Source organism: Gavia stellata, chromosome 5 (assembly GCF_030936135.1).
Source record: "Gavia stellata isolate bGavSte3 chromosome 5, bGavSte3.hap2, whole genome shotgun sequence".
NCBI lineage: Eukaryota > Metazoa > Chordata > Aves > Gaviiformes > Gaviidae > Gavia > Gavia stellata.
The window spans coordinates 59,929,665-59,998,527 of record NC_082598.1 but is presented as its reverse complement, the minus strand read 5'-3'; the positions used below and the strand labels follow the sequence as shown (position 1 = coordinate 59,998,527).

The window sequence follows — 68,863 nt, the reverse complement described above, 5'->3', positions numbered from 1 at the left end:
TGAACAGCGCTCGCACAGCAACAAGGCCTTCTCTGTTTCTCACTCTACTCTTCCCCTCCCTGCCAGCAAATAGGCTAAAGGCAGGCAAAAGATTGGGAGGGGTCACAGATGGGATAGCTGACCCAAATTAATCAAAGGGATATTATTCCACATCACATAACATCATGCTGGGCAAAAAAATGGGGGGGGCGGTGGTGTAGTATTTTCCAACATAGTCATTGCTCAGAGACTGGCTGGGCATCTCACTGCTTGTGGAAGGTAGTGGCTTATTGCCTTTGCATGGCTTGTTGTCCTCCTCCCCCCACACACCCCATCCTTCATTTAAACTGCCTTGATCTTGACCCATGAGTTTTTCTTGCTTTTGCTCTTCTGATTCTCTCCCTCATGCCGCTGGGTGGGCCTGAGCCATCAGCTGGTGGGTGATTAGTTGCTGGCCAGGGTCAGCTCCCCTCAGAGTCACCCAAGACAGAGTTACCCCTGACAAACCAAGGAACTGGGAGTCATGCAGGTCAGATTAAAGAAAGTTTAGGACTACTTAGGGCACTGGAAAGAAAAACTGAAGGTGAACTGAAATTTTATTTTAATAGCTAGGGATTTCAAAAGCAGAGAACAAAAAGAGCATGTAGTTTTTCCATTACATCAGAAGCCAGCTAGCTGAATGGTTTCTAAACTACCAGGACAAGGGTAAAGCAGATAAAGTCAGCACAGTGACACTACATATTTCTGCATCTGCTTTCACTTTAGGAGATGCGGAACAGAAGATCCTCAGGCTTGTGTTAACTGTTTTCAGGGAAATGCAAGGTACTTCTGAAAAAAAAAAAAAAAAGAGCCAAAACTCTAAGTACCAAAACCCACAAATAAGCTCATTTGGGTCCCTCTGTCCATGCCTGAGGAGTCCAAGATCTGCAAAAGTGTCCTAAAAATGAGACTTTAAATCCTATGTCAGAAACAAGCAGATGAGTGGAGCTTGTGACCCAACAGTGCTGACAACTCAAAAAAAACCCTGCAGATTAAATTAGACCTGTGTATTATGACTCATCTGAATAATTGCCCAGCAAGCTGTGCCTGAAAAAAAACATCTCAGCATGCAAGAATTTCTACACCTGGGTCAGAGAAGGTGAGCTGTACTTAGCTGCCTTGCTTTGCAGCACAATCTGTCAGTGCCTTGCAGAGAAAGCCAGGCGGCAAAGGAAGAGCAGAAAGGAGACAGAACAAATGACAGTTCACTGTACACCTGCAATGAGCTGCAGAAGCAGATTAGTCCAACAACTAACAGATGGAGAACCAAGGTTGAGAAGAAAAGGATAAGCAATATTTCACATGCATCAACACAGAGCTGTATGAAGAAGTTTGATGAGTAGATGCTCCCAGAGAACATCTGAGAGGCCAAGCCAAATTCTTAAGCTTTTCTGCAGTGAACCACCATTGCCTGCATCTCAAATCTCTTCTATTCCATTTCACTACCTGCTCCCACAATAACTCCTTTCTGGGACAAACCCTGTGAAGGCACAGAAGTTGCCTAAGGCCCCTCCGGCTACCTCTGACACATATGCTGTCTCCCTGAAAATCACTGCTTTTCAGCAAGGCTTATCAAGCCCCACAGCAAGCCTTGCCACACAACTGGCACCATGGCTTCCAGCAGCAGGATTCGGTCATTAAGAGTTAGCTCATATACATTATCCAGCCAAAGCACTGTACCGCAAACACACCGTAAAAGCAGAGGGGGTCAGCCACACTGTATTCTGGTTTACAATGGTGGGGTTGGCGGGAGAGGGACTTATGCATAATTGGGGGACACGTAAAGGCTCCAAATGTGCAGAAGCCCTTCAGGAAATAATTTAAAATATTACTAGTTTGAATGATTCTAGAGGAACATATGCACAGGCTGAGAAGTGCTATCTCAAATACAAGAGATTTCTTGAATCTAATTCATGGACAGTTTCCTGAGAAGGATGAACAATTTCTTTGAGCTTCAACTTTTTCAGTGCTATACTGAAACCTACTATATGAGATCAAGGCTACAAACACATGCAATCCTGTCAATACCGATTCTCATTAGTGATTCAAAGTCTAATGTTTTCCTTCCACCATTCCACCTCTTCCCACTAGTCTACCGTAGACTAGATACTTCCTGGTAATTTAGTTTCATTCCTTTAATATTTTTGGTGAGGCAAAGCACTAAAGTATAAATTCTACTTCTAAAACTCAAAGGCAATAGAATACCCACCCTTATGGTATCTGACCACTTAATTGTCCAACCTGTTCTTCCAAGCTTCAGTTACAGATATTCTACAGCTTCTGTAAATAAACAATCAGGAGCACTTAAACTGTAGCTGATCATGCCTGTGGTGGAGGAGGAATCAGAAGACCCACCAATATCCTTTCAGCCTCGCTTCTATTATAGCTCTACTGTTTATCTATGAAACCTCACAGTTTTGCTATCTGACTGATGATTCTAAGCATCTGATGAGGGCAACACAGATAACCATTTGATAAACAAGCAAACTCACACAGAAAAAAAACCAAAATAAAACTTAAAATACTTAAAACAGGACACAGAATGAGCAAGTTAAACTCCAATCTATGAAGCACAAGTATTCCAGTGGCCCTAGAAACAGAAAAGCATTGTGGTTTAAAAATAGGGTGTGATACCAGATAACAGTGGTGATTCACCTGGAAGACAAGGAGAGTACAAAAGCAAGAGACAAGCCAAAACCTGCACTGTAATGACAACACGTGGAGTCACAGCCTTAACAGCTCCTTTGGTGCTGGAATAAGAGGTTAAGAACAGGGCAACATGGCTTTCATGAGAACAAATCATAGGAAAAACTATATCCATCGCAGAAGCAAAAGCCACCACAAACACAAATGGCTATTAGCAGCTTATCTACCAATAGTGATGCACACTGCAGCCATCCGCAATCAAATACAGTAAGCCACCTTTTAAATCAGCACAGCTTTTATAATTTGAACCAAGATATTTATTCGCAACCAAGAGCCTGACCATAAAGACTGCAGATGCACAGAGGGAACAATATTGGGAGCAAAGGAATTTCCTGCCACAGTAGAACATGCATATATGTCTCAACTTGACCATTATCCACACACTTATGTGCAGAATGAGACAGTAACTCCCTATGCAATTGCCGATGTCTATTTGCATACTGCCCCTTTTTTATGAATGACATAACATTTGGTCCTATTCTGCTGGGGTTCATGTTTTTGGGGTTAAGAGATGAATACATACATAACCTTTACCCAAAACCACAGACATGCACACTAAACAAACATTTCTACAATTATGAGATGGATTGCATTTTTTCTTAGCTGCTTCCTGCCCTTCAGTTCCCCTCAGATATTGCTTCTAATAGTCCAAACCTCTAGGCAGTTGCTACTTTGAACCTGGTTTCTTAAAGAAAGACCCTTAATGCAGGCAGTGTCTGCCAACAAACTTAACAGGCTCTGAAATTTTAAGAACTTGAAGGGGAGGAGTAGGGTAGGAAAAGAGGCTACTGCCCCTACTGAGAGAAAGACATTTATGGTCACGTCTTGTTAGACACCAGAAACTGCTAAAGACAGATGAGTGACTGGGTTTTGCTTTGGTTAGGCTTTCCAAAGAACTACTTATTAACAGAAAACCCCCTACAAACTCACCAAACACAAGCTTCCTTCCTTCTCTAAAGAAGACTTCCCAGCAACATTATCCCAATGATTATATTCAGTCTTTAATCAGACCTCCAACCCTGAACAGCTCTCTGCAGCCAGAAACTAAGCAGGAGATGTTCAGGACCGTCAGCATGCCTCGCTGTACTTGGCTCCAACAGCAAGAGTTGGAAAAGGTGACCTTTAGAGTCTGGTACCTAAACAGCACACGGTGCTGCCTCTCTTGCAAATCTTGTTTGAAAGTCTGTACTATCAGAAAAGAAAACCCTCTGCATTTCTTCCTCAGACAGGACAGAATGGAGGAAAAATACACTGGCACGAGACAGGGAAACTTGACATGCGTTATCTCCATTATGTTATTGAAAGGTATCTGTCCATCACGTACAGCTTCAAACTACACTGCTGCCAATGGATGTGAATACTTACTGTGCACAGAGCACTGGACGCTATTTTTGCGACCAAAAATATTCCTTGGTTCGCATCAGGGTGCTATCCATCTATTTCAGGATAAGTTAAGGTAGGGCTATCTAGCTAATGATAGGGTCTATCATAGTACCATGTAGACACCTAGTCTTGTCAAGCCTGTTCTTTAAATCCCTGTCTAATTGAGCTAGACAGTTTGTACCACACAGTAATTGTTCATACACTTCCAGTGAGACGACAACTAAGAAGAGAGCTGTACTTTTCAGCAACTATAAATCACGGCAGACAGAGGGGAGTGAGCAGAGAATACCAAATACGTTCCTCATCCCTTCAGTGCAGCATAACATATAAGCTGAGCTCCTAGTATAGGGCTCGTTGGCAACAAAGAGCTAATTGTAACACGATTCAGCAAGGAGCATAAGGCCATGCTTAATTTCAAGCATCCGGTTAGGACCTTGTGGCTTCCACAGGGCTCAAACAGGAGCTCTCATAGTTCTGTAAATGCCCGGCTGAACCCAGACCAAGCAAATGCAAACGTCAAAAACAGATCTGAGAAATACATCTCAGGGATGACCTTAATTACAACCTTACACCCTCTCGTTTCCCAGGAAAACAGACACAGCATAAGGAGCAAAAATTTACCACTTAAAATATCACCCAGAACAAATCCCACCATGTCCAGACAAGGTCTAGCTAGGTCAAGCAGCACCTTCACGACCATGATCTAGAGTGGACCCTGTAATTCCTTTCCTCTAGCCATAACCATCATAGACCACTTTCCTGCAGCAAAGAAAATAAAATAGTTCACATTGGTCTGGGATCAAAATATGCACCAAACGCAAGATGCTGCCACCTCCTGATTCAGTAGGGAACTGACCTGGAAAAGCCACAAAACTGTACGGCAGCTGGACTGAGTGCATCTAAGCACTACTCACTGCTGCCGAGAGGGGACAGCCGCCTTTTCTCTGCTTTCATCCTGCCTCTTGAAAAGCCATTTCAACTCACGTTTTGGAAAGTTAACAGGAAACAAAAACGAAACTGTTTTCTTTCAGATTAGCAATTTAATCAGGTCAGTGATGACTATGAGAACTGGGGGCAGCACAACTGAAAGCAAGGGACAGGAGAGAGAGAAGAGAGGGACACCACATCCTGCAGCAGAAATACACTGACTGCCTCACCTATATCATCTAACCCTACTTTAGGGGATTTGAAAAGGCGAGGGATGGAAAAATAGTCTACTCTTTGAAGTGGAACTGCTCAAATAAGGGAAAATTGCAGCGATGATTATGAAATGCAGATTCCTCAGGTCTCTCCCCAAAACCAGAATCAATAGGACCACCCAACAAATTCAGCTTTGTGCTAACTTGCTTGTCATTGAAGTGACTATTCAACTCTCACAGCAAGCACTTCCAAAAGCATTTCTCAGGTTTTATTTATTTATTCAGAAAAATCTCACCCTCCCTGAAACCCAGTGCAAGCAAACAGATATCACCCTTAACACTATCAGCATGAGAATCACATTACCTGAGGGGAGAAGGAAGAAGCCTGAGGGAAACAAAACAGGCAACAAACACAAACAGGAACAACGATGGGAAAAGCAGCCAAACCCATACCTTTTGAGAGACAGGGGAAAAAAAAACTGTTGGCTTCCAAGAACTTAAGTTTCCCTTTTTTTTTTCCCCCTCCTCTATCTTATTAACTTACTAATTAAAAATTCATTTTTGAGTAATACCTCTAGGGAGTTACCTGTTTACACAGCCGTAACTCCGTGAGCCAATAAACTCAGCGGCCTGAAGTATCTGGCCTTGACACACACTCAGTCCAGAATACAGCAATTACCTTGTAAACAGGAAGCACGCTACTACCAATGCACCCAGGCGCAAGAACAAAAGGCACACAGAAGTTATACTTCTGCACTAGCACCTCCTGCAACTACTTGAAGTGCAAATCACAAATTAAATCAAATACAAATAATACTTCATGGCTATCTATGCCAACAAGTGCTTGCCAGCAGTCTCTGCAGCTTTCTTTAAAAATCACAATTATTTTTTTTTATTATAAACATCTTCCTTGGGCTGCCATAGCCAAAATACTTTCAGGCATCACAGGGTAGCTTTAGAAAGGATTTTAGGCATAAGCAGATTAGAGCAAGGTAGAGGAAATGTTTGTTATACCCTATACCTTACTGTTGCAGGGTTGTAAGCAGATGACAAGGGTTAGTGTGCCTACATTGTGAAAGGTATCAGTCTTTACGGGAATCATACACATGGTAACACCAGCCGAATGTCTGGGTGTATCAGTAGAGACTTGTATACCAGGGTGCAGCTACATGAATGGCTCCCTGATGACTTGCATCATAAAAGTCTGCCTTTTGAGAAGAGCAGGAGCAGTAACAAGTCTTATCTTCCAATCTGGAAGACAAATTCTGAATCAATGGATTTTGCATTTTAGTCTAACTTAGATAACCTAACCTACTTTACAAAAATGATATCCCCACCTCATCTTGGTTCTCCACAGTTCCAAGTTATACAGCCTGCAAAAGGCCTATGAAGAAATAACTTTCAAATATATACCTCTTCGGAGTCAGCAATCATCCCCACGCAGTCCCTTGATAGACAGCAGAAGGCCTGGACATAAAAGCAGGCCTAAATCTTGTCTCTAACGTAGGACACGATTACTCTCAGTCACCCTAGTCATTCCTCAACAGTGGCCCATCTCTAATACACAGTCTTCAGAGAATACCCATCAGCAGTCACTGGCACAAAAATCACGTATGAATGGGCTAACACTAAGATGTTATAAAGACTATTTTAAATGAAGAACTTCCAAGTAGCTGTTGTAACCTGGTTCTGAAAGGCATTCTGCAGACACCAAGGGAATTCTTCAATGTTCCTTTTAAAACAGGTTTGGGCAAAGCAATTACCTGTCCCTTAAAATAAGAGTATATCTATGAAATCTCTGGCACAGCAAGAACTAAAAGGAAACCCACTACCAAGCTTAGCACCCTTTCCCCCGGTTCCCTTTCTATTGGGATTTGCTATATTGTAATATATGTGGGAAGCCACAGCTTTCAGCTGCTTTGCTGCACCTAAGGAGTCTCTCTTACCCTACAATTCTTGAACAAAAGCCCATCAATAACAGAACAGAAGAATGGTTAAGATTGGAAGGGACCTCTGGAGATAGTTTAGTCTAGCCAGAGCCACTATGCCCTTGAGAAAAGCATCAGCAGCTATCTTCACTTGCAGACTTCACCACCACCACCAAAACATACTACAGGAAAGGTGCTAGACTCATGCTATCAACATTTGAACTTTGTGCCACACGAAAGAGATGAAACCCACCAAAAGGGCCATGCTTGGCTTTAAAGCACAACCTTCTCCAAAGCTATCTTGGTGCACCTGCAGATTCAGAGAGAAGTACAGAAACGGAGCAGCTCCACTTAAGTGCCCTTCCATTTAACTCATGGTAACCACACCATCTAGTGGATTACATGCAGATAAGACAATTTTTTTTGGATCGGTAACAAAACACCCAGTAAAGTAATACCACATGGTAATTTCTAGTAAAACTAGACAATGCAAGTATTGCTTATAAACAATGCATACTAAATAAACTTCTTGTGTGCATGCCAGCCGCTGAAAGCGGCTTACCCAATCAATGTGATAGGAACACAGACACACAAGAATTGCTGCAGTCTTTGACTACAGAATCAAGAAATGCCAGTAAAACTACTAGTGTCAAGTTCTGCATATTTAACAAAATAAAACTCTAAAGACCCCTGGGATGAGAAAATGTTGAATCAGTTGTAGCACTACAGCAGTAACAGTAACCTTTAATCACATCAAGAAGTCAATAAAAAGTTGAAGAACAGGTATCTTTCTTCTGTAAGCTTCACAATCAGCTCGCCGTTTTCGCCTCTTCACATAATTCCAACTTCTATCACGTCTCTGCAGAAATACTTCAGTTCTTCAGGGATGCTTTTATCCTCTTTTCAGGCTTTGTTTTCACAGTTTTGAAGTGAGATGGACAATACTAACCAGTGTTATAGAGTGCCTTTTACACTCCAGCCTTCATCAGTGGAAAGGTGCTTCCTCAAGCTAACCAACAGCTACTGCGCTGACCAGACATTTTTACTAACCTGTCCACTCCGTGAGCGCAGACAAACACACTGAATATCATGAGTGAAGCATCCTAGAACTGCTCTAGCTAATATCTGCAACCTTAAAACAAGAATTATCATTTAGTCTACAGGATTAATCGCCTTGCTATGCACCTACTCCATTTAAAAAGGCTACTCAAGTAGCCAGGCATCTTCACAAGCTACCTGAAAGGGTAACTAAGATGACGTTGTAAGCTTTCACCTAGGTTATGGTAGTAAAGAAGCATGCCCTAATCCCAAATTTCTTCAAAAAATAACTCTGATTGATAAAGCACACTTATTGTATATATGAACAGATACATTACAAAACAAGCTGAACATCACCAGGAGCAAGAAAAAACAATTTTGCCTGAGACAAAAAAAAATTAACAGCCAAAGGCAACCCGGGGAACAGCAATACCTAACACTGGGGAAGGCCATGGTTACTTTGCCCCACAGCAAGAGCTCCAACACCTCACACCGGTGTCATAACAGCACAGGAACACTGAGAGACAGGGGCTTCCCCGACTTTGAGGGCAGAAATTTCTTTCCTTCCCTACAACTCCTCTCCCAGCAGAGGAAACAGCTCAGGACCACGCTCTGAGACGGACCCACCACGCAATAACACCGGACACCAACCACCTACACCGCCAACAGACAAAAATGGCGGGCTTCTCCTCAGCGCCCCGCCGCACGCATGCGCACAGGAGACGCCGCGCGGGGCAATTTCGCACGAGCGCCTTCACCCCGCCCCTCTTCCAGCGCGCATGCGCCTCCCGTCTCTCTCCGCCTGTCCGCCGGCGGCGCCCTGTGACGCGCGGAGCGTAAACAAAGCGTTGCATGCTGGGAAGAGGGAATCGTTACGTGCAGGAAGAGGGAGCCTCCATCTTAGGCGCTCGACGCGTCGCGGCGGCGGCGGGATGGCGGCTGATAGCCGGGAGGAAAAAGGTACCTAGCTGTAGGGATGGGGGTGATGGCTAAGCCCCGGGGAGGGAGGACGGCTCGCGTGGGGGACCCCCCCCGCCCGAGCCGTCCTTCCTCCCCGGGGCCTGCTTGGTTGCTGCTGCTGGGCCTTCACTCTGGGGAGACGTCCGTGAGGAGAGCGGAGGGGCGGCGGGGCCGGGAGGCCCTCTTCGAGGACGATTTTCGTAGCCTTTAGACATGGCGTGTGGGGAAACGCTCCCTGTTGTGTGCTGGAGGGGACGGGGCCATCGTGCCGTAACGTGGTGCCCCGGCGGCAGTGGGCTCAGGGCAAGGTGACTTAAGCAGCGGGACTAGGAATAAGTTCGTGGGCTGTAAGTTTAACGTTATTGGCAGCGAGTTATTGCGAGTTATTTTCTCGCAGAAAATATTTGCTTTTCTTTATTTCTCCTTGGATCCCTAGCCGTATTTTTTGCAGGATTTTCTGCCGAGGGTCGTAGTTACTTTAGCAAGCAGAAGCTGACGTTGGAACATTATTTGGGTGATTTTTGCTTAGCTTTTTGCAGTCAGTTATGCTTTCTGGGCATTGTGGGTAAATAAGTTTGAATTAAAGGAATTGAACGTTTCCAGCGTAATGTGTATATTCACAACTCTTGTAACTTCCCGTCCCTGTATGCGGAAGCTGAAGTGATCCGCATGTTATCTATGAGGTTATATGAGTCAGTCCTCACAAAATAGTCCATTTAAGAAGTAAAAACAAAGTTTAGATGTAGATTGCTGTTTGGTGATTAGTGCAGATAATACAAGTGTTATAAAAAAAGTAAAGGATCACTGTGGTGGTGTGGTTTGGTTTACATTGTTTTGGATTTCTGTGGAACACATTTTATGTAAAGTTTTTTTGCAGGATAGATGTTCGTAAAATGTCTTTTGTCAGACTGGTGAAAGTTTGCTGTCTCTAATGTTTTTTGTGAAATTAAATGACATGGGAAATTCCCATTAGATTTTGATAGGTAAAATTATTTCTGGTGCTTGATTTTTAATGGTATTATTGCAAGACTGGTGGGATAGGGTACTATCAGGCTGTGTTGAAACAGATGTGACCTGCCACCCTGGAGGAGCAATGAAATTGAAATGTTTACTGTTGTCATCTATAAATTTCTACTCTTGTAATCATTTATCCAGATGGACTTGAATTTTTTTATTCTTTGGTGTTTTGTTCTCTTTTTTTTTAATCACTGACAGTGGTCAGGTATGAGTAGCAGACAAGAAATGTTTTTATGTTTCATATTTTGATTTGCTTTTAATTTTTTGTCCTATGAAAGGGATGATTCTGAATGGATGACTGAATAGCAGGTGTTACCACACATTTGTTTGTAACTGAACTTATTTCTACTGTAAATGCAATGTTATTTTTATGCTCCTTTTGTAAGAGAAACACTGTTGCACTGTCTAAAAAAAGTGGAAATAAATCTCGCATACCCTTTTAGTTTGAAATCACCTGGTCTCATCTCCTCTGTTTGCCAGACCAGATTTTTGCTTGGACCCTTCCTTGAATAGATCTAACGCTCATGGCCAGCAGAGGAAAAATGGCCTCCCCAGGTTACTTTCCTGCTGTTTCAGGTGAGTTAAATTTGTTCATGGAAGGATCCAACAGACCCCAGAGTCAACAAAAGATGAGTTGCAGGAGAGCCCAGTTGGGAATGTCTGTAATGAAAAGGACTCATGTGGACCTTCCCCCTTCAGCAGAGATGAACTGTAAGAAATCCGTTGTCTACCGTTTTTCTGTTTCTTTTTTTGTACTTTTCCTGATGCTTATCTTGATCTGTCTGAGATGATTTCGCTCATCAGGTTGAACGCTAACAGTGACAGTTCAGTGAGTGGAATCATCTTGTGAGAGTCAGTTGAGCAGTATACCCCATGCAAGCGAGAGACGGGAACTATGTGTTCAGATTGCCCTTTTTGCATCACCAGGCTGCTCAGTAAATCTGGAAATTTATTTTTAAATAAATCAGATAGATCTCTCTACAGAAACGGGTGGGGGGGAACTCATCCTGCTCCTGTCTTTTGCGTACTTGTTTAAGGTTCCAAATATAAATCAGGCCCACCTAACCCGGAAGGAATTTATCAGAGAATATGTGTCAGACTTGCTTTTGCCTTATAGTCTCATTTATTTCTGAACCAGCTGATACGTGAGTCTTTTAGCACCTCTGAATGCTACTGCCATAGCTAGGTTAAATGTAGTTAAGTGTGCTGTTGCTTCACCAAAAGGGAAGCAAAGCTAAGGTTCAATATGGGTGATCTAAGATGGGTGATATGTTTAATATTCTAATTCTAGTGCACCTCTTTTTCATTAGTCTCCAGTAAAAAAATCTTGTACTCTGAACTTGCCTAGTCTTCCGCGGGGAAGCAGAAGGCAAGCCAGGAAATTGCAGCCCATGTTCAGCAGTTGCACAGCCATGAATCTGACTCTCGTGTGTTTCATCAATAACAGCAAGAATATTTGCTGTGGATATATAGGTATCTACAAACATCTCTTGGGCTGTTCCCAAGAGAATTACGATGCAGCTTCGTGTTATCTTTAAATGCCCTCTAACTGTAAACTGCCAGGGAAAGGCTTGATCCACCTCTCTCTGCACTGCTTCCTTTGCATCAGCTACAGCAGTTGTGCTGTTCAGGGACCACTTCTGCATTTCCCTACCACAGAAAATGTGGAGAAATGCCAGCAGGAAAGCTAGCACACATGCTGACTTCAGATTCAGTAGTGTATAGTAGAGATACAATTATAATACTCACTTTTTTCTGGTGTGGACTGTGTCTTTTTTAATATCAAGCTGTAAAACTTCTCTGAGACAGACAAGTTGCTGAACTCTGGAGAACTTAGTTTGCTGCCTTACCCCGATTTTGTCCAGTACAGGAGTCCTAACCTGCTGCTTTATAACATTGTACAATGCGTCTTCAACAAATATTGTCAACTAGCTGAATCCTTAGAGTTTGCTTTGCTTTCCTTTTCCTGAACACAGAAAATAGAATTAATCATAGTAATACAAAGTGGAAAGAGCTAAGAATTCCAGAGTTCAGGAGAAGAAATAAGATATTCCAAAATTAATACCTGTTCTATTATTTTTCTCTTTGCATGCTTAGGCTTAGATCACTCTTATTTTTAAAGTGCTTGGAATATAGATTTGCTGTCTTAAAGCTGGTGAATTCTTCTTCTACCAGAATCACCATATATTCCCTTTGGTTACAGACAAAGTGAAACAGATTTGGAAACAGTGATGGATTTTCCTAAACTTTTTTCCTTTTGATCAAGGTGAATTAGTTGTGGTGGTGTTTTTTGGGTTTTTTTCCCGAGCAGCTCAGAATTAATCATGCAGCAAATAAGTACTACTTTCCCCTTCTTCAGTGGGGTGACCTAGCTTAGGTTCTTGTTGTTAACCTGCCCTGTTGCATTTTTTCCTACTTGTAGGTGAACCACAAAATTCACCTTCCTAACACAGCAATGACAACAAAAATAGCAGGGCAGGAGGGGAGACAATTTAAGGTGCAAGTTCTTCAGGAGCTTGAGGAGAGAGGTCCCTCCTCTTTGCTTAAGGCGCTCAGACTATTTCCCAGTCTCCTTTTTCTCAAATTTTGTACAAGCTTTTTTGTTAAGCTTTCATTTGTAGGTCAGCTTTCCTGCAAAGCTTGTGTGACATGAGGAGCCAACTTGGGCCTTATTCAGAGGCTTAAATGCATTCTGTGACATATTTTAATTCTTTTATTGGCTTTGCTTTATCCTTCCAACTGAAATTTTGGAAATAAATCAAGAAGACGTTAATTTTTGCCTTGTGGCAGATCTGTAACCTTAAAGGAAATGTTTGGGTTTGTAAATACTAGTTCTACTGTAGTTTACGTATCCACACGTTTTATAGTTGTTTTTATCTTTTTTTCTTGTTTTCAGATGGTGAACTGAATGTTCTGGATGACATTTTGACTGATGCTCCTGACCAAGATGATGAGTTGTATAACCCTGACAGTGAGCAAGATAAAAGTGAGAAAAAGGGTAGGTGACTTTGGTAGTGGATGTCCTGCAGGAACGTAAATGGTAAAACCCGTCTTTCTTATTAGGGTTAAAGTCTTTGAGGTAGCAGCTCTTATAGCCTGATTCAAAGAGTGAAAGAGTTCCAAAAGTCTTTATTTCATGGACATCTGCTTTTTCACCTGACCTTCCAAGCAAACAGTTAACTAGGTTTCCTTCTGTCTCAGAAGCAATTGCTGAGTCTGGCTTGTTGTGAATTCCTTTGCTGTTAGAAAATGACTGTCCTTTTTGGTTCGATAAAGTGAAATGGAGCAAGGGGGTCTCAAAGTCTGGTTCCAGCTCAGTTCTTGATTTGGCTTTAGGCCAATCCCATAGGCATTTAATTTAGCATTCCCATATATAAAATTTAGAAAATGCCTACCAAAGCCTAAAGGATTGCTCTTTTAAAGTAAAATATATGTTTTAGAACATGAGCTGTTCCCTAACAAGCAGTTTTGAGTGTTGTTGCAAAGCCTACAACTGGAAGATGCTACTACCTATGACTGCAACAGGGGAATTACCCAAAGTAGAGAAAGTAGGTGCCTCTGCAGAGTTTTTGGTTTGATACACAAAATAACACTGAACTTGATTTTCTGTTTAAGGATCAAAAAGAAAAAACGACAGGATGGAAAACACTGAAAGCAAGAGACAAAAACCTTCTGTGCATTCATCGAGGCAGATGATGCCAAAGCCTCCTAGTTCATCAGTTAGCAATAACAAGAGAATAGTGAGTACGAAAGGAAAACCAGTATCAGAATACAAGAATGAGGAGTATCAGAGGTCCGACAGAAACAAGCGCCCAGATGGTGATCGAAAGACGCGCATGTCAAGCAGTTCCAGGGAACCTTATAAAGGACAACCAGAAAAAACTTGCATGAGGAAGAGGGATATTGACAGAAGGGCGAAGTCTTCTACGCCAGATGGTTCAGAGGTATTAAATATTTCTGCTGCCTTATAAATAAAGCAATTATATGAGACCTTTATAAGGCACATTCTTTTAGGACTGTGTGTGCATCCTGACAATGTTATATGACTGCTGATTCGCTTTTTCTTTAAACATCAGAGAATCAGGCATGATGTGGATAGACGACCAAGCAGATCCAGCCATTCTTCTAAAGAAGAGGTGAACTCTGAGGAATATTGTTCAGATCACGAGACTGGCAGTAGTGGTTCCTCTGAACAAGGCAATACAGAGAACGAGGAGGAAGGAATGGAAGAAGAGGAAGATGATGAAGGGGAGGAGGATGAAGAGGTGGAAGAAGATGGGGAGGAGGATGAAGAAGAGTATGAACAGGATGAGAGAGATCAGAAGGAAGGAAATGACTATGACACACGAAGTGAAGCCAGCGATTCTGATTCTGAATCCGCCTCTTTCACAGATGGGTCGGTCAGATCTGGGACTGGTTCAGATGCATCAGGTAGGTAACATATAGCATGCTAATCTGAAATACCTTGCCATTGAAAGTTTGGCTGCTTTTAAAAATAACCACTTCCTGACTATGTTAAAAGTAAGCCTTAGTAGCACAAGTCAGTAAGATGTTAATTATGAAATACCACAGGCAAGGAAAAAATGTACCGAAAAGTGGTATTTCCTTACACCAAAACTTGTAGATATCAGGATTGCCACGCTGAGGATTCATAGTGTTCTTGATTGCCTTGGCCTTGCTATTCAATGCTTTGAAACGTTAGAATTAGTATTTTCTTAGGTATCTAACGGCTTAGTTTCCCATACGATTCATTTTACGTTGGTGTTGAGCTGTTCTGTATTGATCTAGATGAGTGAACAGGTAAACTGGTGTAGTAAAAGCACCATCTCCCCGGGGAAGGATGGTGGCGTCTTAAATAGTGGCTGCCTTCAACATAGGAAATCTAAAGCTAAGTTGAAATGATTAGCTATGAGGGCAAACTTAGAAAGAGAGAAATGTTTTAAGCAGAAACTAGAAACCAGTGCTTCGCAGTTGTGTATTATAACTGGTCCTAACTTACAGATGTGAAGTGTTAATAATATAAATACTTTTGGGTTTGGCTGTTTGTTTTTTGCTTTTTTTAAGAAAGCGGCTTGGAAGCCTGTTAAGATTCCTCTTGTGTATCTTCCTTGTCTGAAGTCTCCATAGGTGGTCATCCTGCTTAATGTAATGCCTTTTTTGGCTCAGCTCTGCTGTTTGGAATTAGAGAACAGAAAGGTGTAACCTAAAGACAAGTCAAGCTGTAATAACTGTTCTAAAAAGCTTCGTAGTATAACGTAACACTTCTAAGAGTGGAAATAATTGCCTGTGTGCCAGTGTTTTGTTCTCATACCTCTTGCCTTTTGCTGAGCTCTGAGCGAATGAGCCCTATCACTATCGCAACACTTCGTACTCTTGTGTTGCAGATTTGGCTGAAGGCTGGAGGGAAGAGCTAAACCACCCTTACTAAAACACCTAGGAGAGAAATTCTGTCTATAAACTTTGCACAGAATGACTACATTTGTGCCATTTTTCTTCCTTTTGTGAATGAAAAGCTTGAGTAATTAGCAACCACAATTTTCACGTGCAAGCCAAATGCTGACTTCACTAGTATAGATGTTATTTTCCTGTCTCAGTAATTTTTATCTCAATTTTGCCTGCCACTTGATGCTTAAAATACTGCTTCTATTTGTTATGGTTTTTTTTAGATGAGAAAAAGAAGGAGAGGAAGAGAGCTAGAGGTATCTCTCCGATTGTTTTTGACAGAAGTGGAAGTTCTGCATCAGAATCGTATGCAGGTATTCTTTCCTTTTATTGCTTGTCATCCTGACTTGCATCAAATCTTAATGTGTAATCTAAAATAAATGTAACTGTCTGTAGAGATCTATGGGATATGTAGCTTTGTATAATTTGGTATTGACTTCTGGCATGTTGTGTGTGGATACCTTTGGGGGGAAGTAGGCTTTCTTGTTACTTTAATGCTATTCTGTTGCTTAAGTGGAATTTTCACTTTTTTTTTAAACTTGGAAGATGATGATTCAGTGACTAGTTTTCTGAGTAGGAAATTGTTCAAATACTATTTTAAAAAAACAAACACAAACCAAACAACCCAAAAACAAAACCAAAAAAAAACCCAAAACAAAACACTCGTGCACATTGAATAGTATTTTTTGTGTGTGTGGGTGCGCGCCAGAAAGCATAATTTGTCATGAATGAAAATTGTATGTGACAAGGCTGTAGAAATTGTATATTATTTCTATTAAGGCTCAATCTGAACAAATGTACTTTGGCTAAACACAGGTTCAGAAAAGAAGCATGAGAAATTATCATCTTCCGTTCGTGCTGTCCAAAAAGGTATCATTTAAATTTGAATTTTTAATGCATGCCCCATAGCAAGCCATTGTCTCTGTTCATTAAATTACCTGTCAGTAGTAATGTTCCGATATAAATCAGTTGGAGCACATAATTGTTCTGAGCATAACAAGTGAATCTTGAGCTACTTTTGCATGTGTTGAGAGTGATATGCAAAACGTTCAGTCGCTTTGCTCCTTGCAAAGGCGGCAGAGCAAAAAATAAAGTGCTTGCATCTGAAAAGAGGAACACTTCAGCATTCTCTATTGGACGACTCATGCTGATAATGAATGTTACCCAGCATTTATCCAAAGATTCTTAAGCAAGGAAATAAGTCCTGTATATCGGAACATCACTGAATCATGCTGATTTTATTTTTTCTTTACCTGAATATCTAAGTTTTAGTTTTGATTTGGTTTCCCGTGGCATTTTGTGCGCTACAGCTTAGACTTCGAGTTTCAAGTTGGGTGGTTGGCTGTGATAATACATAGGTAGGAACTGGGTGGGATACAGTGTATTTTGAAGGAAACAAACAACTGTCTACACTCAAAGCAACATTTTTGACAACTGTAAATTTTTACAATTTGGCTTATTTGACACTTTGTTTTTTTCAGACCAAACAAGTAAACTTAAATACATTCTCCAAGATGCAAGATTCTTTCTCATCAAGAGTAATAATCATGAAAATGTGTCACTTGCTAAAGCAAAGGTATGTTGAATTTTCTTCGAACTGATCACTTTGTCTGTTTTAAAACACACCCCACCTTACTATAGAAAAGCATATAGATATGATGCGTTCTTTCTCCATCACTCAGATCTTGGTAGAGGCAAGGATGAAAACTACTGCTCCTTGATTCTTCAAGGGTAGCTGTTCTGCTTCCACTGTCACCTAGAAAAGTTTCTAGACCATCAGTCATTTATCTTGATAAGAGTAGGGTTAAAAAGGGGCCTCAAGGTCTGTTTGATAACATCCTAAGCCAGCCTCCATTGGGAATGCTGTGATGGTATTTTCTCCCTTTCATCAGTAGCTGTGTTCATATCGCTGTACTGTGAGGAGGTTCAGAAGGTTGTTTTGGCTTTCATCTAATGTTATAAAAGTAATTTTTTTCAGTTCTGGAGCCTTATTGCAGAAATGTATGCCTGGCAGTGTTGGTGTAAGGGAGTTCTCTGGGAGGGATTCCAGTGCACTGGACTTCAGCTGCTGAGGAATGGCACTAGGCCACACTGGCCGGTTTTATTTGCACCTGTTATTTGGAACAGCTTGTTCCAGAGAAAATAGCTGATTTGCTGTTACACAATATATACAAAGTAGGTGATTTTATTAATGACGGTTTTCTAAAATAGAATAGCATTAAAACGATTAAATGAATCTTAAAATTCCTGGACAGGTTTGGCTCCCCCCAACAGCTTTGGGTCTGAGCTGTGCAGCAAACACCATTCTGACTGGTGTTTGCTGTAGCTCTTTAGAGGAGTATATCCTTTCTGTGCCTCATCCACACTTGGGGCTGCAACAGTATCCTTGTTCCCAAAGGTCTTGGAGTGGATGCTTTGTCTCTCAGTGTATAGGCATCAGTGCTTTGCCACTGCACTTTCATGAAACTGGCTTTTGTGGTGCCAGTGCAGTAAGTGGTTCTAGTTCACAGCAGGGCTTCACAAGCAGCCTAAAGCAATATACATCTCACTGAAAGCTAGTAAAAAACCCAGATTGTTCTCTGGTGATTCTATTGAATTGTCAGTCAGGCAAGCACTAATTTGAGCACAGAGCAGGACATGAGAACGTATCTTCAATGAAAAAGGAAGGGGAGGAAAATTTTCTTTGGTAGATCCTAGATCCTATTCTGAGGCTGAAGTTTGAACGTATTAAACCAGCATAAGCTTTTCCTCTGAGATTGCCCAGGGAATGGACTGGGGAGCTGATCTTGCTGAAAAGTAATACAGCAAACTGGTATTCTATAGCTCAGCTCAGTTGGTACCTTAACACAGTTTGGGCTTTACTGTGCGTGGCTACACAACGGCTGGTGAAAGGGAAAAGATGGGAATTAGCAGGTGGGGATGTGGGAGGCTGAGCAAACAATGTTGAGTTATCTTGCCAATTTAAAATGTTGGTCTGGTGTCTTCCATGTTTCTGGCCCGTCACTAAAAGAGTTTTAAAGTCTGCAAGCTGTCATCAAAAAATCTGTCATACTAAGGAGGTTAGTGAAGTCCACCTGCCCACCTTTCAGTATATATGCTGCTGGTTTTTCATAATTTGTGTGTGTTATATAATGCATGAACTCCCAAAGTCACTTAAAACATACATTAAAAATACTGAAAGGCAAAGGTTTTCATCTATCTGTCCATCATTATAATTACAAATGAAACCTTATAGATGGTCTAAATGCATCTGCAGTGTTCAAAAAAAAAGATGGAAAAGCCCATGTTTTAAAAGTTTTATCATGGGGCAGGCTACAAATATTTTCTGAAGGAACTGAATTTAGCAATATCTTTCTCTTTCCGTTATCTTCTATCCCAGAACACTCATTTGGTCTTGTTTTCCTCATCTGCACTATATACCTCTGTTCGCTAAATCACTTGAGATGAACTCTTATATTTTGCTGGTGGGGTGGGGGTTGTTTTGTTTTAGGGAGTATGGTCGACGCTTCCAGTGAATGAAAAGAAGCTTAATGCTGCGTTTAGATCAGCGAGGAGTGTTATTTTGATATTTTCTGTAAGAGAGAGTGGCAAATTCCAAGGTAAGGGAACGTGAGCTGTTATCAAGGTAAGTGAAAGTGAGTTTTATGTGCAATAGCTTTTCTATTGTGTCTTTGTTACAATTCATGTGAAATCCTCTAGGATTTGCAAGACTGTCTTCAGAGTCCCATCACGGAGGATCACCTATACACTGGGTGCTGCCTGCAGGAATGAATGCAAAAATGTTGGGAGGTGTCTTTAAAATTGACTGGATTTGCAGGTAAATAATTGTTCATTTATGTTGCTGTTTAGTAACAAGGCATTATAATACCATTTCTGTGTATTACTCGCTCGAGTGCTGACAGCATCCTTTGAAAACTCAATTCAGCCAGAGATCTGTCCTCCAATCTCCCCAAACCCATGCCTCCATGTTACTGAGCTCAGGACTCAGGTCTGTACCTGATATGCACTATAGAATTTTTTTTTTAATGTAGACAATTAATTTAGAGATTTTTAACACTTGATTGTGTTCCTTCACCGATCTCTTGCTCTGAAACCAGAAAACTGTATTCTGAATTCTTCGAGTAAAAACAACTGCTCACTTGAATGGACAGCTGTGGATAAAAGGGAAAAAAAATCCTCTAAGAACAGATCTGTCTTCATCTGACATCTTGGCATCTGACTGAACACAGAAAATGCTACTGCTCTAAAATAACATATGAAATAGTACAAATATTTTGCATAACCTATTGGTTGTGAGCAGTACGTTCATTAATTTAACTGAGTATGTCTTACAGAGAAGGTTCTAAACCTCTCTTAAGAAAAAGAGCTAAATCAGTCCTGTGAGGTACATCGCGTGGTTGTACAAGCACTTTGGGCTGCCAGAAAGACTAAATACAGGGAAGGCGAGACTTCGAATTTGAGAAAAATCTAGGTCGGAACGGTCCTCTGGAAGTTACTAACTCCAGCCCCCAGCTCAAAGCAGTTCTAGCTTCATAGTTAGATCAGATGGTCGGGGATTTATTTCAGTAGGTACTGTGAGCTACCACCTCATGCAGAGACTGGTCAGCGTATTCAGATGGTGAGATAATAAGCAAGCATGATATTGCTATTGTACAAAGACCAAAAAAATTTCTTTAATGAGATAGGCTATCATAGTGTGGACTATACTAGTTAATACTGGAATAAGTCAAAGTGAGATCTTCAGTTACTAATACCTAATACATAGTAATACGTTCATTCAGAGACCTGACAGCGCAAAGGGTAACGGGATTATTTTGTATGTAATGTCCTGCTGTATGCATTTTAAAATTTTTTTTACGAAAAAATGGAGGCAAAACTATAAATGATGCCACTTGCATATTTAGGCGTGAATTGCCGTTCACTAAGTCTGCTCACCTGACCAATCCTTGGAACGAACATAAGCCAGTAAAGATTGGACGCGATGGACAGGTTTGTTAATTTTCTTTTTTTTTTTTTTTTTCCTATAACCTGTATCTTCTAGTGCTTGCTTTCAGCTTTGTATGTACAGAAGATTTGGAATCTTTTGAGATGAGTTGTTACTAATGTTGTTGCGGAAGAAGGAAACAGGAAACAGTATGGTGCCAATTCTGTTGTCATCTTTGTGATAAACAGCGTCTGACGCTTCAAAACTATGTGATATTTTGGATTTGAAATGTAATGTGCCTTGCATTGTATGGTGTGCAAACCTATATAGCATCAGTTTTTAAGAACAAGTTCTGGTGTTTCCAGCTGTGTTCTGCGTTGCATGGGGGGTTTTATATACTGTATTGCTTAGGGCATACCATTATAAAGTATATGCTAAGTAAATTTTAAGCGGGGTGGCTCTTTGTCTTGTCAGACATACCAGAGTGCAGGTGTGTTGCTGCTGTCATCAAGTAACCCAGCCTTGACTAAAATAATGGGTTCTGCTTTCTTAAGGCAAGATGGGAGTTGCATAATCCCCATACTGTATGGAAAAATGTAGACTCTGTGTGTTACTTTGCCCATAGACATGTTCACTTTTTTGGGTAGCACAAGTAAAACAGTATTTTTGGTCTTGTTTTTAATTTAGTGTGAACTTAAAAAAAGTATTTCAGTTAACTTTGTTTCTGCTACATGGTCAAGGAAATAAATTTTTTTAATGTTTTGTCCACTTCACTATAGAGTTGCAATCCGGACGTGGGTTTCATCTTTTTTCATAAAATTGCTGTACTGTTAGGTACTGGGCAAGCGTTGTCTGATGCTTGTTCTCCGTGCTTTTCAACTCTGGTTATTTCCTGAAGTGGTTGCCGTTTATCCATTTACGTTTTCTGTAACCCTGAATGGATCTCTCTTCTGAGGACGTGTACCCTGAGCTTCTTGCATTTATGACATCCTTTGGAAGGCGTTCCGCAGGCCTGCTAGTCACCAGGTTGAAGAAGCACTTTTTGGATTGTTTTGCACCTGGCTCCTGCTAGCTTCATTTGATGGCCCCGAGTTCTTGTACCGGAAGAGGGAGTCAACAAGTTGATCTCTGTCCCTCTGTCCTCCAAACAATTCGTGGTGTCAGATGCTCCCATTGTATCTGTCTTGTCCCCCATACCCCACACATTCCTCTTTTATTCTAGGCTGGAGAGACACAACCTGCTCAGTCATTGCATGTAGGAATTGTTCTCATTCAGTTATCCTTGGTGCCCTGCTTTGAAGCTTTGCCGTGTCTACTGTCCCCCTAATTTTTGAGATGAAGGGGTCAGAACTGCACCCAGTATTTAAGGTGTGGGTGGAATATGGACTTTCAGTGTGGTATAATGACTTTCTCATTCTGTGTTCCTTTCCTAATAATCCTGAACACACGATTTGCTTGTTTTGCCTGCTGTCAAGCATTGAGCTGGTATTTTCATGGACCTGCCTATCATACACTGAAGAACTCACTTTTGAGTGGTAATAGTCAACTTCGTCAGGCCATGGCTTTATATGTGAAGCTGGGATGGATTTTTTCCTGCGTGTGTCACTTTTCTCTCTGTAATAGGTGATCATTTTCTTTGTGATGAAAAACAGTCCTCTGATTTTGTAGCAAAACAGTGATGTGGCCTGTATGTCTCATGGGAAGATATGATTGCCCCAAGTGTTGGACTATTTTATGAAAATTCTAAGTAGTGCCTAAAGAGTGAAAGGTAATGTAAGTGAATTTTGCTCTGTCTCTGGTGATACTGAAATCTCTTCAAAGTGTCTTCTTTTTTCTTTTTTTTTTTAATGTATGTTGTCAGTGTATTTGGGGAGAGTTTCATTTCTTCAGTTTATAAACCACTACTGAACTTCTAACTAATTCTAGGAAATTGAGCCGGAATGTGGAACGCAACTTTGTCTTCTCTTCCCTCCTGATGAAAGTATTGACTTGTATCAAGTCATTCATAAAATGAGGCACAAGAGAAGAATGCACTCACAACCCCGATCAAGAGGACGCCCATCCCGTCGAGACCCCGTTCGGGACGTGGGAAGGTTAGAAACGTTCTTTGGACTGATAATAGGCACATGTATCAGAATAACGTGATGGAGGAATATGATTCGTCAAAGCTTTCCCTGCGATAAAGAAGAGAGAAAATCCTCAAATCAAGCTGCATGGACAAGTTTGTGGCTTCATTGAGGATTTCACATGGTTCCCCGGTCTGTCATTTTTCAAGAGGAAAATGGGGATCTTTGCTTTTGCAGAAAAAAAGCTCTTAAAGTGCTGTCTAGTTTAGACTAGATCATTTATTGAGATAATGCAACGTGTAATGCTAGCTGTAGGTAAGCTTGGCTTGATTATGAGCAGGCTAGATGGAGAGAAGGAAATATTTATATGCCAAAAATGTGTTAATATCTTGTAAAAGCCTTTTCTTTCAGGTGTGTCTCTGGATAAGCCTTATCAAATATGGGACTTTTATAAGGATCACTTAGAATTTTGCAGAAGATGCCGCCTCATTTTGAGGATAAAATATTTAAGTTATTTTGATATTCAAGAGGAGCATTATTGGGACTGTTTCAAATTGTGTCACCGTGATGTGTTAACCCCATTGCCAAATATTCTCTAACATGTAACCACTGAATTCACACATCTTGCTGAGCTTCTGAAAACAGTAGGTTCTTTCCAAAAGGGATCAAGTGGCCCTTGGAGACCCGGCAACAAACCAAAAAGAATGGCTGTTGCTGTGTCTGTATATACAACCTTTCCAGATGCTGGCAGTACCTGTGGACTTAAAGTATTTTTAGAGGATCGACATGGTTATTGATCACTGCTATATGAACTTAACATCATTTTCCAGAAAAAAAGGGGTTATAACTTGTTACAGAATTGGAGAAGTCTTTGCAAAGAACTGATATTAGCCCTTCTGCCAAACACCTTTTCCCCGTGTAGCCACTTTGCATACAGACTGATGTATGGTTTGGGCTGAAACCTTTGGTTAAGTTTCCTCTTTGTGGAAACATCCTGTGGTAGGTACAGATACCCAACAAGAGTCCCCATTTCCTTGAGCTTAAAAAAAGGACACTGTAACGAGTAGGTAGGAGGAAACCTGGCAGCGCCCCCCTATTTTTGGCTTTAAAGGACTGAACACCAAGATGGCTTTTGAAGTTAAGCTAAGAGGTTTCCAGTGCAATAAAGTATATACAAGTGAAGGTTTTGCAATGGACTGCAAACTATACATATAACACCACCACACCTTCTCAAGCCTGCCAGGGCCTCCATTTATGTATGTGGCTTACAGCTTAAAGTCAGTAGTTGGACTACTATATGAACTGTTTCTATCATATTTTATACCGGTCGTAAATGCACTCTCAAAACTACAAGAAAGCGGTATGTTTATTCTTTACACCAGCTTTTATTTTCCTTGATCTGATTTTGCTGTAGATGCAACTGCTTTGGTTTTTGGGCTTTTTGCTCATAGTAAAGAATCTGCTTTCATTTTAAAAAGCTTAGTAACTGGGTATGGTGGGCTTTAAAGACTGAAATCGGGAAGGGGGAGGAGAAATGACTCTTTATAAAACTAAAAGCTACATGAGCTTGTTACTCAGCAAGCAAGTTGCACAGTAATTAAGCGATTTAAGAAAGTGTTAATTTCTTGCCTTGTCATAAGGAATTATATTGCTGGGGTGGGGGGGAAGGGAATGGATTTGTAGCTGCTTTGTGTTTAGAAACACTGTTATGTTAGCATTGATGTTGATGTACCTTGGAGCAAAATTAGCAGCCAGTTTTCAGTTCTTTACTAAACATAACAGCAACTGGAATGTAACTTTTATAATCAAACTTCCTCCCTGAGAGCGAAGTAACATCTTTTCCGTAAAAGAGCTGTTTGTATAGAAAGGAGCCCCAATTATTTTAATTATTAGGAAGCTTATGCATTCTTAAACTTTCTGTAAAAGTCACCGATGCATTGCTGGTAAATTGCTTAGAACATAAATTGTTAGAAATAATATAATTGGCCTACCCAGTTAGAAAAGCTACAGTGAAAGAAGCAATTTCACAAAGCATGCACAGTTTTAGCTATAAATGTTATGGAAATAGACCTTTTATAGAACTCTTTACCCCATAGCTAGCAAATACAGCAATGTGCATGCCTTCTGACTGTAATGATACATTTTGCCATCTATTTTCACTGTGTTTAGTTTTGTAAATTATTTTGTTATCCAGTAGGTTGTTTCAAAATGTAGTGTGGAAAGAGTAATGTTAAAGCCTAAGTCTGAGTTTGTTTTAGACAAATTTGTTACCCTTTGTTCGGTACGAAGGTACAGTTGGGTAGAGTTCCTTCCTTAACTACCAAAGTTCCTGTGGCCAGAAAGTAACAGTGGAGCATATTTAATCAGGCTGATGTTCCTGATTATTTGAATTCAAATTTAAAGCTGTAGAACACTTTGAAGCAGATGGAATTTGGAATGATTAAATAGAGATCCTGGGCAGCTCAAGCTATTCCTGTGAGGTGTTCTGTGACGTATGCTCCAAGCAAACCTGTTTAATCTCTGATATCTAATTTGTGTAGGCGTCGACCAGAAGATTATGATATTCATAACAGCAGAAAGAAACCAAGGATTGACTATCCCCCTGAGTTTCACCAAAGACCAGGTTAATATCTTACTATGAAGATTTGTGTGCACCAATTCACAAGTGTTTTCTCTTTTAGCGTATCCTCATTTAATTCAAAAGTAAACTATTGATATGACTAGGATATAAAAACGGGACTTGTCCCAAGAGCTGCCTGCTGGTTTAACCCACCTCTTGCAGAAGTCAGTGACCCTGTTTCACTGGTTTGAGAGAGAGAGCCGAGCTAATCTAGGCTGAGCCCTTCTAAGAGCCTCAGAATTGTGTACATTGTTGTGAATTATCCTCTCAAGCGCTTTGTTAATACGAGTAGTTGAAATGCCTGACAGGCACAAGAATTGGTTTGACCTACTCGTCAATGTACTAATTGTCAGATTACAATGTTTAGCAGAAATTTCCAACTGGGAAAGTCAGCTGAGATTGCCTGAGTAGGAGCCTGTGTAGACATTTGGTTATGTTTTCAGAGAGAATTTTTTTACAAACTTGACATGAGGAAGGGAAGGTGATGTTTCACTGCATTTGATAAGAGGGTCTAATGATGATTTTGAGAAAGGAATTTTGTTGTTCTCCAAATGTCTGCAGCAGTAAAGCAGCAACAACACTGGTAACATTGCAGATTTTTTTTTTCTTCAGAAAACAATTGTTAAGAAATTGACACTTCTCATCTACCAAATCTTGCTTCACTGCTATTAGAAATATGTATTCCATTATTTCAGGAATAGATTTCTAAATCTTTCTTAAGAACTTGCCTTTATCTGTCCAGCCTGACCACAAAGCCTGCGTTCTTTCATGCAAAAAAAGAGTGGTGTTGCTTCTCCCTGGCTTTCCAAGACCATTGTTTAGAGTACGGAACAATTTTTTTTAAAATAATGAAGCTCAGAAGCATTATTTCATTAGCATAAGCATGCCTGGTGGTTTGCGCCATTTTACTGAGCTCTTTAAAGTTTACTTCTGGGGATTTACTGAAGCTGTAACAGTTCTTTGCCCCGTGGGGTTTTTCCAGATGTTTTTTAGGTTCTTTTTAATTTTCTGTGTAACATTGTATCCAAAATGTATTAGCAAACTCTCCTTAAGAGTTGCCCAGATGAACACATTCTACTGAATGCATGCTTAACAAGTAGTAACAGCTGTGTGCTGACTGCCAAGGGGCAGTACCCTTCAAACTTGTGGGCACTCCCAATTCATTTGACTAAAAATCAAGTCTTTCTTTGCACAGATACCCCCTTGCATTTTTGTTTGTACTGTGTGCAAGTTCCTATGGGTGTATCTGTGTCATATTTTTTTTTTTGTTACTACATTGTATTTTTCAGTACTGTCTACAAGAAGGTGTAAGTTTTTGAGAGTTATTTTGAAAGCGAGGGTAATGGCAGGTAGACGCAACTTCATAGCTGGCACAAAATGAAAGGGGAGTTTCTAATGAGTGTATTTTTTAAGACTGTTTTCATGAGATGGTAAATTGAATTAATACTGCTTGATGTTCGAACAGGGTATATAAAGGATCCCAGATATCCCGAAGTAGACAGGTAAGGTGTGTTCATGTTATTCATTTTATGTCCTGGTAACTTGTCTGTATGGATAAATTGGATTTAGTTCTACAAATTTTTATTCCCAACAGACGATTTTCAGGAGTTCGACGAGATGTATTTTTAAATGGGGTAAGTTGGTGCATGCAGACTTTTGGGGAACTTTTTATATTCAGCTTTCAGCGCTTCCAAAGAACACTCATCACAAATGTTAATATTACTGTCTTTCATTTTAGTCCTACAATGATTACGTGAGGGAATTCCACAACATGGGACCACCACCACCATGGCAAGGAATGGTTTGTGTCTTGTTGAATTCAATTTTTCTCTGTAGAATATGGCTTTTTTTTCTTCCCCTCGAGAAGAGCCTAGCATATCCGATGTGTGCTCAACTCTTCTCTTTTCCTAAAATATATCTTTGCTGTAACTGTAAAATTTTTAAGGGAAAAAATTATTTATATTAGTACAGCAGTAGGAGTCTGGCTTGGTTTGAAGCTACAAGAAGCTGAAAGCTCCAAGGAAATAGCAGAACCCTCCTTTAGCCTGCACAACAGGGTGTGATGAACTTTTGTATTCTGCTAAATATTCATAGTAATTGGCTTTCTCTCAAACAGCAAATGCATCAAAGAGGTAGACTTGCTGCGGAGGCTCGTGGAATGGGCTAGCATGCTCTAGTGTTGCACAGTGGCTTGCTTTTGGCTATGGCAGTGAAGCACCCAGGAAAGTAGCAGAACGTACTGCACACCATAATCAAAATAAGTTGCTGTATTGTAGCCTCCACTGAAATGTACTTTTTTCCCAGTCAGATAAGTATATGCATGAGTACATGAATCTACGGCTACATACATAGAAATTAACTGATAGTTCACTGGTACAGCTGTGTTTTTGCCATCATGTCAGGAGGAATAGTCATTATAACTAGTTATTTTGGTTATATTTGGTGATTTTGACCCTGACGGTCCTGATTTTGGATAACCGTAATGAGTCTTTTGGCTCTTGTGTATACTGTGAATGAGCAAATGGCAGTGCCAGATGGAGAGATGCTACTATAGCCTCTCATTTTTCTCAGCTGCAGCACAACTCTGGTTTGTCATAACTGAAGGAAGTGAGCAAAGTTGTCAGACTGGGAGGAAATGGTTTTTCAAACACAGCTAAGCCTCCAGAAACTTGGGGGTTTTTCTCTGCATGCTGTCCAAGTAGTCATCCTAAAATCCAGCACTTCCACCTACTTCCTTTGTGACAACAATGCAAGTAAAGATGCTTTGGTAATATGGGAAAGAAAGCCCTTGCGGACTGAAGAAGTGGAAGAGAACAGCCAAGAGATGTCTTGTTTAAAAAAAATATATATAATCTGCTAGCCTTTGGTCAAATAATTTGTCTTGCAGAGTAAGTTTGCTCATTTAAAATAGGAATATATTAATAAGAAATGGCACTGGAAAGACTCGTTTCTGTAAGAGCTCGCTGGTTTGAACAAAATTCCCATTCCGTATGCATAGATTAAAAAAACCACCACATTTAAGTAGCAGAAGTTTTATGTACAGTATCACTTTGAGGTGGATATGGAAAGAAGGCATGTTTGGGGGAGGGTGTTGGCCGAAGTTCTAAAGAAGCAATAGTAGAGAAGTAGTAAAGCATGCTGACTTAATGAAAAATAGTCTGTCAGTTCAGTTAGGAGGCTGTGATTGGGTATATTTAGATGTCATGTTTTCCATCTGAATGAAAGTAACCTCTGCTCTTAATTCCCAGCACTCAGCCTTGTGTGCATTCCTTTTGTTTTGAAACACTCAACAAACTTCCTGTAACTTTTCTTGTAGCCACCCTATCCAGGTATGGAGCAGCCACCGCACCACCCTTACTATCAGCACCATGCACCTCCACCTCAAGCTCACCCTCCATACTCAGGACATCATCCTGTACCACATGAAGCAAGATACAGAGACAAGCGAGTAGTAAGTGTCCACAGATACAGAGGGGGGCACAAGTCTGCAGGCCAGAGTAGGAACGGGAGGAATTTAGGGTACAGATGTAGCCTAACCTGAGATTTGTTGACTTTGATAGACTGTGTATTAGTTTTCCTTGGAAAGATCAGTTATTTAGATTGACTAGAGACTTCCAGCATCTTTGAAAAGCCTCTCCCAGGTGATGTAGAAGTGCAAAATTCTCAGAACATACTCTTCAACTGAGGTGTGTGCTTAAAATGGCTTCCAGCTGTCTAGCTCTCAACTTCCCATGCTGAAGCCCAGTTTGGATAAGGACATGCCTGCAACATTGCTTGCGCTCATGCACAGCAAATTATCAGCAGAAAAGTTTGTGTTTTGTAACTTTTTACAGGCACATCAAAAAACAGGGAAGATTGTTAAATAATTTCTCTTAGCTAGCTTTGAAGGCTGCTTAGCTTTCAGGTCTCTTGCTGGTATCTGGGATTTGAACCCCAGCTTCTGCACAGTGGAAGCGCAGACATGGTGCTGCCCTGAAGATGAAAGAAGAAACTTGTGCTTATGGATGCTGGATATAAATTTTTATTTTTTTTTAAATACTGGGCTTTCCCAAGAGTTATGGCCAATCCTATGGATAAGGGAAGGGAGGGGATTTTAATCTGGGAAAGAAAATAAACAGAGCTGTTCTTTCATCACAGCACGACTACGACATGAGAGTAGATGACTTTCTTCGCCGCACGCAAGCAGTTGTCAGTGGTCGGAGAAGCAGGCCTCGGGAGAGGGACCGAGAGCGGGAACGGGACCGTCCTAGAGATAATAGAAGAGACAGAGAACGTGACAGAGGCCGTGATCGGGAAAGGGAGAGAGAGAGGATTTGTGACCGGGACAGAGACAGAGGTGAAAGAGGTAGATACCGAAGATAATCTATCTGGAACCAGTGCTCACTTGAAACAAAAAAAGCTTGTATTTTTTTGTGTGTTTACAAGTAGTACATTTTATTTTCAGCTGTCTACTTAAAGTTCGTTGTGTAGAAGGATTTATGATGACCCTCTCTATTCCAAGCATGCAGTGAACTATGAACTGGAACAACTCAAATCGGCCAAAAATAAAATACGCAAAGCTGACACTCAACTTGGCGTTTCTATTGGAACAGAATGGGAAACAGCTAAGAATGTAGATAATGATTAATTCTCAATAAGTGTTCATCTACTTAGTGACTTCATTCTAGGTTTTTGAATACTGATGGATAACTGCCATATTTTTTTTATTTTTTTTTGCTTTGATGTTTTCTTCCTCTAGTTTCACATGGTTCAGTGGGAGAATGCTGCTATCAAGTATGCAAATATTGAAGTATGATTTTTTCTTTTTTTTGACTGTATGGCAGTGTTGTAGCAGCCTCTTCCCCCCCTCGCCTCCCTCTCCCCCTGGTTTTTTAACCCTATCTGTAAAGTCAAGTGTTTTTTCAGTCTTCAGTAATGAAAGCAATATTAAGAAGACACTATTGATATCTAATTTTTAACCTTTTTTTAAAAATCTTCCCGTGTTCAGTAACATTTTGGTCAATTCTCTTGTCTAGTCTCCTTCCAAAATGTACACATTGCTTGGAATGTTCACAACCTGCGTGTGTGGAACCAGAAAATATTGCTGTATTCTACATTGCTACCTTTTTTTTTTTTTATAAAAATAAATTGGTAACTATTGAAATGATTAAAACTCCAGATCGGGTTTCTTGGTCTTCTAAGCTTGACAGCTTTGATAGATTCTGGCAGTTCTAGGAAAGTATTTGTGTTCAAAAATAGTTTAAATGTTCTTCTGATGTGTGAAATGGATCCAAAGCTGGAATTTAGGAAAGGGACTGCTGAAATAAAAGGTAATGGCTTTTTGTTTCCACAGTGAAGTAGTCAACTTACAGCTCCTGCAGCTAATCAGAGCTATTAAGGCCCTGCATGTTCAACTTAATCAAATGATCTTCGAGCTATTGATAGGCTATCGTCAGCCATAATCCTGCCTGTCTCCCAGGAGTGTGTTAGTCCTGCAAGACACAGACTGTTCCCATGTCTTTTTTCGTAGTGATTACTGCATCACTTGTTATTGCTCTTAAATAGGAAATACTTGAATCTAAATGCCAGTGGTAAAACTGTGAAAAAACAAAAGTAAAACCTGTAGTGGAAGTTGTTCAGTTTCTCCAGCAATTTCCTAGTTCTCAAAACTTGTATGAGTAGCACTGCCTTGGTGGACTTCTTCATAACCTTTCTTCAGTGTCTTCTCATGTAACAAAGCCAGATTGTAGCATGTGCTTTAAAGCATGTGCTCCAACTCCACAGTGCTGAGTGCTGTCGCTGTTCTTATAAACTGCAATATAGGATTGGCCACGGTATGGCAGTTGTGGAAACACGTGTTTTCTGGATCTGACAGTAATTTGGGCTCTGTATATTTTAGTCTATGCAGCTATAGTAAACACCTACATGTGCTCAGCAAAAAGTTTGACCTCCAGCATGCAAGTATGTTGGGGTTTTTTTTAAACACCAAAAGAAGTTGAACATACGTTTGGGTTCCTCAAAACAATTTACTGTGCACTGAGAGGTATGCGTGTTAGCAGTAGGATTAGATCAGTCTATCAAATTCAGTCCACATACTGTGTCTAATTGGAGAAGTGCATTATAGACTGCCTTCATTCTTTGATATCTTTCTCTGCTTTATATACACATCCTAGAAAGAGGGGGGGTTTGGTTTTGGTTGGTTTTTACTTTCTAAGTTCAATACTAGATAAGCCAAATTTCTCTTGAGAGGGTTACAGAAAAGCACCTCCTTAAAGTGACTGCAGAGCACTTCCTCTGTCCAACTTTTCCCAGCTATCCTGTTTCCCATGTCCTTTGTAGCCCTATCTGACCAGTGTCTATGCAGTATGCTAGGAGGCGTGCTGGCCTTTTGGCAACCAAACTGACATCTCGGCAAACCTTCTACTTGGCAGGAGCTGGATGATGGGGGCTGTTAGTGATCAAGCTTTGTGGAGCCTGACTAGGGACCCATCTCTATGAACAGTTACAGCACAACTTTTCAGATCTGGGGCCTGAATGTCGTGCTGTTGCACTTTCTGTCCGCTGTGCATATTTCAATATGTGCATTCCTGCATATGATCCCATCGTGACCATAGGAACAGTGTACCAGAAGTGACCATGAGAAGCACTAGTCTTGTTCTAGCCTCTCCTTAGTTCGGAAACAATTCACTTAAGCTTTTGTAAATGTTGTAGTATGAAGAGCTTTAAGCAGATGTTGGAAACTATTGACAATGCTAATAAAAAAGTTAATGTAGCATAGGGAATTTTATTATGTAAACAAATATAACATGGTTTATCAGCCTGTTCTGTTTGAAAACAATTCTGCAGCATCCAGAATACAGCAAATAGCAGTTAAAATTCGGGCAGGTTTTTTCTTGAGTAAGCTGGCACAGCAGTGTAATAACCTTCCCTAGAACAGGAGGCCTGAACTAGCATGATTTTAGTAGGCTTTCATCAGTAAGCACACCTTGAACAATTTCAGGAGTGCTGCATTTATTACCACTGTTATCTGAGCCAAGGGCAGCATTATTTTCCCTCTAACTTTTCAGGCAAGGCAAGTGACTATTGCACTGTTCCCACATGTAATGTTACTTCTTTGCAAGTTCCCTCTCTAGAGGTTTTCCTGCATTTATCAGTTAGCATGGCTCAGAGGCATTTGGGGGTTAAGATGGGCAGGTTACTGACAGAGGTGGTTTTCACACCCTTATAGTGTTGCAGTTAGAAGGATGGCCTGTGCAGGACTCCAGACATATACTGGATGGGGAGGAGAAATGGTTCTCAGAAAAGTAATTTCTCTGCTGCTTTTAGGACTCTCATCTCCCCTCAGCCCCCAAGTAAGTGCATTTGTAAGAATGTGATGATACAGGCTTCACCAGCCAGTTGCAGCTCCCAGTTTTTCATGATTGTGGCAATTCACATGGGCGCTTCTTAGGAGCCCGTGATCTTAGCTTCACTCTCCACTCTGGAGAGAGCTATTCTGACAGGAGAGGCATTTTGGTTGTGAAGCATCAAGTCTGGATGACGTTACAGGAGAGGACAGAGTTAAGGTAAGGAGACTAATTGCAGATTGAGGGACCCAGAGTACCACACATGGGAAGGCTGAATTTATGAAATACACCAAAATGAATTTGAAAAGTTAGAGCAGCAGTTACCATTCTAGGGACCATGTGCTATCAGCTAACAGGGTCCCAAGGGATAAAGCAACTATAATTCAATTTTATTTAGGCCAGAAGGAATTTGCTGGCTAAGCAAGCAACTCTGCCCCACAACAGCTTTTTAGCATGACCCAGTTCACCGGGGTGCTTCATGATATGCCAAGCTTAAAGCATATCCTAATAATTGTATTCACCAAGGAATGTGCATAAATGCCTTGCTGAATTGGCCTAGGAGAAGAAGAAGTGCTGATGGGAACAGGATGTCTATTCTTTCTTCTTCTTTGCAATCCTGCCACATCTCCTACAGCAAAATAAGCAGCACTTAACAAGAATGAAGACAGCGATGGCTGCACAGGTGAACAAGAATGCCAGAACATCCAGGCAGTGGTATTGGTACCAGGTGAGGTGGTGAGCAGCTGGTCTCAAGTGCTTTGCTCCTTTGTGGCGCATGACAAATTCAATCCAGAAGACAGCTCTGTCCAGAGGCTTAACTGGCTGGTCGTGGTGTATCTTGGACAATCTGAGAGCATTTTCTTTATAGCTGGGGAAAAAAGAAGAAACCAAGGAGATTTGTCACCGATTACTGAAACAACCCATTCAGCACCTGGCAGTCCTCTTGAGGAAGGTAGAAAGCCCTGCTTTTACTTTTATCAATGTTATTTAAATATATTTGAAACTGGCCCAGTTTACTCCTATCTGCATCAAATTGGGTTATGAACAGTAATAGAGAAAGCCAATCTTTTGCAAAGAAAGGTTCTTCAAAATTATTCCAGATAACTCTTTTAAAAAAGCAGCATGGAAACATTGCAGCATTTTCTGTTGCAGTATAATATAGTGTGCTGGTTTGGGCTGGGATAGAGTTAATTTTCTTCACAGTAGCTAGTATGAGGCTACATTTTGGATTTGTGCTGGAAACAGTGTTGATAGTACAGGGATGTTTTGGTTACTGCTGAGGGGTGCTTAAACAGCATCAAGGCCTTTTCTGCTTCTCACACCACCCATCCAGCGAGTAGGCTGGGGGTGCACAAGAAGTTGGGAGGGGACACAGCCGGGACAGCTGAGCCCAACTGACCAAAGGGATATTCCATACCATATCACCTCATGCTCAGCAATAAAACTGAGAGGGAGGTTGGCAGGGGGGGGGGTCACATGCACCGGATTTCATCCAGGTCCTTGGATGTCTGGTCGTCATCCAGGTTGTTAGAGATCACCTCCACCATGGCTAATTCCCTCAGATACTGGATACCTCCATCAATGTTGGTCCATTTGCTTCAGGGATTTGCAAGTTCTTCCTTGAAGGGGTACCTGTCCTTCACACTTGGCAGGAGTCGCTGCCAAAGACTGAGGACTTCTGCCTTCTTTCCAATCCCTTTGTCAATGGCCTTACCCTTAGCAAGGGATCCCAGCTGCCGGGCTTCCTTACCCTCTGATTCCTGACTGATAGGTACAGTAACCTAAGGGTATTGGTAACTCAGGGGTAGGAGAAAGAATTGCTGTGGCTAAAGACAGAGTGGACATAATACAACTAGAATTGTCACCCAGAGCCTCCAGAGGATTTATACTAGCAGAGAACAAGGAAGAGAGAGAGAGAGCAGAAAACTGTCTCAGGACTGCTCTGGGCTTTCCAAGAACTATTTTTCTCAAAGGGATCATAAAATGTAGTATAAGGAAAATGAAATTGCTGATTCTCAGAAATGAAAGGTGTTTTTCATCTGAAACCCAAACTCCAGCTACTCAGTATTTTTGGTTCCCAGAAGAGCCAGCAGAGTTTCTCACATCAGCAGCCTAAGATTTTAATAGCCTCATCCTGCTGCAAGGCAAGAACAAAACTCACGTGGAATTGTTAATGACTGTATTCACTGCATCAACTAGGTCTTGCGTCTTCAGTGTGCTGAAATCCAGCGCAACTGCAGCTCCCTTTGCCCTCATGTGAGCAATGTTGTCGTGCTGGTCGGCAAACATGGGAATCCCAACCATCGGGATCCCGTGGTAGATAGCTTCATAGATCCCGTTGGTCCCACCATGAGTAATAAAGGCCTTCGTCAAGGGATGACCTGGAACAGGGAAGGAGAGGCGTGTGTAAGAGCAGCTGTGGCAGACTGCATTTACTGGGACGTGAGTACTGCAAACGACCCAGGCAAATGCACTGCTAGAGAAGGGAACAGCCCTGACCTCTGGATCAGCATCGGAGCTTGCACGCTTAGCTTTCACACATTCATATTTATTTTAATGCAATGTGTGAATCAGCATGTTCCTCCAGACTACCCCACAGTTACTTCAGCCCTTCTGCTGTTACGCAGTTCTAGTTTTTACATGGCATCAGGTTCACAACAGCCCGCTGCTGCAGCCTTGCTTCGGTCAAGCATTTTGAAGAATGAGCCCTGGAGATTAACTGCAGAGGCCAAATCCAGCTGCAGAATACATGTCTCCTTTGATACTTACTCCTGCCTACAGGTGGTTCTCAGCCCTTCCAGACAGTTGCCACTGAGCTCTGTAAGACCCAGGCTTTTGCTTTAGTGATCCATCTTCACAGCTAAGCTCAAGTTGCTGCCTTCTTGAGCCACTGCTCCCTACTCCCTTCACAGCCTGGCTGTATCTTCTATGGTTCTTGTACAGCCACTCACCTTAAAGTCAAAAGCAGGCTAGGAAATTAAGGCTCCAAGAGCAAACCTCTGCTGCTTAAGCTGTGAAACTAATTGTAGCCACAAGTGTTATGTGGGTCTTTTGCCTGAATAAGGCATTTTAGTGAAAAAACAAGGAAACAGTTTTTCCAAGGGTGCAATGCATCCCGGATAGAATTGGTCTCACCAAGCAGGTCATTTTGGGGTATCCAGTCATAAATCCTGGTGTTGGAGCCCAGAGTTTCTGGCTTTTTTCCTTTGTACCGCCAGAGGACCTTGAACAAAGGAAGAACAAGATAAACAGTGCATGTGACGTGCCTTTCTGTATTATTACGTGTAATGTAGGGTTTCCTTTCAAATCCATGTACCTTTTCCCAGTAATTCAAATAGCTTTGGCTCCAGTTTAGCTCTTCGATTAGTTACTATGTGCTTATTATAAAAATCACATAGAGTAATTTTTATATTTTGGCCTATGGACACACCTCCGTGTCATTTGGTTCAGAGAAGGGGGAACGCCAAAACTCCCCATGAGATCTCTCTGCAAACCCCAGCTTCCCAGCTGTGGCACATCCAGCAGAGGTGCAGATGAAAACCAGGCCACTCCAAACACAAAAGGTTTGCTGAAGGCAACAGGAGTGACAAAAAACAAGGCAGTTGTTTTAGACTCGAAAGTGAATTCACCTTTTGTGGAAGCTGGCTGAGGGCTCTGGCAACCACAGTACTTTTTTCGTCAGTTAGGTTGTAGACCATTGACCCGAGAGAGAACACCACGATGCCGTGTTCCCCTGAGCTCTGAACAAATTCTTCCATTTCCTAGGAGAGGCAGAAAACATACTAAGAGTAATTATGCACTGCAGATTACAGAGATTTCTGTGCACAGAGAGCATAACCTTTATAGCTTATCAAGGAGATGATTGTGGTGTATAAGCACCTCCGCTGACAGAAGGGCATTACAAAGATAGACCTGGCCCTGTGCAAAACAGACAGTTTCTCCCCAAGAAGGAGCAGGACAAGTTGAGACAGGTGACAGAAGCTTTGTCTTTTTGAAAGCAGATCAAGCTGTTTCAGGACACATTTCTTTCAGAGCACAAGCAGCAGGAATGGATCCTGGCACTGGCGTGAGAGGGCCATACCCTGTGACACCCTCCCTAGCATAGTCAGTCATGGCTCTGGATTTTCGTGGAACAAATACTTTGCATTTCATAGCTGTGTGGGAAGGGACAGTGCTGAAAACTGGCAGGGTTTTTCAGTGTTGTGATCAGAGATTCATCAAGCAGCTGCTGTCACTTTGTTAGTCAGCCAGCTCTCTATTTCTTGCAATACAGCACATGTTGCTAAACAGCTTTTCTACAAATCAGATCAACGGGTCTTCCTGCTCCTTTTTTTAGTTAGTGCCGTGTGAAATGGAGCAATAGCATCCAAAAGAGAATTGTTATCCATTTCCCCCAGCTCAACCCCTGCTACAGGAGAGTGGGAAGAGAGTTAGAAGGTTTCTTTTAGTAGGCAACTTGCACTGAAAATACCCTACCTCCTCTAAGGCTCCTACAGGAGTGATAACCTAGACCAGAGCTTGTCGTGCTGCCATCATCAGTGTCTGGGAGTTTCAAATTCCACCTGAATATTGCCAGTCACAGCAGAGCGTAGGCTGGAGATGCTGAATATTTTACTCCCTTTAAGATGTCTTAAACTATGCAGCGGTAGAAAAAGTGTTAATCCCTAGTCTCTTTCTGCAAGTCTTGACTCCATTTCGTCTAAAGAATTTGTCTTGTTACAGTGCCTTTTTGCATCAGGTATTTCAATGTTACCATGGGCTGCAAGTCTGTACCTTATAATTAAATCTTACACTTAACTACGCTGAGGTAGCACCTATTTTTCCTAAAACAAACACTGGATTACCTCCTGCTGACCTCAGCTATCCTCTTTTAAGACAGCAAGCTATAAACCCAGCCCTCAGTTTACAGAAGTACGGACAGATTGCTAAATAGCTCCGTGTTCCCCACCAGCAGCAGAGCATCTTCTTTAAGAATGAGCTTTCTCAGGACATGGCTTGCACGGTTGATCAGGGAGAGAAATAGGCTTTGTTCTGCTGGGCGAACAACCAACCAACAGCAGAATGGGATACCTTTGGTAATGGCTTTGCAGGCTGGCAATGAAGTCCTCCAACGAACTCAAAGTTGGGCAGGAAAGGGCGTGGAAATTCAAAATCCCAGTACGTTCTGATTAACCATATCTCTGCTTTCCCCATCGTCTCACACAGGGTTGTGGGCCTTCCTGTGGACAAGGTACAAGGGGTTTACAACACGCACGGGAGCGGTCTTGTTTGCTGTAGATTGTGAAATAGGAGCCTTACCTTTGTCTTTTGGCACTCCCAGTCAGTGTAGTCTATCAAATCATGCACGAAATAATGAAAACATGGACAAATCCAGACCTATTCCTTGCCCTGTCCTGTGTTCAGCCTTGGCAGGTTGCCACGAACAAGGCAATACAATCTTTAAAAGGATTTTGAACTTTCAGGATTAATTTAGAGCAGTCCAAGAGTAAGTGGGAAGCATTTAGTTTCTGTGATACAGAAGTGCAATTTTTGTACCGCTGGAAGACGTGATTACCTGTGCATGTAATAAAAACACACTTTGGGGAAAGAACAGTCACAGAAAATTTAGTTCCAAATAGAAAAATAAATGAATTGCAAAGTGATGATCACCAGTCAGGGAGGAGGAGGATTTTTTAACAAAGTTCTGTGGCATTTTTCAAATGGTGACTCAGTCAGTGACTGCTCAGACTACAATAAAAGACAGCCATCCCTAGTTCTCTTGGGGCCTGGGTCAGCCCCTCCTGACATATACTGGGAAAATTTGGCCAAATCCATAGACAATTTGAATGTCATTTTATGCAATATCCAATGTCTCTAGAAATCCATCTATATAAAAAAATCCAGTGGGTAAACCTGTTTTGTAGCTTCCCATTTGGAAAAATAAATATTCTCAGGTACATGTTGCAAGTTGTCTTTGCAGTATTTTCCCCACAAAGTGGAACTGGGGGGTTAAAAGGTTAGAAGTGTTGGTAAATGATTGTCCAAAGCCAGCCTAATGCAAGCAGAAACCAAGCAAAATAAGCAGTAAGATAAACATTATCTGTAAGGCATCTTCTTTCTTACACTATTTGATCAGCGTTACGATTTACAGCAGTTTTTTTTATTTTAAGTAAAAAGCAAGGAGTCAGTTACAGAGATACTGGAATGAAAATTAAGCCTGCATTACGAGTAGAGTGATATAAAGGTGTAATGAAGTCTTACATGGTATTAAAAAAGAAAAATCAATCCAGGGAAAAGGAACTAGTTTGCAGAGCACAGAGGCATTTTTGGGCAACAGAGGAAGAGATTGGAGGGCAGCAGAATAGATGCCCTTGTGCTTGCTGTTCACTCGTTATCTGCCTAAACATAGATACTCAAATTCAAAGTCCATTGAACTAAAAGGTCTCTTTAAGAGACTTTGAATCAAGCCTGAGTTGTACTAGGTTGGAACAAAAATTTCAGGTATGTACGTAGTGTAAGGAGACTATTTCAAACTCTGAATGGTGGATGAAAGGGAAAGGTGACAGTTCTTAGCATTTATTATTGGAGAATATGAACTCATGCTTATCATCCTGTACTGCTCAGGGTTGCAAAATGGTACCTCCAGACAATGCATGCAATGTGAATGAAGGGTGCTTTTTTTGCTCTGCAGTTGTCCAGAGACAGCCAGTGTTCCTGGTTACAACAGGGTTAACTCCATCCCTGTGTTGTCGAATCTGTCTCCAGTGCCTTTTGATTAGTTAAGGAATGATTTTGCCCTCCAGCCTTTATCTGCTACCATCTTAATTGTAGAAGTAGCTGTCGTCAAGATGAAGAGGCAACAACGGTCCTCTGAAAGCACTAAAATGGGCATACAGCTTACTGCAAGAGCTCACCGGCAGTATCATCATTGACAAAAAATACAACTATGTGCTCTGAAGGTCGTCAAGAGGAACTAAAGCAAAACTGCATGGGTGTCTGTTAGACTAGACCAGACCTAAAAGGGAAAGCACAGCCTCCATGTGACCAAAATGGGATTACCATCTCTGCTGGTCATTGAGAAAGAGTGTTTTGAGACAACAGCATTGAGCTCCCAAAACACTGAAAAGGCACGACCTATGCAAGAGGAGAAACTGCTCAACAGCTGCCTTACCTAAGACATTACTGTAGTACCCATCCCATTCGTCTCGCCAAAACTTCAAGAAAAATAAATCCATGTGAAAGTAACAAAGGAGGTTCTGTAGTCTTTCCACGAAGGACATCTGGTCCGTCAGCCCCCTTGTGCTAGCAGGCACGTAAGAAGGTGGGGACGGGAGCCCACCGCATAGTCGCTCTACCACATTTCCATCAGAGAAGCGGAAGCTGTAGACAAAAGGGATTGCTAGGATTTCTGCTACGAGCTCCCCGCCTACAGACAGGGGGTCAGCGATCAGAACATCAAACTTGGCCTGCTGCAGCTTTGCTATCAGCTGAGGGTTCATCACCAAGGTGTCACAGGTCTGCTTTGACATATTGGTAAAGACCTCCAGGTCCTTTTTCATCCTCCACATGATCTCCCAGGGGGAGAGAGTAGGGACCTCATTAATCCAGAAACTGAGGAAGTCCTCCAAGATAGTATGCAGGGTCTTCTGCGTAAAGGGGACTTGCAGAACCTCAAAGGTGAAGGGGGAGGAGATGTCTCGGTAGTCGATGAGCAGATTGCTTGAGGGCACCAGCACGGTCACTTCATGACCCCGGAGAACGAGCTCTTCCAGCAGCACTTTCACATTGATCCAGTGACTCGCGTCCGTGGGCCAGACCACCACCTTCCCACAAAAGCCAGCACTCCAGCAGCATGCGTAGGCCCAGAGCAGCCAGGGGAACCTTAGCCCCATCGGCTCAGCAGTCTGTGTACAGCTCTGGTCTGACCGAGCTGGAAGCAGTTCACTCCAGTGTGCAAACACTTTAGAGCCAGGCAATAAAAGTGAGATCCGCTTGGTGCCAAGCTTGGCAAGAGGGCATGTCAGAACTCAAAACAGCACTCATGGGAGGACTGGGCAAGCAGCAAGTCCCGTTCTGGAGTGTCCTGCAGAGCCACAGCTGATCTCGAAATGACGGCAACTCCTGTTTCTGCTCACCACAAAGTGCATTTTGCAGCATGCGAGGACCAGAAGCCCTTTCCCTGTGTTGTGGTTTAATCTTGATAGGCAGCTAGGCACCACAGAGCCTCTCACTCCCCCACCGTAGGAGGGGAAAAGAATCGGAAGGGCAGAAGTTAGAAATCTCATGGGTTGAGATAGAGGCAGCTTAATAAGTAAAAACCAAAAATAAAACCGTGAAAAACAAGCAACGCAAAAAGAACAATTGCTCACTACCAGTGCCCAGCCAGTCCCTGAGCAACAGGAGCCCTGGCAAGCTTCCCCCCCAATCCAGCTTTATATGCTGAGCACGACATCGTATGGTATGGAATATCCCTTTGGTCAGTTGGGGTCAGCTGTCCCGGCTGTGTCCCCTCCCAACTTCTCGTGCACCCCCAGCCTGCTCGCTGGGAGGAGCAGTGTGAGAAGCAGAAAAAGCCTTGATGCTGTGTAAACACTGCTCAGCAATAGCTAAGGCATCCCTGTGTTATCAACACTGTTCTCATCACAAATCCAAAATACAGCCCCGTGCAAACTAGTATGAAGAAAATTAATTCTACTCCAGCCAAAATCAGTATACCCTCGTACCAGATCTTCAGGGTGAAGGTACACATTCCTGTACCAAGCAGAAGCTCAGGCTAGGGAAAGCACATGAGCAGCCCATGGGACTTTTTTGACAGCTACAAGATGAACCCCATCTTATCACTGGACTACAGCCTAGATTTGCTTCTTTGCCCTCTAACCTAAATGTAAAGCTGGTTACAATTTGTATCTCCTCTTTTACTAGGTGCAAAATGTCCTGCAGTGATTCACAGCTAGCCCACAGGGTGCTCTGGTTCTGTCCTCTCTCTAACCAGATGCTGTGGACACACAGCACTGCCGCTGGAAGGACGCAGTCCTGGTAGAGGTGACTCCAGGCCACCCCAGGAGAGAAACAGGAGGAGGTGAGGAGCACAGGTTTTGCTCACTTAGCTGCTTCTGTGCCTTCTCTTGGGAAGATGCTGCAAACTGGCATCAGTTTATCCACATCATGTAGTCCAGGACAGATACTGCCAAGACAAGAGACCTGACTTCCTCCCTTGACTGTGTCCTGCAGGTGTAGTGGAGATGCTTGGTGCTACTGATGTGGTCAGGGAAAAGAACAGGCAGCTGCTCTCTCCTGAGCAGAGGCCGAATGAGGCTCAGACTGAGTCTAAACAGGGCCTGAGCACTCTTCCAGGAGCTCAGCACCACCACATGAGCTCCCCTCACTAGACTGACAGAGGAGCAAGCAGTCTTTCATCGCGCTTCAACCTCGTCACTTGAAAAAGCCTTTAGGTAGCTCTAGGAAAGCAGCTAGAATAATAAGAGCCCCGAAGAAGATTTTCCAAGGAGAAAGAGAAGGTGCATGTATACACTGCAGGATCTGGGACAGTGTCCCATTTCTGGGAGATGCCCCTTCCTTTCACACCTCCTTCAGGACTGGGTATGCTCCAGAGCAAAGCATGTCACCGTCAGGGCAGAGAACAGCTAAGCCAACGCAGCTAACAAAACAGGTATTGTACATGGAGCCTTAAATGCTAAACCCCACATTTAACAACAAAAAAGACAACACAAGATCCAAGCGGCTCTGAGGCTTACACAACAGGAGATCAGCAAACCCTGCTTCTGCCAGCACAAGGTTTTCTAGTCTCTGTCAAACATGATAAGCAACACAAGTCGCTAGTTAGTCTAATAGTAGGATAGCTTAACAACTTAGCTCTCTTAGCAGAATTGCACCCTACTAGCGAAATATAAATAAAAACACTTAGAGTCTCATATTGAAATAGTAACCATTTTACCTGCCCACCAGCAATGCATGTATGTTTGCCATGTTTCCTTTCAAGCATTATAATAATCACTTCGAGCAAAAATGTGAAAATAATTATGCAACTATTATTTTAAAAAGAAAAATAATTATAAATAAATAAAACTGTCATCTAATATTTCTTTTAGATGCTTTCAGAAAAAGAAAAGAACCCTGTCTCTGCGGAGGGCCTTTTATCACTGCAAATTGGGGCTCAGCTGCTCTCCCAAGCCTTTAAAAGACCAGAAGAGGCCATTATCTCTCTTTTCGAGATAAGGTAGCAAGCAAGAAGGGTGCTAGGGGAAAAAAGGTAGTATTGTTGTATAGCTTTCCAAAAGCATTTTTTTCTTTCTACTTCAAAAGGTTTAATTCAGTAGTATAGTATTATTTTGCTGTTCTTAGTGCTTGTCATGATTCATCTATGAATATGGCTGATGAGCTCTGTTTCAAGTGGCTTTAGCACTGTGTCACCTATCCTAGAAGTACCTGTGTGGACTTAGCTGTACTAGTGTAGCAGGTCAGGATTAACAGGTAACATTTGTACTTGCCTGGATTGTTTGACTGGACGCAGGGATTTTGGAGGAAGGAGAGTGAGTTCAGGGCTGTCGTGCTCCTAGTTTGTGCCTTAACCTCTAAGCTCTGGGTGTTCACTCTTGTGTGTACAGCAGATGTAATTCCTGGAAGTAAGAGCAGCCTTACCTAAAACATCACTGTAGTATTGATCCCATCTTCCCCAGAGAAGGTAATGATACGTGATATCCTGCGCAGCGTAGGTGAAGATGGTTTTTAGCCTTTCCAGGAAGGACGTCCTATCTGTTAGGTGGCTTGGAGTGGCTGGTACGTAGGAAGGAGGTGCTGGGAGTGTCCCGCGGAGCCGTTCCACCATGTTGCCTATGGAGAACCGGAGGGTGTATACGAAGGGGATACCCAGCTTCTCAGCAAACAGCTCCCCACTGGGTGCCAGTGGGTCTGCCAAGAGGACCTCAAAGGTGGATGCCCTCAGTCTCCCCAGCAGCGCCTCATTCTTCAGGACTTCATCACAAATTATTTTGGTTATGTTCTCCATCTTGGACACCAGTTGAGCCATCTTGTAAAGACTTTCCCAGACAGGTAGCACTCTCTCCTGGTAAAACCAAAAATAGAAACTTTCTTCCAGAAAGGTAGCCATCTCCTTTTTGGTGATGGGCACCTCAACCACCTCAAACTGGAAGGGTGAGGGCTGTGTGGGGTTGAGGGTGAAGAAGCACGAAGGCAGCAACACAGTCGCCTGACCACAAGCTCCTGGAGTATGTAGCCCATGTTCAGCCAGTGGCTGTTGTCAGCCGGCCAGACCAACACCTTCCCCCTGGACCCCCAGCCCGACACCACCAGCAGCCACAGCGCTGCCGCCTCCTTCCCAGCCGTAGCCCGCCCTGCGTAGCAATGCTCCAGGGAGCAGCATCGCTCCCAAACTGGGATGGGCATGCATGACACTGCCTTGCTCCGGAGGGCAGGGAGACAAGGTAAGTGGAGTGAAATCCTGTCCTGGCATGTTTTCCTGGGGAAAAAGGTGACTAGGACCAGCTGGCACCATCTGGTGGTAAATAGCTTGCTGAAGCTGGAAGACGTGATTCCTCTGGAGCAGTGGGGAGAGCTGTCAGCCCTGGGGGGCTCGGTCCAGTGAGAATTGTGTGCTGCTGGTCATCCTGGCCCTCCTGCCTGTCTCTATGTTATTCGTTTGCTAGAAGAGGTGACTTTTTCATTCTTCTGACTCTTTGAAGCACAGCTGGGTATGTAGCGAAGATGTTCACCCACTGTGTGGGCACCGTTTTGCTTTATAAAGCCACTGAGCGTCCGTGTACGTTGCACTTAAGGTGGTGATCCAGGGCTGCAGCTAAAAAGTTGCATCTCAAAGTGGATGAAACTGCACGGCAAGTGACTCCGGTATCAGACTAAGACTATCTTCATGTGAACTTGTCTCTTCTGGAGCATGCATCGCTGAGGGCAGAGCTGGTAGGTGATGGTGTGGGCTGTCCTGCCTGCCAATTATGCACTATAAGTCCAACTGGAAAATCTGTCAAATGGTTTTATTTATGGTCACCCTTCTGATGTGCAATTAAGAAATAATGTAAGTCCCCTTCACTGTGCTAAAAATCATCATTACTGGGCTTCTGCCCAGCTCTGTTACGCAATGTTTTCCTAATGTTGTGCAAGACTTTTGCTACGGCTTCCGTGCTACCTAGAGCACCCTTTCCAGGATGAAAATGAGGGTGATGGAAGCAGTTGGGCTGTGAGAAGCCAAGCTGAGATACCTCATCTGCTGTGCACATGACAACAGTTTGGTGTACTTGCGGAGTCCTTCAGCACGCAGGTATTTGCAGGCAATTGAACCCTGAGAAGTTTGCAAGTGCTCTTTTTCATAAGCTCAATGTGAAGTTAGCAAAAATGGCATGTTGATCACATGCGATTAATACTTAAATAAACTTACTCACTCAAAACAGTCCAGAAGAAAAGCCCGCAGAGGAAGGCTTGTTGCTTTCACTGTTTGCTTGTGGGTGGAGGGTATGTTTTAAATAAGACTTGTTTTGTGCAGAGAGGATTGGTTTTATATGCCCAGTGACATCAAGCGAAGTCTCTATTGTAAAGCCACAACGCATTTCAGTATTGCTGCTGAGGGTGGCAGGGTTGGCTCGTAATTCGCCAGCTCCCCCCTCCTTACTATGACACTCTGGATTAGGAAAACAGCTCTGTTCCTGGCTGCTTTCTGTGCAAGCAGTCACTGGAGGGGGAAACGTGTAAGCTGAGCTCCCTTGCTGAGGGCCCTACATGGTGTGAAAGTTGTTTCAACCTACACATTAAAAATAATTGTGGCGAAAGTCAAATCCTTCAATTGGGATGACCACCGATGCCTGTCTCAATGCAATGGCATAGCAGCACAGCACCCTGACAGAGGAGCGGGTGCGACTGCTGGACCCTGGTGGCTCATTCCCTTTTCCACGCAGGGACATAATGACAAACTTCTTGCTGACCTCTCTCAGACCTTGAATTTGCCACCCTGCCAGGTTCCTAGCTCTGCAGGTCGTAAGGCGGGAGGCTGTGTAATGAGAAGCGAAGTAGCAGAAGGCTTACCTAAGACCTTGCTGTAGTAGATATCCCATTCTCCCCAGTAGCTCTGGAAAACGTAGTCTTGCAGGTGGTAAGACACGATGTTTTTTATTCTCTCACCAAAGGACATGCAGTCGGTGAGCTCAGACAGGGCTGCAGGCGCGTAGGATGGTGGGGCTGGGATCTTGCCGCAGTGCCTCTCCACGGTGGAGGCCGGGGAGAAGCGCAGCGAGTAGATGAAGGGGATGGCCAGCTTGAGAGCCAGGAGGTCCCCGCAGAGGGTCACCGGGTCTGACAGCAGCAGGTCATAGCTAGAGCCCTGCAGCTGGGCCATCAGCTCTTGGTTAGCACTGCGTCACACATTAGCCTGTTCATCTGGTGCCAGTTTTTGGACAGTTTTCCCAGCTCCTTGTAAAACTGCCAGAAGGTCAAGGTGGTTGGCCTGTTATTCAGCCACAGTGCCACTACATCCTCGATCAGCTTCTCAATGGTGTCTTTGTTGAAGGGCACATTATAGACCTCAAACTTCTCCCCGGCCTCAGCCCTGGGTTTAATGAAGAGGGAAGCGTTGGATACCAGGACAGTAACGCCGTGCCCGCGGCGGATGAGCTCCTGTGTAACTATCTTCACGTTGAGCCAGTGGCTGCCTTCCGTTGGCCAGACCAACACGTTCCCGCAGAAGACAGGCCCTAGAAGAGCGACCTGAAAAAGGAGCAGCTGGAGGTATTTCTTACAGCCGGTGGCTTTCGTGGCCATGGCAGGGTTAAGGGCTGGATAGCCTGCGAGTTTTCCCTTCCAGCTGGGAGTGCTGCACCTCTGTGTTGTGTTTGATGGCTCTTTACTAGCACTCTTAGCAAAAGCAAGAGTTTGCTGCTGCACGGGTGAGGCCTTTGAAACCCACGTTTGGTCTCAGGTCTGAAAAGACAGAAAAGGTTGGTTGTTTTCCCTTTCTGCCTTCTACTCTCTTAGTTTCCCCCTGAGGGAGCTCCTTTCCCTCGTTAGCAGGGTGGCAGCAGTCCCCGCTGCTGTCAAAGGTCTGCTTTCAACCTACTCCCTTTGCGCAAGAAGAATTTCATCCTTTATTTTTTTATACCTTTGGTAGTTTTTCTGAGGAATCCTTACCGTGAAATAAAAGCAAATAACAGGGGGTGTCTTCTAGCTGTGTAATTACCGTATCAGTAAATGCTGGCAGGTTGACTGTAAGTATTAGCCAATACGCAGCACTGCTGACAACACTGGAGAAATACTGAGATTTACTGGAGATTTTAAAATGCCTCTTTTCAATTGCAACAGCTGTGGTATCTGTATACTGTAATCTTTCTATTACTTATGGCAGCAAACCTACCCATACTTAAAGATATATTTCTCTTATTCTGAGAGTTTCCCAGCTTTTTCCACCTTTCTTTCCAGAAGCAGCACTTGGGCTTATTTAGCTGACATGCAGCAGTGCTACAGGGAGCGCTTGCTTGAAGATATTGCTAGACTTGGGGCAAGAGCCCTGGGCAACACAAGGTAGAGGGACACCTATGACGGGACTAGCAGTAACAAATTATACCGTGGGCATCCTTAAGCCTCCTCAACCCCTCTACAGCCGTGTCCCTGCTGGTAAATAATATGAATTACTGGCAGTCATGCCCCGGCCCCTGCGGAGAGCTGCTGACTCTCCAGGCTTCAGCATTAATTCAAGTCAGTGCGTCTTTGCAGAGGAAGAGCCCGTCCCCTGGATGCCAGCTCTGATACTCAAATCGCTCGCGTTGCTCCCGTGAACTAGCGATGCCAGAGGCAGGCCAAGGAAGGAGAGAGCACGGGGTGCATTTACGGGGCTGACTTGTAAGCGGCATCCTTTTTCAGGGTGAAATGTTAGAAGTGCTCGTGTTTCCCATGCTGAGAGAAAGCGGCAAGTCCTTCATTTGGGTGATGATAATGCCAGCAATAACATGTCGTTTGTTCTGATAGGCGACAGGTGGTTTCTGACGGCTCCCAGCCACCTCTTAATGCAGGGAGCTCATTGCTACTCTCTGGGGCACGTCACCACTGACCTGGTCATGTTGTGGGCTCAGTTCGGGTGTCTAAACATGGGTCTGGGGCCCTCCCGGTCTCTAAAGGTGCTTCTCGGAGCAAACCCCACATCTTCTGGGGTGGTTCTCACTTGGAAACTCGGCGCTTGAATGTAAGGCACTGTGTCCTGCAAGGAGCTCTCAACCACCAGGAGCCAAAAGGAGAGCTAAAACCCATGCGTATAACGATACGCTCGATCCAACTCAATTTGGGAAACGAATGCAAAAAACTCTCACCTAGCAGAGTTTTCCAAGGTACGTAAGCATCACCCTCTGAGTTGCAAGGGGCAGTTTGCTTCTGTTTCTTCCTGCTCACCTCCTCCGTGCCTGGGCTGCTCTGGCGAGGTTGGGTGTCGGGCAGAAGAAGCTTAAATAAGTTACCCTCTGAACTGGGCTTTTCAAAAGGAGGAAGTAATACAATACGGGGTGATCACAACAAGGCACGTATGCTGGGATTATTCATTGCTTTGTTATGCTCCAGTAATTTCATAGTCGAGATGGTACTCCCCATGCTAGGGTGTATTACAACGTTTTATTACAGAGCCACATTCTCAGGACGTCGCATCCCGTACCTCAGAAATACAGTGCCTGACTGCTAAAAAGATTTTTCACTCCCTTCAGGGTCCCAGCTGGCGAAACAACATCGTTTATTAAGTAATAGACTTGTCTATAAACTGTCCATAGAAACCAAGAGACAATCTTGTGGTTGGTTTGTGGAGTTTTTCAGAAGTTGGCGTGTTACCTGTGCTGGATGTGTGGCCCTTGATTCTGGAGATCTAGGCAAGTTTTTAATGACTTGAAAATATAGGATTGTAAAGATGCACCTCCATGGTTTTTAAATATTGTCCCTAATATTCAACCTGACGTTTTCTAAACCCTCAGAATTCAGGGCAATTATGCCAGCATGTTTCAACAGTAATTTGGCCTTACAGTCAGGAGTTTCACTACGATCTCTCCATAGACCTTTGTATTCAGGACAATATCTTTTTTTTTCAGGCTAATTTAGCTTATTTGGCAAAGTCCTATAAGAAACATAAAGCTTTTCCAGCAGCTATTGAAAGGCCATGTTCATGTGGGCTAGGGCAGATGGGACCTTGGGTTTCGTTTCTAACCCCTCAGTAACTAATTCCTCCGTAGCAAATGAGAGCTATTGCTGGGGGAACCAGAGGGTTAAATTTGTCTTCTTTCCATGGCCAACTTTTAAAGACGATACCCAGATTACTCTTAATGCGGAGAAGAGAAGCATTTTGAGAGGATTAAAGGACAAAATCCAGCAAATGAGGGAAAAGCGGGACCGAAGAAAGTAGATGGTGTTGAGTGTCTGTATTATTTCACACGTCTAGCGTTACTAAGTAGAAGCGCTGCAGACCGCACTGATGCAACGTCCAGCCCTGTTAAATAACAACAGGCTTTTCCGGGCGAAGGCGAGTTATGCAAAAGTTAGGCAATACAAACTAGAGTTTTCCACATACCGGTCTCTTCATCATTTTGCTGAATGGGGGTTACGGTGTAGACGGCACCTTTATTTCTAGAAAAAGCTTGATGCCAGCCAGCACCTCAAAAATTCAGTGCCAGGGTAGAAAAGGGAAGCTTTTGCCCTGAGAAGCACCAAATGACTCTGGTTTTCCTTTCTTTCATTGCAATAAAGCAGCTCCTGGGCTGAAAGCAGACTTGAAAGTCTTTATCTATTTTTTTTTTTGGCAGGGGGGAGGCTGGATGGAGAAAATATCAAGGTTGGCTCATCCCTGAGTAAGACTAAGTGAGTGGATTGAGCGATTTTGCAGCGGCACGTGTGCAAGCGCTCAGTACAACGCCTGCTCCCCTGTAATCCCCAGGGGTAACAGGGAACTCCAGCACAAGTTAATGAGCTGAAATAGCCTTACCATAACCACCTTTCTCACCTAAATCGTACCTTTATACCTCTACCTTCCAGCTGTAGGACAAAAATACCGCGGGGTAGGTTTATAGCACGTCACTTGGTTTTATTGATTCGGTTTACGATTTTTATGAACTCCCTTCGCTGCGGTTGCAATGGTGCTGGGGCACCTTGGTGTGTAAACGTATAGATGCCGGGATGACTTGCGCTGAAGCCGCTTTCACCCTGCAAAGCCAAAAAAATAAAGGGAAAGAGAGAAGGACCAGGCCAAGCTTTGTGTCCCTGCACGGAATTGTGCATTTTTGGTGGAGAAGAGGTGCTGCACCCTGTCCTTGCCAGCTCTACGGTGAGGTGCAGCAGCAGAGAGCTGGCGAAGCTGCCTGCAGACCCAGCACACCCCTGTCTTGCCAGCGTCTGTCCGACACCCAGGGAAAAGCTGAGGGCTGTGGAGATGGGCAAATCTGCAAATATTGAGGGTATACACATGATGGGACTCATCTAATGGCTCACCTGCCTGGAAAGGGGCAGTTGCTCGCTCTCTCCCACCTTCTCACGTGTGTTTGCTGCCCATGCTCCCATGGCAAGCTTTTCTCTGTGCCAGCTCAGCTTTCCCAATGATTTATTTTAGTGGCTGAGTTTGCTGCTGGGCCAGGGAGGAGTTGGGCAAAGGCCAGGCTATCAGGGAGCAGGGGTCCCCCCGAATGGTTGGCCAGCAGCCGTTGCACTGAGCCGTGCCGGAATGTACTGTGATGCATTTCTGTGTTCAGAGCTCTGCGGGGGGGGGGGGGGGGGGGGGGAATGAAAACTAAATTGAAATCCCTGCTAAATTTTGACTGAATCCACCAACATAACCCTGCCGCTGTACTGTAGCTTCTTGCTGGCTTTCTGGGTTAAAAAAGAAATTTGGAAGTGGAGCAAAACTCATCTCTGGCCGGGGGGAAATTTATCAGAAATAACTTTTTCTTACTTGGATGCAGCCTGCTCACGGTCCTAAGCCACGTCTGTGTCTCGCAGGAGTGAAGTTTTGCTGTTTGACACTGAAAGCTGCTGGCACGAGGTTTGTACCTGCGCCTCGGTACAGCTGCCACTTATTCCCCAGAGGTATATCCCTGTGGGAAGGCTGCACCTCGGCACGCGGCCTCGGAGACAGCCTCCTTGCCCGTGACAGCAACTCCTCTTGCGTTTCGGCATGCAGGGAGGGCAGAGACTGCTTTTCCTCTGATATTGCAGGTTTGGAGCTGATGCATCGTGGTCGGGTCTGGGATGCAGAGGGGAGCGCCTCTGCCGCTGCTTATTGGAGCGTGGAGGAGCGTTTCTGCGCGTCTGCCTGGGAGGCAAATAGAGGCACCCCCTCCGCTCCCGGGAAATCAGGTCTGGAGGTGTGGACCTGGGCTTCATCTCGTGTGAGGGATGCCATTTCGGCCCTGGGGGTATTGCACCAGGACAGGTTTGTGTTTCTTCCTCTGTTTCCACTGGAGGCATGGGTGGGATTTTGGCTGGGGCTGCTGCATCCTGCACCCGGGGTGTTTCGAGGCTGGAGGAGGGAGAGGGAGGAACGTTCTCTGCTTTGGATGTCATCAGCTCGGACGTGCGATGTGGGAGCACCCTTGGACACCCTGACCATGAGCATCAAGGACTTCCCCTGAGCTCCTGCCCCTAAGCCAGCAGGAAACCCCTTCTGTGGTCCGCAGCTCCGCTCCCGGGCATCTGCGGAAGGATCCTCCATCCCCGCCGGGGCTTTCACCCGCCCTGTGTGCAACTGGGCATCGACAGGCAGCGGGAAGGGAGGCACTGCGTTCATATCAAGGGATTCAAAGTCCTGGTTTTACAAGGGTGTTTACGAGGGAGCTGCACTCATCCTGCCCTGATTTGCTAGATGGTGCTTCTAAGGGCAAAGTTACTTCTGCAATCCCACCTCTGGCCTCATAACCAAATACTCGTTTCTTTCCCCGGGTCTTAGTGGTTTGGGTCTACACAAAACTTCTGGGGCACAGCATTTTAGCCTCCCCTACCTGGTTATGTTGCATCTCTTCGGCTGCTGACAAGCACCGTACCTACAGCAGCGAGGGCAGGTGCTGTTAGGATTGCACTTCGAGCCCGGGGACGAAAGATATAAATACAAAAAAAACCACCCCCAAACGGATTCTCATTGAGGGTAGTGAACAAGAGCACTTCTTGAAGGGTGGTTGGTGCCCCTGCACATTTCACAGGAGTTGCTATCTGAATTATGAAGAGGAAAGAGGTGTCCTTAGAGAGTCATCTGACAGACCAGAGACGCTTTGGGGTAACAAAACCCAAATCCGTGCGCTTCCACACAAATGGAAACACCGAAGGGGCGAAGCAGGGGCCATGGGAAGGTCTGGCTTTACATCCAAACAGCAACAAACAAGAGATTTAGGGAGGGAAGAAGATGCCTGGAACAAATTACAGAGGAACAAGTCGCTGACTTTAGCGGAGGAGCAGTCTTTGGCAAGAGCAGCGGGGCCAAAACACGTGCTGAGTCGCAACAGCAGGAGTAAGAAGGAAAGGAAATTCCTATAGAAGGACGTCATGATGTCGAGGGGCTGAGAGATGAACCAGCAGAGGAAATCCAGCACCTGAATAGACTAAGACAGCTTCAGCCTAAAATTCACAGAATCACAGAATCACTAAGGTTGGAAAAGACCTGTAAGATCATCAAGTCCAACCATCAACCCAACACCACCAAAATTCCATGGCTGGGGGAGGCTGTGCGGTGAAGAAAGCCTCTGGCGTCCGGAAGGATGGGGAAGATCAGTTGTCGATGAATTGCTGGTAGTATCTCAGTGCATGAAGTAAGGGACCTCAACCCTGCCCCCCCCCCAAAAAAAAAGCAGATTGCGGGGGAAAAACAAATCCCCAAGGGAGGTACAAGGTGCTACGGGATGGGGTGGATGTCACGAGAGTCAGGGTTTCAAAGGCGGATTTGTAGAAGACAAAACTACAGAGTGACCAGACACAGGGAACCACATCTGGCGCGGGAACTGCTTTCCTACGTGGCATCTTTTCTGTCCGACAGAAGCGGCCGAAGCCACCACTCGCCGGTTCAGGTATCTCTGCTCCTGTCTGTAATTACCTGGATTGTTTTTACCGTCTCCTCTTCTGGCGTCTCTGGCTCGGTTTTGTTTGTATTGCGACCGCAAGGTAAGAGGGGACAGGGAGGTTCAGAGCCTGCTGCCTCGGTCTGTAACAAATCACTACAACCAAGCGATACACAAACTGCGTCACACAATGCAGAGATGCTCCCAGCATCTGTGAGAGAACCAGAAACCATTGGCAACTAATTTTTTATGACTTAAACCAACATTTCTTCCAAGGAGGGATCACAGTTCTATATCTTCTCTTTTTCTCCTTGTTTTCTCCCCACGCATCCAGGTAGGTAAGACCCATCTCTGCTGTGACGCCCACCACGCCCGCTTTTGTTGGGTTTGTGGTACCGAATGGGCAAACTCCAAGGATTTTGCTGAATGATGGGATTTAACTCCATTTTGCTGCCTGTATTCCCGGACAGGTCCCACCTGATTGTCAATCTCCTCCCTGGAGCTCAGCGGAGCTGTTTTACATCCGATAGCCCCTGTTTCACCGCTGGGTTGTGCCTGGCTTCATCTCTGTCACCTTGCCTGTCCCCCAGGTCCCCTGTCATGGTTTTTCAACCTCTTGGCCTATTTCAGCCACTCCTGAGAAAGAAATCACATCTTCAGAGATGCTCCATGCCTTACGAGGAGTGGCTGAGGGAGCTGGGGTTGTTCAGTCTGGAGAAGAGGAGGCTGAGGGGAGACCTCATCGCTCTCTACAACTGCCTGAAAGGGGGTTGTGGTGAGGTGGGTGTTGGTCTCTTCTCCCACGTAACTAGTGATAGGATGAGAGGAAATGGCCTCAAGTTGCGCCAGGGGAGGTTCAGGCTGGATATTAGGAAAAATTTCTTTCCTGAGAGAGCGGTGAAGCACTGGAATAAGCTGCCCAGGGAGGTGGTGGAGTCACCATCACTGGAGGTGTTCAAGGAACGTGTGGACATGGCACTGTGGGACATGGTTTAATGGGCATGGTGGGGTTGGGTTGATGGTTGGACTTGATGATCTTACAGGTCTTTTCCAACCGTAGTGATTCTGTGATACAAGCAATGAATATTACCTCCAGGTTGCAGGCAAGTTTGTCTTGCACGTGTACCAAAGAGAAGAGAGGATGATGAACACGGGCAGGAGAGGACAGCAGCCGAGGAACCGGGACCCAACAACCACCCGACTCGCAGTTTCCTTTCCTTAAATGACTGCAATGTAAAAAACCAGCTACTTCGAAAGCACCAGCTTTTAGCAATGCTGCTCCAACCCGCTAGCTGCATCACGCTCTTTAGCTGTGGGTTTTCTGGCCACGGTGGGAGGGGAGCAGCCGAGGGGACCCTTCCCTCCGACCCCCTGGGGACCCGCCATACCTGATGGGTGACACGGTTGCGGGGAGACTGGCACAGTGTAACAGCTTCCAGGGCTCTGGGAGTGGAACAGCCCAAAAGCGACCGGCAAAATCCTCCTTTCGCCTCCAGCTTCGTTGCTCCTGGCAGGAAGGATTGGTCCCAAGCTCCCCAAGCTGCGTCCATCTCCCAGCCACCCTGGGGCTGGTTTTGTCCCCATCCTGCTCATCCCCATCTCTTCCACATGGCCCCAGCAGTGAGGGGGGGCATGGCCATCACCGTGGCCTGGCCTGTCCCCCCCCAAAGTGTGACATCAGCATTTTTGAGGTAGGAGGCGGTGGGTGCAGGACCCTACGCGAGCCCTGGCCGTGGTGGAGATGCACGCGTGGAAGCTACTAAGAACTTTTATTCGTTGCGTGCTGGAAATGCCTCTGTACCGCGTACTGCCTTTTTTTTATTCCGCCAAAAAAAGCCACATAGGCGTATCTTATGCCTGTCCCGGGCGGGCAACGCGGGGCTGGGGCAATGCGAGGTGGGATGAGGCTCCGGCAGCGCTTTGGAGCAACGCAGCAGCTTTCACATGGGTGCAAATCTGGGAGGAAGACGCAGAAATAAATCTCTTTATTTTTGCAAAAGTTCCTCTGGCACCAGGAGGCCGGTGAGACACAGGCAGGCTGGGGCGGTGCTGGAGCTGCTGCCAGGGAGCGGGATTGCTGGGGGGGGGTTAGGGGGACATGCGATGGCGCAGACTCAGATCTGGGTGCGGAAGCGCAGGTCGGTGCCCGACATCTTCTGCGCGTAGTCCTGGTCGAAGTGCTCGCTCTGGGCCACGGTGAAGTGGTTCTTCCAGTCTCCGGTGGTGCCTGGGGCCGGGCGAGAGGGGGCTCAGAGGAGGCTGGGGGGGGGCACGACGCACTGGGAGCCCCCCAGGGCCGCTCACCTTTGCGCATGAAGGGGGAGACGCCCTGGTCCATGAGGTGGGAGGGCACCATGGTGTAGTTGGTGGTGGGGTTGTCCCGCATGGCCTCGAAGGAGGTGTGCCGGGCGATGGCGTCCAGCGCCGCCGCCGGCAGCTCCCGCCCCAGGAACTGGGCCACCTTGACAATCTCCCGACGGAGGTCCTGCGGGACACGGGCCCATGCTCACCCCTCCCGCCACCCCCCCAGACCCCACACCACCACCCACCCCGGTCCCTCACCTCCTTCAAGTCCTCGTAGAAGAGGTAGAGGATGGGGTGATCCTTCCTCCGCTCCCAGTAGCCCTTGACGTGGTCGTACCAGGAGCCATATGCCACTGCGTGGGGAGAGCGGCCAGGGGGTGTCAGTGGGTGACAGCACCCCACAGGGTCCCCACACGCACCCAGGGGTGCCCTGTCCCACCTCTGCCAGCCATGAACTCCTCCAGGTACTGGGCCCACGTCCCCGGGTGCTGCTGGAACTTGTTCATCAGGTCAAAGTGGTAGAAGGAGACGGCCACGTCCTTGGCGTTGCGCCCCACGTAGATCATCTGCAAAGGGGCCATGGGGTATGAGGCGCAGCCCCAGGACCCCCAACAGGGGGGATGCTCCAGCCCCTGGGGCTCCCGACACCACTTAGGGTGCTGGCGGGAGCAGCGGGGGTCCTGCCTCAGGGGAACAGGGGGGCCACAATGCCCCCCGGGTCAGAGACAAGAGTTGGGGTTACCTTGCAGCGGTTTTCCCAGAAGGATTTGGGCAGGATATGTGCGGGCAGGTGGGTCTTCACCACGCGGGGCGAGGGCATGGTGACCAGCAGGTCCGTCCCTGGGGGACCCCAAAGCACGTCCCCAGTGGGCCCTCGGCAGAGTCCCCCCAGGCTCAACCCTCGTGGGATGCCCGCGGCCAAGCCCCTACACCCCGTTACCTGCTGGCATCTCCCCGGGGGCAGAGAACTCCAGCATGGGCACCCTTTTGGTGATGATGTCCCGCTTGCACTTCTCAGGGTCGCCGCCTTGCAGGATCATGTCCACGATCTCGCTGACCCAGGTGGTGCCTGGGGAAAGCAACCCACCCGGGGGGTGGCCAGGGCTGCGCTGGGGGGCTCAGCACCAACACCCTCCTGGACCTTGACCGGGCACCGTGGGGGCAAAGGGAAATCACGCATGGCTTCATCCCGACATCCCCAAATGTGCTGCGTCCCCCCCCAGGCAGCGGGTCCCAGCCGTACTACACACTCGCCCACCCTGCACCACCACGTCTTGTGGGCTCGGGGACGCTCACCGGATTTGGGGAAGGTGACCACCACGATGTCCTCGGGGCGGCTCTGGAAGCTGTCGACCCGCTCCCAGTCGTGGGCGAAGGCATTGACCATGGGGACGCCGTGCACCGTGCGCCAGGGCTGTCGCAGGTAGGTGTCCGAATCGGCCATCCTGCCGGGGACGGGGATGCGTGGCGGGGCTGGCCGGTGACGGGGACCCCCTCGCCCTCCCAGGGTGGCCACCAGCCAGGGCAGCACGGGCATCTGATGCCATGCGTGCCCGGGGAGCGGCAGTGACGCTGCCGGCGCAGGGACCGGAGGTCACCACAGTCCTGCCACTGCGCCTGCCGTTGGGGATGGGGGTCCCGTCTGCAGGGAGGGGACCCCACCCCGTGCCCCGGCGAGGGCTGGGAGTGCCCGTGGGGTGCCAGTGTCACCCACGCCAGGCACCTCTCCCCCACCTCCGCACCCCAGGGGAGCAGGGAACCAGGTCCCTCGGGTTATCGCAGCAGCCCCCAGCCCAGGGGGAGGTTTAGGGGTGCTGGCTGCACCCCAAAGTATCACAGTACCCTAAACCCACCACCCACCCTCGACCCCGCAGCGTGAGGCCCCGAGCGACTGAGAGTGGGTAGGGCACCCATGGGGCACCCCGGGGCACCCAGCTCACCTAAGGGGCACCCAGCTCACCTAACGCCGTGCTGCTCTGCACCGGGAGGGTGACAGGGTGACGCCAGGAGGGTGACACCGGGAGGGTGACGGCAGAAGACCGGGAGAAGCGGGGCCCCACGGCGGATTTTATGGAGCAGAGAAGGGAAGGGGCAGAGCAGGCGAGAGCAGCGATGTTTGCCAGCGCTGCGGCTGCCGGGAGGGAGGAGCGAGCACAGGGAGAAGCTGGCGGCCACTGACCTCCAGCTAGGGCTGTGCTGGGCATCTCCAGCCCCACCGGCCCCACTGCCCACCCACAGGTCCCAGCTCGTGTTCCCCTACGTGGGGACGGGGAGGCCACCTCCCGCTGCCCCTGCCCAGCCAGCACCTTCCCCGCACGCAGTTTTGCCCAAATCCTCCGCAATCCCGTGAGCTGCCGGCGGCAATCCCCCCGCCACGGTGGCCGAGGGGATGTGGGGTGGCACCGGCTTGTCCCCAACCCGAGGAGGGGCCAGCAGCCCCAGGGGGACGGCTGGGTTGGGGTCAGCCCAGGCACAGGGCAGTGAGCATCCCTGGGGAAGTCAGGGAGGACGTTTTATTTCTCTCCAGCAGCCCCAGGAGAGGGGAAAGAGCCCCCGGCACAGCGGCAGTGCCGTCAGCACGGATCGGATTTGGGGGGCGGCATCTGGCAGTGCCTCCTCAGATCTGGGTGCGGAAGCGCAGGTCGGTGCCCGACATCTTCTGCGCGTAGTCCTGGTCGAAGCGCTCGCTCTGGGCCACGGTGAAGTGGTTCTTCCAGTCTCCGGTGGTGCCTGGGGCCGGGCGAGAGGGGGCTCAGAGGAGGCTGGGGGGGGGCACGACGCACTGGGAGCCCCCCAGGGCTGCTCACCTTTGCGCATGAAGGGGGAGACGCCCTGGTCCATGAGGTGGGAGGGCACCATGGTGTAGTTGGTGGTGGGGTTGTCCCGCATGGCCTCGAAGGAGGTGTGCCGGGCGATGGCGTCCAGCGCCGCCGCCGGCAGCTCCCGCCCCAGGAACTGGGCCACCTTGACAATCTCCCGACGGAGGTCCTGCGGGACACGGGCCCATGCTCACCCCTCCCGCCACCCCCCCAGACCCCACACCACCACCCACCCCGGTCCCTCACCTCCTTCAAGTCCTCGTAGAAGAGGTAGAGGATGGGGTGATCCTTCCTCCGCTCCCAGTAGCCCTTGACGTGGTCGTACCAGGAGCCATATGCCACTGCGTGGGGAGAGCGGCCAGGGGGTGTCAGTGGGTGACAGCACCCCACAGGGTCCCCACACGCACCCAGGGGTGCCCTGTCCCACCTCTGCCAGCCATGAACTCCTCCAGGTACTGGGCCCACGTCCCCGGGTGTGGATGCAGTTTGTTCATCAGGTCAAAGTGGTAGAAGGAGATGGCCACGTCCTTGGCGTTGCGCCCCACGTAGATCATCTGCGGAGAATTTGGTGACGTGTGGGGACTTGCAGGTCCCGGCAGGGCAGGTCCCTCCCTTATCTCTGCTGGGTCCCTCCAGGTGTGTCCCCTCCAGCCTGTTACCTTGCAGCGGTTTTCCCAGAAGGATTTGGGCATGATGTGAGCTGGGATGTGGGTCTTGATGATGCGAGGGGACGCCATGGCCTCCAGCTGCTCCGTGCCTGCAAAGGAGTTTTCCCCCAGGAGCGCTCCCACTGCCGGTGGGGTATCCCCCCCCCCCCCAAAACCAAGCCTGCCCCCCATCCGGCACCCACTGCCCTGTGCCACCCCGCTACCTGCCGGCATCTTCCCGGGGACAGCAAATTCCAGCATGGGCACCCGGTTGATGATGGCATCCCGCTTGCATTTTTGGGGGTCGCCGCCTTTCAGGATCATGTCCACGATCTCGCTGACCCAGGTGGTGCCCGGCGAGGAGAGGTCGGGTGTCCGGCTGGCACCGTTCCCACTGGAGCCCCATCTCGGACACCGTCCGCCAGCGTTGCCTTTCAGCATCCCCCCCAAGTCCCAGCCCGGAGCGCCGCAGGCTGATGCCTCCCTTCCCAAGCGCGGCCCCTCTCCGGCGCCCGGGGACGCTCACCGGATTTGGGGAAGGTGACCACCACAATGTCCTCGGGGCGGCTCTGGAAGGTATCAACCCGCTCCCAGTCGTGGGCGAAGGCACTGACCATGGGGACGCCGTGCACTGTGTGCCAGGGCTGCCGCAGGTAGGTGTCCGAATTGGCCATCCTGCCGGGGACGGGGACGCGTGGCGGGGCTGGCTGGCAGCGATGGCTGGGCCACCTCATCCCCCGGGGTCCCCAAAACCCCTGTTGAGCCCAGCCATCCCCTGCTTGCTGGCATCCCAGGAGATGGCACCTGCCTCCCGTGGGGATTTTGGGGGTCGGCCGGTGGTGCGGGGAGCGTGGAGGGGCACAGCCGGCCCTGGGGGGCTCAGGTCAGCGCAGGCAGTGGGCAGCTGCCCATTCCATGCCGGCAGCGCTGTTCCTGGGCTGTAAAAGCTCACAGGAGCTTTGCTGGCTGGGGTTTCAGGCTGCCTTCTGTCCCCCTCCCCGGCTTTTTTTCCCCCAGCTCTCTGTTGGAGGGGGAAGCCCTCCTTGTGGGTTTGAAGGAAAGGGGAAGGGGGAGCGGGGCTCGCAGGACTCTCTCCGGGAAACCTTTCCACCCGCCTGCCAGGACGGAAACACGGGAGATGCCGGCTGCGAGTCCCCCACGCTGTGATTTTTGGAGAGCAGCTTTGTGACTTGCCTCCATCTCCCACAGGCTTGCAGGGACACCGAGCCCCTCCGAGCCCCCCGTGCTCCCCCACGCAGACCCTCCGCTTGCAAGGCTGGGGCACCCCAAAACAGGCCGAGCCCCCAGACCACAGCCGGGGTCTCCCCATTACCTGCCTCTTCGTCAGGTGCTCTGGCAGGGAGGGGGCAAAGCTTTGCCCACAGCGTGGGGGGCCAAGATTTGCTATTTTCCCTTCCCTGCGTGGAAGATGGAGGTGCTGGGGGGCACCCGGGGCTGCGGGGGGCCAGGGGACATTATTCGGGAGGGGACACGGAGGAACGTGGTCCCGGTGCTGCGGAGGGAGGAGTGCAGAGAAGGGGGCGAGTGGGCATGGGGACGCAGCCCCTCCGGGGATGGTCCCCAGACGCCTGTGATGAGCTGTGCCGTGCTCAGCACTCCTCTGCTAAACACACAGATGCCGGCGAGGGGAAATCGCAGCTTCCCCTCCACTCGCAGAGGCAAACGCAGGAAGGAAATCCCAACCCGCATCCCGGGGGGGTTGAACATCACCCTGTCCCCATCTGGGGGTCACCCCCATGGATGTCCCCAGCTCCTTGCACCAGTTTAGGGCTCGCTAGTGGGATGTGGGGGTCAGGCTTTGGTCACGCACTCCAAAGGCACTCAAATACGGGTCCAAAGTTTGCAGGGCTGCAAAGCACGAGCGCAGCTGATATTGTGCTTCTGGGAAAAGGGTTTAAAGGTGCCGGCGGTGGTGAAATGCTCCTCCTTACCTGCTTCCCACGGGCGAACGCGAGCCGGGGGGGAGCAGGGAGGGCAGGAGAGACGGCAGCCGGGCAGGGGGAGCAGCTCACCTGTTTGCCACCTTGGGAAAAAAGTCCCCGATTTGTCCCCAGGGCCGAGTTCCTGGTGAGGCGGGACATGCCTTGTCAGGCGTTTGGTTGTTTTGCAGGCAGGGACGTGCCCTCCCTGCCCGTCCGTCCGTCTGTCCGTACGCCAGCAAAACTGGCTGCGTGTGCAAACCCCGCAGGCAAGGCCGGGAGCTGGGGGAATGCAGAGCTCTCCATCGGCGTGTAAATAAATGCGTGGAAAGGATTTATTCCTGTGGGAGAGCTCCCCTCATAGCGCTGCTGCTCTTAAGGCGTCGGATCCGGGCTGCAGCAATTTGGGGATGAAACAGCCCCGCGGGACTACCTTGTCAAAAAGCCGGAATCTTGGAAACTCAAGAACAGGCTGGAAACGGGGTGCAGCTGGGGAATTTGGGGCTCCAAAGCAAACCCTTGCCCCCCGTGGGACGGGGACTGGTTTGCTCCAGCCATCCCTGAGCAAGGGCTCGGCGCAGCCAGGTTGGAGGTTGCAGGGTGGGTTCCCCGTCCGGCAAGGGCAGCGATGTTGCCAAGCGCGGCAATACGCCGGCAGGCAGGTGTTTCCCTTCGCCTTTGCTCCGCAAACCACAGGCTGACGAGCTCCGGCTGGGCCAGGGAGCCTGGGGCCAGCCCCGCCACCGCCCGCTCCGTCCAGAGACTTGCCACAACCTGGAGGCATGAAAGCTCCTGCGCACGCAAAAGCTGCGGGGGCAACGGGTTCGCCGGCACTCTGGGGTTTTTCCACTCTTCGCCGATCTTTGCTCCTTCCCGACGCCTTGGTAGGATGGGGCTGGGGCGGCCCAAGGTGTTGGGGGCCAGCGGCGGTTTTTGGGAGGATGTCCGCCCCCTGTGATGCCCGATCACCGCCGGCTAAAAATCCACCACGCGCGTTCCCACCCTCCTGCCCGCTGAGCATGGGGGTGCCCCTGTCCACTGCCTGGGATTCGGGGGATTCAGCCCCCCACCTTTCTCCACAGGCAATGGCTCGCCCTCCAGTTATCCCAATTTATTGCAAGGGGAAAAGCGAATCGGCAGGAGGATTCTCCGTCAGGACCCCCTCCCTGCTGGGGGAGTGTGGAGGAGCAGAGACCCCCTGGGAAGGGGGATGAGCCCCTCACACCTCCATCTGGAAGTGGAGGTTGGAGCCTGCCATGTGCTCCCGGTAGTGCTGGTCGAAGCGCTCGTTCTGGGCCACGGTGAAGTGGTTCTTCCAGTCCCCGGAGATCCCTGGGGGCGAGAAAGCGAGCGGGGAAAATCCCGACACCCCCGAAATATTTGCAGCCACAGATGGGGACCGCAATACAGCCTGGGGACACCCCTCCCGAGCCCTCCACTGCTGGCCGAACCCCACCTTTCCGGAGGAAGGGGGAGAGGCTGTGGTCCATCAGGGCGCTGGGCATGGTCTCGTAGTTGGCGGCGGGGTTCTTCCTCATCTCCTGGAAGGAGGTGTGGTGGAGGATCCTCGCCACCGTCCCCTCTGCCACGTCCTTGCCCAGGAACCGCAGGATCTTCTGCACCTCTTGCCGTGGGTCCTGGGGGGCAGCTGACATGGGGAGGCTGCCAAAAAGGTGGGGGGGAGGGGCAACTGGGGTGCCCTCCCCCCCATCCCACCCTCACCTTCTTCATGTCCTCATAGAAGAGGTAGAGGAGCCGCTTCTCCTGCTTCTTCTCCCACCAGCCCCGCACGTGGTCATACCAGGACCCGTAGGCCACTGCGGGATGCGGTCAAGGGGTTAGCCGAAAAGCGGGGTGGTGGCGGATGCCCTCCCCACCGGCGTTTCGGGGTGGGCACCCCGGGGCTCAGCCCCCACCTTTGCCAGCCATGAAGGTCTCCAGGAACTCGCCCAGCGTGCCTGGGTTGGGGTGCATCTTGGCCATCTGGTAGAAGTAGTAGTAGGAGACGACGACATCCTTGGGGTTGCGGGCCATGTAGATGACCTGGGAAGAGCCGAGGATGTGGTTGGGGGGTGCGGAGTGGTGCCCCCTCCCTGCCACCCGGACGGGGAGGGCGGTGGGGGGCACCTGCGGTGTTACCTTGCAGTCCTTGTCCTGGAAGGAGGTCGGGAGGAGCTGGACCGGGAGGTGGGTCTTCACCAGCCGTGGGGATGGGCTTTTCTCCAGCAGCTCGACGCCTGCGGCACAGGGGGGGCTTAGCGGTGCGAGCCCCAGCACCCTCACCCCCACCCGGGGGGGCAGCCGGCCCGGGGGACTCACCGCTCGGCATCCCGGCGGCCTTCATTTCCAGGAAGGGCACCCGGTTGAAGATGGCATCCCGTCGGCACTTCTCCACGTCGCCGTCCTGGTAGATCATGTCCAGGATCTCGCTCAGCCAGGTGGTGCCTGCGGCGCAGGGCCGGTGTCACAAGGGCTGGTGTCCCCCCGGGGCCCCCCGCGCCCCTCCCCGGGGTCACTCACCCGATTTGGGGTAGGTGGCCACCAGCAGGTCATCCGCCCGGGCTCGGAACGCCTCCACCCGCGGCCAGCCCTCGACGAAGGACTTGTAGAGGGGGATGCCGCGGAGGCTGCCCAGCTCCTCCCTCACCACCTCTCCCCTCCCCATGGCGGACGGGGCGGGTGGGGGGGGGGCCGCCGCGCTGCTTCTCCTCTCCGCACGACGACAGCGGCCGCCGCCGCCGCCACCTCGGGAGCGGCTGGAGCCTGAGGCGGGCCCGGGGGCAGCGCCCCGTCAGCGGAGCCGGCCCCGCAGCCGGTGTGGCGGCGGGGGGGCTGCCCCGGCGGAGGCGGTTGCCGCCGGCCCAGGGCGGGAGGGGCCGGGAGCGGAGCCCGGCACCGGCACCGGCACCGCCTCCCCCCGCCCCGGCCGCGCTCCCCCCCCCCCCTGCTCCGGCCCCGCTAATGGGCGCCGGGAAGGGGGGGTCGGAGCCGCTCCCCGCCGCCGGCCGTACCTGCCGGGGTCCTGCGGGCGCTGCTGCCGCCGGGAGCCTCAGCACCTCCCGCCGCTCCCCGGCGGCAGCGGTTAACGATCGCCGGGCGGGCCAAGGGGCGCGGAGGGCGGGAAGCGGGTTTAAAGGGCCGAAGCGTGGGGCGGGGTTGGGGTGGGTAGGGCCCCCCCCCCCGGAGGAGCGGTGGGGCAGGAGGGGTGTGGCGGTCGCGCCGGTGCCGCCGGTGCCGGTACCCGGGGGGGGGTGGGGGGGGGTCTGCGGTACCGCCCTGCGGCCGCCAGGGGGCGCCAGCGTGCGGGGCAGGGGGCGCGGCGGCGCCGGGGCTTCACGCCCCGCCGCGCGGCCGCCAGGGGGCGCCGGCGCCTTGGGGCCGGCGCGGGGAAGCGCAGCGGCGGCGGGAGCGGGGCCGGGGCCGGCGGGGAGCGGGGTCCCGGCTGCCGGGCCTCTGGCCAGCGGGGGCCCGGGAGGAGGCCCCGGGCCTCTGCCCTCGGGGCCCGGCTCCCGCGCTGGGGCTGCTTCCCCGCCACGGCTGCTCCCGGGGCCGCACCGCCGCGCCTCTCCGCCCGGGGCCGAGCGGACACCGGCGCCCCCCGGGCGTGCTCCGGGCCGGGGCCGGGGCCGGGGCCGGGGCGAGGGTGCCGCTGTGCCGGGCACCGGCTGCAGCCGCGCCGGGCCCGGCTGTCCCGCCTCCCCGGGGCTCCTCCGGCCGCAGCCGGCGGGGGGGACCCGGGGGCGACTCCGTCCCGGGCTGGGGCCGGGCGAGGGAAGCGGGGGACAGCGGGACCGAACCCGCGCTCCCGGCTCCCCGGGCGCTCCAGGCACGGGATCCACAGCCCAAACCCTCCCCGCGTGGAGGGTCTCTCTCCCCTGAACCCTTCTGAGCACCTTTCCCAGCACTTTGCACCCCCGGGGCTGGGGCCCAGGGAGATCCATCGCCCCAAAATCAGCTCCAGGACACCAACACAAGGTACAAGCTGCAGGCATCAGCCGGGACGTTCCCTGGGGATGGCCTGGAAATCCTGCAGCACCCTTGACGCTAACAGAGAGCACGGCTGGAGAAAAGGGGGGGGAAGAACCTACACAGGAGCCAGCTGGAGGGGCCCGGTAAGGCGCGACGCCCATACCAAGGCCCCGGGCTTTGGGCCTCGGCCCCCCAGGAGCGTGGCATGGGGCTGGCGCAAGGAGCGCTCCTGGGGCAGCTCCGGGCTGGGCTCTCTCCCTTGCTGGGGCTTCCTTGTGAAAAAACAGATGGGGAGAGGGACTCCGTCAGGTCAGAGGCCAGGTGGGAGCCCAGGAAGCCATTCCTGAGGCCGTGGGGTGACAGAGGTAGGTGCGAGGGGCCGGGTGAGGACGGGGAAGGCGTGGGAACAAGCGTGTCCCTGGGAAAAGGGGGGCCACTGGAGCCAGCCCCTCGCAGAGGGCTGCCGGTGACATGGGGACACAGGTGAGGGACAGCCAGTACCGCTGAATTGAAGAGGTGCGATGCTTTCATCTTTCTGAGCGCTTCAAAGCGAAATGGGAGCAGAGCTGCTTTCGTACCCATTCTTCCAAGAACTGGCTAAAAGCCCACGGCATCGTTGTGCTTCCTGGTCAATAGATTCAATCCTTTCGCCAGCCACATCGAGCACCAAATCCAGGCAAACGAGGGGTGTCACACATGGGCTAACAGAGAGGGGAGATCAAACAGCGTGTAACATACTTTATTGACAAGAGAAAACTGATTTCCATCTCTCTATTCCTCCAGAACAGCTTCTGACTTGTCCCCGTCATCTAACACAGCCCCCTCCACCCCATTACCTGCCTCTGACCGCATTTTCTCTCTTCCAATATTCCCTTTTTTTCCCACAAGAGTCTCCTGGGGGATGACACAGACTCAGATCCCTGCCTTTTGGCTGCCTCCTCTTCATGCAAATAGTTTGTTCCCCTTAGTAGCACATGCAATTTAATAACCGCACGTAGTTTTAAAAGCAGTTTACAGTTATAGGCAAGAACTAAATGTCCTTCCTTCTCCTCACAGAATTTATATCAACACACAACTTGTGTTTTCTCGTGCGTTTCCTCAATGCCCAAGCAATGTATTAACAGCAAATCATTTCTGAAATCAGAGGGGTTTGGGACAGGATCAGACCCGTCAGGGTACACTTCTTGTCCCAGGGCTGTCTCCACCAAAGAGCTGGGACGACCCCGGGTCCCACCAGCACAGCCCTTCGGCTTGCCAGGGCTGAGAGGCTCAGAGCTGCTCCCAGCCCAACTTTGACTTCTCCCCATAGCAAAACTACATCAGCACAGAACAACTGCGGGCTTAGAAGAGTGAATAACTACGTGAAAAATGTAAATGGCAGCTTTGCGTGCCTAGCGCTGCTCAGAATAGCTTCCCTCCCACTTGCAGGAACAGTCTTTCCTCTGGCAAAGCCATCCACTGCAAATACAAATATAAATAGTGCAGTTTGCCTTTCAAAAACCCCCAAAGCTTGTTGCCCAAAGTTGTTCAAAACCCGCAAACAGACTAAATCAGGTGTCATGGTTAGAAAAACACCTTTCTTACAGTGGCTGGGGAGCTGATCCTGTGCGTTAGCCCTCTCCCTTTTCACCACACTTACCTTTTGATTGGTCATTCCCTACCTAATTTTGATATAGGAAGATGATTCTCACTATGTGTAGATCAAGAAGTATTTGTACTTAATTCTAGCTGGGAAGAAACCTTTTTCTTGAAAGTAGAGCCACGTGGCCTCAAACCGTGTTCAGTAACCGCTGCTGTATCCAATTATTTTTCCTTATACCCATCCATTCGTGCCTGCTATAAGATAACCGCTGTCCCCTCCAGCAAAATCGGACGCTCCCTGCCCCTGTAGGGCAAGTCAGTTTAGCGAGAGATAATTTCCCGGTAGTTCACGTTGTGGTGACTTCATTGGTTTTGTTCTTTCAAGTGTTATATGCCAGCCTTACACAGAACCTATTTATGCTAAATAAGATACAAACAGGTCTAGCTCTGTCTTCCGGGCCAAGCTTATACAGTCGTATTTTCCTTCTGTTATGACCGAACCAGGAGTTTTCCTTCTGTCTGAAACAGAAAACAGTAGGCTGAAGCAAAATTAAACAGAAGAGAAGAGTGAATCACTCCCCTATTTAGAACAGGATGAGGATTTAAAAAAAAAAAAACAAAACCAAAACAAAACAACAAAGCCCAGAAGGATATTTTGATAGTAACCTTGCCGGTGCAGCTGCTAACGTAAATGTTTACTAACAAAAGTGCGTTTTATGAACTAATGCGTGACAGTTAACCCATGAAGGCTTGCGCACCGAGAGCAAGGTTTGGGTTGGCCACGCTGAGTTGAGGTGGGTTTGGTAATTCTGCTTTGCTTCAACTTCTGGAAAAAAATCAGAAAGCCCTTCCTAAAGTCTGGCAGGGAGGTAGGTGATGGCATTGGAGTGGCTGGAACTGGAGAAATCCAGCAAAACCTGAGCAGAATAGCTCCTCGGTGTGGCAGAGCTTAGTTTGGCGAGAGAGAGGACATGCAATTGCACTCTCGTGGCCCATCCTCTTGGCCAGGGAAAATAATTCCCGATGGTGCCTCTGCAGCCACTTGTTGCTGAGCAGAAGACCAGCTCCAAGGAGAAGCTCTTGATTCAAAGCAATGTAGTCCCACCATTTTCTGACCAACTTGGTCTAATCTGCTTTCTATGGGAAAAGCTACTTCGTGACAATGGAAATGCTCTTAGCTCACCAGGCTGTACCCTGAAGCAGCTTTTCTTGTTTTCTCTTTTCTTCTCATCTTTGAGTTTCTTGGGTTATTTTTAGTTTAAAGTTACTGTCACATTTACAGCAGAGATGTGCGCAGCAGCTTGAAGAAGCCGCCTCCCAGAAAACCAGCACAAGAACCACCATTCAACTTGTCCACTATTTCATTTTACACCCTCCTGTTTGATCTATTGGTGTAAACCATATCAAATGCATATCCGTGTATGTTTGCCTATTGTTTTCTTGGAGAACCTTTCCCTCCGCTGGCAGCATTGATGGTGAGGACCAGGATGCCCGATGGGGGTGTCCCGTGAGCTTGTCGGTGGCCGAAGTGTCACCCGCTGCACATGTGAGCGGGAACTCACGCCAGCTCTTCTCAAAGCGATTGCGCTTTTATGTGTATTCATGGACTTACGTTTCCCCTGTTAATGGTAGATGATTTACAGGAGCACCGAGAAGAGGCTGCTCTCCAGCAGGTGATTTAAATGCTGCATGACCTTGGTTTTTGAAGGGTCATTTAACCTTTGAATTGCACTTACCCTTATGGCGTTCAGGTCAACTATTTTATATACGAGTGGTAGAGCCCCAAAAGCCCTCTTTTGGCTTCCCACCTCCCCCCACTTAATTTTTGCTATTTTTGGCTACTCTCGCCTCCTGTTCCTCCACAAAACCAGCTCCTATCTATCACTCCCTTGAAAAAAATACAAGCAGTAGAAAGTTTAACAAGACCTTTACCAGAGTTTTCCTACAAGTTACCTGCTCAGAGGTCCCACTGCCATTACTGCAGTCCTTGGCTTGAGCAGTAAATATACTACTTAGAGCTGGAACAGCATCAGCAAAGCACTTCTGGCCAAGTGTCGGTAATATGGCTTTTATTCAAACTTTGGGAACAGCATATGACTGATACTACAAGGACTTCCAGATCCTAAGATCTTTAATGAAGTGACTGCTAAAAAAGAAATACCGCAAACCGCTCAAGATGCTTATGTGATTTCCCAGTGTTAAAATAGCTGGTGCTGTAAAGGGTACCTTTGGGACACAGCATGATAGATTTCCTCTTACAACCAATGTTACAAGGAGATCCAACTCTGCAAAACTGCATCAATACTGTGAAATTTGTTTGCTGAGCGCCCTTCCACCTCGCCAACACACTATGTCCCCAGGCGTGGAAAGAGGGACCAGTTTGTCACCGCTGCATGTGGCAGAGCACATCATGTCCTCCTGAGTAAATGCCATAGCAAAGCCATTCCCACCCCTGAGAAGCCAGAGCAGCATGGACGTGCTGCATGCGTTCTGCTGATGGCTTCTCATGCATCATGTCCCAGGAAGCCTGATTTAACTAAGGAAAAGACTTGCCATCATTACAAACGATCTCTGTCTCCCAGGTGCTTTGGGGGAAACAGACAACCCGTCAGGGGATAGAAGATACAGAAGATACAAGAAGGAACCTTCAAAGACAGAAGCAGCACATCCCAGACAGGGTGAGGAAGGGCACCTGAAGCACCAAGAGGTGGTACCGGGAGAGATGGGGAAAGAAACACCGCTTAACCGCCACAGCTTTGCTCACTGCAAATCTTAACTCTGCAACATAAACCACTCTGGGCCGTGCCCAATACCTCCTGTGCAGCCAAGGAGCGAGGAGGAGGGCTGATGTGATGGTGAGGTGGATTCAAGCTGCTCACTGCTGTATGAAGAGGCACGGCGCAGGACTCGAGCTCACGATCCGCATTTCCAGCCAGGTCCAGCCAATCCTGCCAGCCACAGCCCCACACAGCCTCTGCTCAGCTGTAGCAAGGACATACAGGATGACTTTTGGCCGTCCTCT

At 47.6% G+C, this 68,863-nt stretch overlaps 5 protein-coding genes across 7 annotated transcripts; 1 reads left to right on the top strand and 4 right to left on the bottom strand.

Annotated features, from left to right (window-relative positions):
- The first annotated feature begins 9,109 nt into the window (after window positions 1-9,109).
- Window positions 9,110-30,032, top strand: YTHDC1 (YTH N6-methyladenosine RNA binding protein C1). Of its 2 annotated transcripts, XM_059817461.1 has the most exons (17): window positions 9,110-9,172; window positions 13,086-13,187; window positions 13,805-14,133; window positions 14,266-14,620; window positions 15,856-15,945; window positions 16,448-16,501; window positions 17,113-17,207; window positions 19,122-19,230; window positions 19,331-19,448; window positions 20,536-20,620; window positions 22,482-22,648; window positions 25,162-25,244; window positions 26,707-26,743; window positions 26,836-26,875; window positions 26,980-27,042; window positions 28,558-28,692; window positions 29,379-30,032. In XM_059817461.1, exons 1-17 carry the CDS (start codon window positions 9,145-9,147, stop codon window positions 29,601-29,603), a joined length of 2,115 nt encoding a protein of 704 aa, XP_059673444.1. In that variant the 5' UTR covers window positions 9,110-9,144; the 3' UTR covers window positions 29,604-30,032. The 2 variants fall into 2 exon arrangements, with proteins under 2 accessions (XP_059673444.1, XP_059673445.1); XM_059817462.1 differs by lacking the exon at window positions 16,448-16,501.
- A 3,125-nt stretch (window positions 30,033-33,157) lies between these two features.
- LOC104254026 (UDP-glucuronosyltransferase 2A2) lies at window positions 33,158-46,345 on the bottom strand. The gene is given in 7 exon segments (XM_009807659.2): window positions 33,158-33,434; window positions 34,728-34,947; window positions 35,702-35,789; window positions 36,196-36,327; window positions 37,637-37,785; window positions 45,614-45,937; window positions 45,940-46,345. Coding segments are annotated over 7 exon segments (1,596 nt in total).
- Window positions 46,346-54,695: 8,350 nt separating this feature from the next.
- Window positions 54,696-56,329, bottom strand: LOC132317029 (sulfotransferase 1B1-like). The gene is made up of 7 exons (XM_059817655.1): window positions 56,182-56,329; window positions 55,826-55,954; window positions 55,628-55,725; window positions 55,325-55,451; window positions 55,144-55,238; window positions 54,886-55,066; window positions 54,696-54,808 (listed from the first exon to the last, which is right to left on the bottom strand). The coding sequence occupies exons 1-7, from the start codon at window positions 56,327-56,329 to the stop codon at window positions 54,696-54,698; spliced, it is 891 nt and encodes a 296-aa protein (XP_059673638.1).
- A 1,173-nt stretch (window positions 56,330-57,502) lies between these two features.
- LOC132317109 (sulfotransferase 1B1-like) lies at window positions 57,503-59,722 on the bottom strand. Its single transcript, XM_059818086.1, has 8 exons — window positions 59,683-59,722; window positions 58,881-59,033; window positions 58,576-58,707; window positions 58,364-58,461; window positions 58,132-58,258; window positions 57,951-58,045; window positions 57,693-57,873; window positions 57,503-57,615 (listed from the first exon to the last, which is right to left on the bottom strand). Exons 2-8 carry the CDS (start codon window positions 59,023-59,025, stop codon window positions 57,503-57,505), a joined length of 891 nt encoding a protein of 296 aa, XP_059674069.1. The 5' UTR covers window positions 59,026-59,033; window positions 59,683-59,722.
- A 1,788-nt stretch (window positions 59,723-61,510) lies between these two features.
- Window positions 61,511-68,083, bottom strand: LOC132317108 (sulfotransferase 1 family member D1-like). 2 transcript variants are annotated; one of them, XM_059818084.1, is made up of 8 exons: window positions 68,068-68,083; window positions 62,812-62,943; window positions 62,611-62,736; window positions 62,431-62,528; window positions 62,208-62,334; window positions 62,014-62,108; window positions 61,748-61,928; window positions 61,511-61,623 (listed from the first exon to the last, which is right to left on the bottom strand). In XM_059818084.1, exons 1-8 carry the CDS (start codon window positions 68,081-68,083, stop codon window positions 61,511-61,513), a joined length of 888 nt encoding a protein of 295 aa, XP_059674067.1. The 2 variants fall into 2 exon arrangements, with proteins under 2 accessions (XP_059674067.1, XP_059674066.1); XM_059818083.1 differs by lacking the exon at window positions 68,068-68,083 and having other exon boundaries at window positions 62,812-62,956.
- Between the last annotated feature and the right edge of the window lie 780 nt (window positions 68,084-68,863).

Coding starts and splice junctions, on each gene's coding strand:
- LOC132317108 (XM_059818084.1), bottom strand. Junction 62,737..62,811: donor GGCCACCTACCCCAAATCGG/GTGAGTGACCCC, acceptor CCTGCGCCGCAG/GCACCACCTGGCTGAGCGAG. Junction 61,624..61,747: donor CTCCCCCTTCCTCCGGAAAG/GTGGGGTTCGGC, acceptor TCTCGCCCCCAG/GGATCTCCGGGGACTGGAAG.
- YTHDC1 (XM_059817461.1), top strand. CDS start 9,145: ATGGCGGCTGATAGCCGGGAGGAAAAAG. Junction 16,502..17,112: donor CGTTCGTGCTGTCCAAAAAG/GTATCATTTAAA, acceptor TGTTTTTTTCAG/ACCAAACAAGTAAACTTAAA. Junction 17,208..19,121: donor TGTCACTTGCTAAAGCAAAG/GTATGTTGAATT, acceptor GTTTTGTTTTAG/GGAGTATGGTCGACGCTTCC.
- LOC132317109 (XM_059818086.1), bottom strand. CDS start 59,025: ATGGCCAATTCGGACACCTACCTGCGGCAGCCCTGGCACACAGTGCAC. Junction 58,462..58,575: donor CCCCGGGAAGATGCCGGCAG/GTAGCGGGGTGG, acceptor ACTCCTTTGCAG/GCACGGAGCAGCTGGAGGCC. Junction 58,046..58,131: donor GGAGTTCATGGCTGGCAGAG/GTGGGACAGGGC, acceptor CTCCCCACGCAG/TGGCATATGGCTCCTGGTAC.
- LOC132317029 (XM_059817655.1), bottom strand. CDS start 56,329: ATGGCCGATTCGGACACCTACCTGCGACAGCCCTGGCGCACGGTGCAC. Junction 55,955..56,181: donor GGTCACCTTCCCCAAATCCG/GTGAGCGTCCCC, acceptor TGCTTTCCCCAG/GCACCACCTGGGTCAGCGAG. Junction 55,452..55,627: donor TCTGGGAAAACCGCTGCAAG/GTAACCCCAACT, acceptor GCCCCTTTGCAG/ATGATCTACGTGGGGCGCAA.